The following is a 72,089-nucleotide window of genomic DNA, read 5'->3' as shown; positions in this document are numbered from 1 at the left end:
CAATGGAAGTAATAAGGATGTTCCTAGCTTATGTAGCAAAAGAAAAATTAAAGGATTATCAGATGGATGTTAAATCTTCATTTCTAAATGGAGAACTAGAAGAAGAGGTCTATATTGAACATCTTTAAGGTTTTCCTTTATCAAAAGGAAAAAACATGCTATGTCAATTAAATGAATTATATATCTTTTATTGATTTTTTTTAATCCAAAGAGTTAAGTAAATGATTTCAAGAATTGATAGGGTTTCAAGTATATGGGAGGGATATCATAAGAATAAAATTTAGAGCTCATTGCTAACAAATTTAATTGTAAGCCAATTAAATAGGTCTAGAGTTACTAGTTTGACTCTCTAGCCCAATGGGTAAGGCACTAATCAATCAATTCAGTTAGAAGATGATATGTTCATATGGTTGCATAATGCATATATAAATAAAATAGACAATTTTTATTTATGAAATGAAGAACTAAAATTTTTGGTCAAAACTTATTTGTAATAGCTTTCCTATTGAGGTATAACTAGCTACTATAATCAAGGAGTTTATTGCGAATCTAAGAAGAATGTTGACCATTGTCCCCTATATAGGATAAATTTGAAAGAAATATTAGTGAGAAAATATATGAAGAATATCAAAATAACCAAAAATATTCAAATCCCCAAGGCGCACCTGCCTTGGCCATGCAGAGCCTAAAGTGAAGAGAATTTTGTGTACTCTATTGAAGTTTGTCTAGGGATGAGATTAATCCTACTAAACATGGGATCTAGCTAGTCCTTAGCCCTTTTTTTATCCTCTACATGTTTGTATTGGGTTTAGGAGCAACTTGTTAGTCCACAAAACACTAAAAAACTAGTGACTCTATTGGGGATATGTGTAAAGAATGTTGTCATATGAGCTATAGTCTTGAGTTTTATTTATGCTTTTCTAGTGTCTTGTATGCAGTGTAGAGTTGTATTACCCAATGTGTACTATTAAAAGATTTCTAATTTTGTACTCCTGGTTAGATTCATTTGTGAAAGTTTTCCCATGTATTTTCTAGTCTCTAAGGGCATTTTTAAATACTTTTGCTTCATAGGGTGTTGATTTAGTCAAAAGATTTTATAGCTAGTGCTATATATTTCAAATATTTCTTTCCAATGGCAGATAAGAGGAAAACTATATGATGTTTTACAAAGGGTAACCTAGAAATATCATTGCACACAAAATTACCTCCTGGGGGAAGGAAGAACCAAAATAAAAGTAAAATGGATTCTAATCCTATGTGGAAGTCTAGGGCTAGTGTGTCATCCCATTCAAAATACCAACCTGTGGTAGAAAGAGAATCATCTTCCTTTAGTTCTGAATGTGAGACTATTATATTGTTGGGAGAGACATTTACCACCCCATTGTATGAATAGAGAGTTTATCATGATAAGAATGTGTCTTCTATAGGAGACATTCCTTGTAGATAAGATGGAGTGAATGAAATGTACCATACGTGGGATATGGGGGTAGTTTTGATGCTAGATTCAATCCTAGACAAGTTCCACATGAGGAAAGAATTCTCATATATTTGGATGATCCCATGGATTTAGAAGCCACTTCTATAGACCCAAAAGAACTATTTTTCAGAACTAGAAGTTCTTAAGAAAAGGGTTGTAGAAGATGAGACAAAATGCATATGTTTGGAGAAAGAAAATGAATAAGTTCCCATGAATAATCTTATTGGGAGAGATAACTTGTTTAGGAGAATGGCTTCCTTGCAAGAGCAAAGAAAAAGGCTAGAAGAGAAATATTTTAAACTACACTCAAATGTATTTGGAGATGTTGAAGTTTTAAGATCCAAACTTCAAGAGCAAGTGCACCTTCTTAAAGAGGAGGGGTCTTTTATCTCACAAGTCCAACCCTACATGCTTGTTGAGCCTAAGGTTATGGAATTAACTGTAAAACATCCTTATAAAGTGAAGAGAAAGGTAGTAGGGATCAAAATCAATGAACCCCAAAATATCCCAAATAATCCTAGCATGTCTAGGCTTGACCTAGATTTAGAAAAAGCCAAAAAGGAGAGAGAATATTTAGCTAAAGAGCTTGAGAAGGTCAAAAATGAAGGCCAAGCTACTAAGACTAGAAGAAAAATAGAGTTTATTAAATCTAATTTTGTCTTGGGAAAACCAATCCTCACAGGCTGTCCCATCTATTCCAACTTGTGGATGTCTGTTAACTAGCCAAAACATATCATAGTTAGCCCTTGCCTCTTCCTCTACTACAAGTAGTCAAATACCTATGACTCAACAAATCAAACAACCTCAAATCCCTATCTAAAGCCAAGCTATTGGATAGTCTACTTCAAATATGATAGGATTCGAAAGAAAACCCATTTATATGGAGACATAAAAGAAAATTTCCTTTGTAGGCATTCCTAGGTTTCCACATCCTCTTTCTAATGATCCAAGAGACAAGTTTACTAACTTTTTGAGAAATAATGATATGATTGCTGAAGAACACCTAATAAAATTTATAGATATGCTCAATGAATATGAGGTAGAGCAAGATGATGTAGTAATGAAGTGATTTGTACACTCATTGACTAAAGATGCTAGGGACTAGTTTGGAAGGTTGCCTAATGATAGTGTAGCCTCATGGAATGAATTAGAGAAGATTTTCAAAGAGCAATATAGTGACAAAACCAATGCTATTTTATGTTGAATGAGTTTAACATCATGAAAAAGAGCCAAATGAGTGTGCATTTAATTTTAATGTGGAACTTTAGAAAGGGATGTATAAGTTGTTCCAAGTAATGAGACTTGGTGAATATGTATGATGTAAGGTTCCTCCTCATATGTACTTATCAAATATGAATTCTCTATTAAAACCATTATAGGAAATTTAAACAGATATGAAGTAATTTTTTATGTTGTGAATTTCCTAATGAAAATAGAGATTATTTGATACATCAATATTTTAATGCTCAGTGATTTGGGAACTACTACATTATCTTGATTTTTTAAACATTAAAATTTCACTAACAATGATACAAGGTGTTTTCACCTGATGATGATGATGTTGATTATGGTGCCTTGATGAGTAGGTTATATAGTTCAGTATTCTTTAATTGGTGATGTTTATTATGTTAAGTATATGCATGCTTAATGATGATTATTCTAGTATTTTAATATGAATTAATGAATAAGATATGTTATTTGATTATGTGATTTCTGATGATTAAATGTAAATAGAAATGAATTAAATAGTTAATTACATCAAAGATTCATGTTTTAATTTATGTGACTCTCTAGATGAGTTCTGAATATATGCATACATGATTTTTCTCGAGTTACTAATGTGTGAAATGAGTGTGTAGGATACTTTAGCTAAGAAATATTATGGAGAAACAGAACTAAACTCTATATATAGTTTGTGAAAACTAGAGTTAAATCTAATGAAAGATGTAGACCTCATTGTTTATATTTTATTTGTATTGTGACTTGAATGAATGTATCATTCTATAAGAATTAAGTGCTAACATTTGTAATAATGATTTTATAGTGTCACTTGACACTTGTGACTCATATATGCATTTCAGCTAGATAGTTAGGATTAACCAAGTAACCTAAAGATCTAAGTTGGACTAAGTTAGGGACCTTTTTACTAATTAGTTAGTAATCAAGATTAATTACACTAATCAAGATTATTGATTAATCTACTTTTTTGAAGGTTGTTAGAAAGTCCTAAAATTTTCAAGCTTTTTGTTAGGTCCCTTATTAGTCTTAGAAGCCAACAATCATTAAAACTAAGTACCTAATGGGTATGTGTATGGGTTGGGGATATTTGCCACCCCACTAGCCTCTTTTGTTGACTTTTATGGTCACCCAAAACCCCCATTTTCGCTTTATTGCAAAAATTGAATGTTTTCATTATGAGTTGGATAACTTTAACTCCACCTTGAGGTTAGCCTTATGACAAGATGAGTTAGAAGTCTCTAGAACTTTAGGAAAGTGCGGGAGTTATTATTTTTTGAAGGTGGTTGAGTTTAGGATCTTATTTAGAGGAAATTTTGAGAGAGAAGGAGTGTTCACCCAACCTCTAGTTTTAGAGAACAACTCAAGATTGAAGGAGAAGGAGAGGAAAGGAAGCTTATCTCAATTTTTTTGAATTTTCATAACCTTATTGTGAAGGTAGGAATCCCTCAGCTCATGTTTTTCATGTTTTGTTTCATGCTTAAGTTATTTTGCTTGCATATGCATGTTTGTGTGTGTGTTGAGTATGTTTGGGAGGGATTGAAATAGATTTTCTTAAATGATTTTCCTTTGTATTTTCTTTTGAATTTTGAAGGGATTGTAGGGGTTGTATTGGCATTACTCACCCTTGGATAGGGAAAAAGTGGCCATGTATAGGAGGAGGTCTTTATTTGGACTCCAACGGTGTAGAGTCTCTTCTTAGGATGAGAACAAGGAGAGAGATTAGGGTGTTATGGGCCCTACTCATCAGCACAAACCATGTGTTTGAGTTTTGGAAATTAAGATATGGAAGAATGAAATTTATTTAGTTTATAGCCCCAAAAGGGCACCTAATTTGGTGTTGTGGCTGAAATCTCCTATTAGGAACATCCACCTTCTCCCTAGTCCAGTTCAATGTCGAACCTATTGTGCAAACTGAGATGGGAGTGAATATTTTATTTTTTCTTCATGTTATGTTTGTTTATCTCCCAGTTAGTTTTTGTTCTCTCCATGATCACCTTGATGTGTGATAGACTTTGTAATGGGTTCCCTATTGTGGAGCCAAGAAGGAAATTTCGAATTGTTATTGAATTCAAATATGTTGGGAGATTTCTCCTTGGGATAGTAATGTTGTGAATAAATTTTATTTTTAAACTTATTGTGGAAATGGCTATGATGTGCGATTTTCTTCCAAGTTCTTTCTCAGTGAAGCCTTTTAATCAAGTTGTAAAATAAAATAAATGAGAAGTGGCTGGTCCACGTATGGTGATAAAAGAAAATTGAGTAATATTCTTGCATATGATATTTTTCGTATTTTAGTTTTTGCATATTTTTAGTTGAAATTAGATGCGATGATGTTTTATCTTATTGTGGCATTATATACTTTGAAACTACATTCACTTGATTAATGTTAAATGGATAAGATGATATTTCACATTCCTGCAACATTCCTATGTTTTGAAATCGTATTCATTTCATTGAGGATAATTAGATAACATGGTGATAGATATTAAGTTTAAAATATGATAAACAAATTCACATTTTATTGGTACTTAAATTTTGTAATTATACATGCGTATGAGGTAGTCAAATAATTCTATTCGAATACTTATGTATTATATTTAAATCTATTATCACTTTAAAAAAAAATTGGTGTGTTTTTTTGGCCCTATAATTTGGGCATGACATTTTGGTATCAGAGCCCGATTCTGTAACACTTGGGCACCAATGGGTCCATGTAAAGTGTGGATGTTTAAAAATACATGAATTAAATCTGCTCTTGCATTTTCATATTATATTGAATGGGGAATTAATCTTAGGTTATTGTACCAACAATACATTTTAATCCTATGTTTAAATCGAACAAGAAAATAAAATAAATATATAATAGCCTTCCCCATGGTCAATTAGATATGATGGTACCAATCCAATACTTAGAGAGAGAGAAAATATAGGACACAAAAAAAAATTCCCCTTTGGCAAATTTACACAACTTAGAAAATCTACACTTAGAAATATATTGGGGCTTGAAAGGAAAAAAATCCATTTCCTAGAGCAAAAATGCTCTCTAGATTTTGTATGGGAAAGATGTTAATTACCCCTTTTCAACAGAGCATCTTAATGATTCCTTTTAATATCCTATTTGAACATAATAAATATTTTTTAAATTAAAAAAAAGATATATAAAGTCCTAAATACTTAAAAGATAATTAAAGTCCTAAAGATATTTTTTAGGTTCATAGATCAATTTGGAACTTCTTCATATTTAACTATTGAAGTAGGTAAAGAGAAGTTAATTTGATTATTTTATAATGATCAAAACAAATCTAAAGTTTGAAATCTATAATCTAATTCATGAAAAATGTTTTACTAAAATACAAAAATATACATCTAGATCTAATATCTGTATTGAAATGTAGTTGAGGGAACTATAAGGCTTGAATAAGCATGTATACGTAAAATATAAATAATCAAATACATGTCATCCAAATACTAAAGTACTAAATAGTAAAATAAATAGTGAAATGTATATGTCATCAAGGTACTAAAATACATGTATGTAAGTCTCTAGCATAGGTAAACATGTATACAAAGTCTCCATATATAAATGCATCAAAATATACATATATCTAGCACTATTGGAGGGACCCCTCAAGATGCATATGAACATAATGACCCTTTGATAGAGTCTTCTATACATCTTGTGGTCAAGGCCAAACAACTAAGCCCTACAAATATATATACATGAGAACTGTCTAAATATATATACATGTGTACACGAATATGAGTGCACAATAGTTTAAAACATAAATAAGTTTACAAACTATTTTAAAACTTGTACCTAAGCACTATTGTGTGTCTTAGTAGAATCCTCCCTCTAATGTACATGCTCTGACACAACACTAGACGTAATAATGTGCTCGATGTCATCTTCCTGCACAATTTGTTATAACTTTTTAATATCTATCTGAACTATTTTTGAATTTCATATATTTAAATTTAAAAATATTATATATGTACCTAGGTCATAGGATCTAGATGATGATCATCAGACTCCATTGTATAATCTATCCATGCACCTATACTATCAACATCTTTTCCTAATACACTATCATTATCTCTTAAAACTCTAACACCTACTAAACCACCCTCATTGCCACAATCTCCTAAAGCACCCTCTGCTCCACAATCTCCAACTACTATTAATGACAAGTGAAGTGTGTGCATATAACTAGCTATGTAATAGTATCAAATTAATAATGGGTTGAAATAACATGTCCATGTATGATGAAAATCCCATGTTCTGACTAGTATCAATCTCAGATAGCCCTCATAACTACTCACCAAAATCATCAAGGCCCTTAGTTGTGATCTTGACATTTCCAACTCGTATGCCTAAACAATCTATAGAGTATTGTGACCCTAGTGTAGAATGTTGTGAGCTATGTTGTGTGGTGACTATCACTGCTGTGGTCTGTGCCTTTGGAACTATGGGGACCTGATGCAGTCTAATGGTGTCCATCACTAAGTGTACTGGTATCCCATGTGTATCAAAAATATAAATAATACCTTACAACATGTCCTCCAAAAAATACAGTTCTAGATCCATATGTGTGTGTTGTCAACAAAGTGGATGAACATCACCTAGAATTAGTAGTCTAGTAGCTCTATATGTCTCACCATGGGAGGTTCCTAAAGTTCTATGCAATGCCTCTGAAGATGCTTGACCTGGGTAACTTTATTAGGTGTGAATATAGCAATCGAGAGTGTTAGATGTGATACTAGTAGTTGCAAATGCAATGTGTCTAATACTATCAATTGCTCCCCTTTGGGAAGCAATGAAAACTCTATTGAAAATAGAAGCTAGTGCTGGAGACACTACAGGAAAAATCTCCCCAATGAACTATCTGACATTTGGAGGTGGTAGATGTTGTACAATGCAATACTAGTCATGATCTATGATCCAACCATGCCCCTATCCATAATAATATAGAATTCTAAGTAGTTGACATTGAGCCCCATATAGAACTCAACATACAACAACTATACAGAATAAAGAGTTATATGATTGTTATTAGGATAACGACCATGTGTGGAAAAGAAATGAGGATAGATCATGTTGGCGACAATAAAATCTTTGCAACATTTCACTCAATAGGCCATCACCCTATCCTGGGTACCCCATATGATGGAAAGAAATATCATTTGATGATGTCTTTGGGGGCCACCCTCTTGACATCATCAAAAGATACATCTCCCAAAATCTCAACTCTAAGATCTCTAGCTATGGAAACTAATATATCAAGGGTAAAGGAATGATGTGCTCTAAATCTAGCAGTGAGATCTTGTAAACTCCTACATATGGTCACAAATATGTCTTTATATAAACCATCATCAGTGGATAATATAGATTACTCTAATCTAATAACCTCCTCTACAAATGAAAATAATGCATCAATATAAATGAGTGGAGGTGTCATAGTAGGAGTTGTAGCAAGACCTCCAATAGGAACCACACCAGGACCTCTAGTAGGAGCTACACCAGTGCCTCCAACATGAGTTACATTAGGAGCCATGCCAAGAGCTATATTAGGAGATGCACTACAAGCCACACCTCAAGATATAGTAGGAGTCATACTAGAAGCCACAACACGAGACCCACCATTAGCCCACCACAAGATGCAATATGAACCCCACCATGAGCTGCAACATGAGTGTCACCATGAGCAACACCATGAGTGCCACAATGAGTAGCACCATGAGCCATAGTAGGAGCCATAATAGGAGTCAAGTTAGGGTTAGATTAGGGTTAGAGTTTGAGTTAGGATTAGATTAGGCTTTGAGTTTGAGTTAGGATTAGATTAGGGTTTGAGATATGGTTAGGGTTTGATTAAGGTTTGAGTTTGAGTTAGGATTAGAGTTAGAGTTAGGGTTAGATTAGCTTTTGCATTTTCAATTTAGGGTTAGATTAGGGTTGGGTTAGGGTTTGAGTTTGAGTTAGGGTCAGAGTTTTCAATTTAGTGTTAGATTAGGGTTAGATTTTGAGTTATAATTAGATTAGGTTTTGAGTTTGAGTTAGGATTAGATTATGGTTTGAGGTAAGGGTAGGGTTTCAGTAAGGTTTGAGTTTGAGTTAGGGTTAGAGTTAGAGTTAGGGTTAGATTAGGGTTGGATTTTTCATGTTAGCATTAGATTAGGGTTAGAGCTTATCAAGTTAGTTTTAGGGTTTGAGTTAGGGTTATATTAGGGTCCAAGTTTGAGTTAGGGTTAGATTAGGGTTAGAGTTTGTGTTAGGGTTCAATCAGGGGTTGAGTTAGGGTTAGGGTTAGATTAGGGTTTGATTTTGAATTAAGGTTAGATTAGGATTAGAGTTTTCAAGTAAGGGTTAGATTAGGGTTAGAGTTCAAGTTAGGGTTAGATTAAGGTTTGAGTTTGAGTTAGTGTTAGATAAGGGTTTGAGTTCTAGTGTTATGATTAATTAAAGGTTACAGTTCTAGGGTTAGAAATTAGGGTTAGAGTTAGATTAGGGTTAGAGTTAGAGTTAGGGTTAGATTAGGGTTTTAGATGGACTTAGAATTAGATTAGGGTTTGAGTTAGGGTTAGGGTTAGGGTTATATTAGGGTTATAGTTATAGGGTTGGATTAGGATTTGAGTGTTGATATATGATTGAAAGGATCATTTGATTAGAAAGATTTCTCAAGAAGACTATGTGTTTGAATAATTGTTTTGTCACTGATGTCAAACCTGCTACATGCTGGTAGGATAATTTCTTATATGTTTCAAGTACTATCACTTAGCTAATTGATGAGGATGATTCAATCAACAAGATGTAACAAACGTACCTAGAGGAAAGGTTAAGTTATGATTATTTATTGAAGTATAAGAATTAGTTAAGACAATGATAACATAATATATGGATGATCTACTTGAGGTTAGAAAATGACTAGCCACACTTAGAAAGTTTAGAAGAATAAAGTTAAAAAAAGTTCATTTGCCAAGCTTGACCAAGTGGACAATAGTTGCTGAGAAAAGTTAGTGTACAAGCTGAGCAAAAAGTCAGTTGGAGCTGAGTGAAAATGAATTCTAGTGGATGTCAAGTAAGTTAGTAGATGCCAAGTAATTTTTAGTTGATGTTAAGCAATAGTAAAATCCAGTTGGTGCCAAGTGATTTTACAATTGATGCAGAGTAATGTAGTATGTGTCGAGTTTGTTTTCATTGAACTTCTGAATTAGGAGGAAGATAAGATTGATGAACTAGTGGCATAGAATCTTATATAAACTATTTTGGAGGTGAATTCAAATGGATTCTAAGAGAAGTTTCTAGAAAAGACAAGATATGAGATAGATACATTGTATCCTACCTAATCCATTGAAAACCCTAATTTTGATAATGGATAATAAGTGGGAAAATGTTCTACTTCCCTATATATAGGAATGTATGGTCATAAAGCAAAGAGTGAGAGAGAGAATTTGATGTGAAAAATATGATAAGGAGAAGAGATGGGGTTTTGCTTCATCAAGTGACCCAAGTGAAGAAGTCTGTAATGACATATTGAACTAGAAAACTTAAAGTAGATGAATGCTGCAATGGTGAACAAGTTGTTAGAGCTGCAAAGATTGGAAGCCAAGAAAAGTTGAGGACTAAATAGAGATCTTTAATTTACAAGTAATGTTTTAAGATATATTAGATCAAAGCTCTACTATTACTTTCTTACAATTGTATCAGCCTAGGGTAAATCCTCTAGAGTAAGGTTGACTTAATAGTCATTGGAAAATCCTTTAATAGGGTGGCATTCCAAGTGAATGGCCTAAATTCCTCTAACAAAGCTTACTTTTATCAAGGTGACTGAAATGCCTTAACCAAGTCACATTTAATATTGTGTATTGTAACCTTTAATAGGGTTGGCCTTTAACATGGCATCACTTCAGAAGAGTGAAAAATGAGTAGCATGTTACAAGTGGTTTTTCTAAATTGGGTTCCCACATTAAATCATTGTGTCAAATGTGCTAATGAATATGTTGTGTTTCATACTTTACATTTTTGCAAGTTAATTTGATAGTAACTTATCAGTTTTAGTTAACACACAATGAGTGTATGCATATTTAAGAATGTTTTATGTGTTCACTGAGTTGTGAAAAATTCTATTTGTACATGTGGACCTTGAATAATTGATTCACACCCCTCGTCTAAGTTATTTTAAAGAGAAATCCAATAATTGGTATCAAAGGCATCTACTTAAGAGGATTAGTTTTAAGGTACAAGAAATAAAAAGATCAAGATGTCAAAAAGAGAGGTACCTAAGCTCAACAGAGATAACTTCCTTGAATTGCAAAGTTTGATAAAGCTACACCTTGGAGGAATTGGAGATTATGGACAATGTTGCATTGTAGTAGAGCATATTGATCTAGCAGGAGCCCTAAATGCTAAAGATATGAAGAAAAAGAAAGAACATAATCAAGTGATGTTGGAGATTGCCTCTACCCTAAGCTATGGTAAATTTGATTATATCAAAAGCCTTAATAGTGCAATGAATATGTGGGATGCCTTAGAAACCATCTATGGAGGAGACAAAAATGTTCAAAGAGCCAAGTTAGAGATCCTCAAAGGTAAGTTTGATGACATGAGAATGGAAGAAGGTGAGAATATTGCTGAATATGTTGCTAGAATAAAAGAAGTTCTTAGTGTAATAAAAGGTGCTAATGGTAAATTAAATGATGATACTATGCTAAGTAAAGCCTTGAGGACATTTTTACCTATGTATGAAAAAATTTTATTGAAGGATTTTGAGGAGGTAAAGTAGAAGAAGAAGAAGAAGAAGAAGAAGAAGAAGAAGAAGAAGAAGAAGAAGAAGAAAGATATAATATGCATCCAGTGATAGTAAAATAGATGAGGAAGACATTGAACAATTGGAAGCATTGTTGGCTAGAATATTTCATAGAGGAAAAGGCATGTTCAAAGGTAAGTTACCTATCATTTGTTTCAACTACAATGAAGTTGGTCATATTGCTACAAGATGTACACAAAAGAAGAACTATAGAGAAGGAAACAAGCACAAAAATAGAAGAGAAGATGATGGAAGAGACTAGAAAGACAAAGGAAAGAAGTCATACTACGTTACTAATGAACATGACTCTAATGAAAATGATGATGAAGTGCTATATGTTGCAATGAAGGATGAATCTAATGAGGATGAGGCAACTACACTTATGACTTGGATGAACAAGAATGATAAATAGATCGTTAATAGTGGATGCTCACATCACATGACTAGAGATAAAAGTAAGTTCATTACCTTAACCTATTATGATGGAAATAGTATAAGGTTTGGTAATAATGTGCCATGTTTGTTAAAAGGAAAAGGGTCTATCAAAGTCATAGACAAGATTTCATATGACAATTCTAATTATGTTGATGGATTGAATTATAACTTGTTAAGTGTGTCACAATTGAATACTTTGGTATACAAAGTTGAGTTTGAAAATAAATTTGCCAGGATATATGACACAAATAGAAACTTGATTGGAAAAGGTGATCAAACTAGAAGTAGTCTTCTCTATCTGGATATAGAAGATGCTACCTATCTTATTGCAAAATTTGATGATGTATGAATTTGGCACAAGAGATTATGTCATGTTAATTTTCATAATTTGATTAGTATCAGTAACATGAAAAGAGTTAGAGGTTTTCCTAAGTTGAAGACACTAGAAAATATAATGTATAAACAATGATAACTAGGCAAGATGACAAAGTCAAACTTTAAAAGTAAAGCTTATACCTCTAAGAAAATACTTGAAATTGTTCATACTGACTTGTGTGGATCTATTGAAGTACAAAGCTAGAAAGGAGATAACTATATAATTCTATTTGTTGAGGATTACTCTACGATGATGATAGTCATATTTCTAAAATAAAAATTAAATTCTTTTTAAATGTTTAAGTTGAACTTGGCAAGTGTTGAAGAAGAAAAAAGTAAGAGTCTCAAATGCTTAAGATCAGATAGAGGAGAGTTCACTTCAAATAAGTTTGAGATGTTCTCTAATGATAGAGGAATCAAAAGAAAGACATCTGCATCTAAGACCCCTCCACAGAATGGAGTTGTTGAAAGAAGAAACAAGTTTGTAATGGACTATGTTAGAACACTCACAATGGAAAAGAATCTTGCTCTGAAATACTAGAGAGAAGCTATAAGTATTGTTGTATACACCTTGAACCATGTGGAAGTCAAGAAAGGTACTCATTCAACACATTTTGAACTATGGTACAAATATCCACCTAATGTGAAATACTTTTATTTGTTTGGAAGAAAATTCTATATTCTTAAAGATGTTAGGAGTGGAAAGTTTGATGCAAAAAGTGAAGAAGGTATATTCCTTAGTTACTCCACAAGAAGTAAAGATTATAAGTGTTTAAATACTAACACCTAAAAAATTTTGGAAAGAAAAAATGTGAATTTTGATAAGTTATATAAGTACATGAGGTCAAACCTACAAAAGGAACTAGAAGAATACAATTCATTTGTATACTATTATGAATGAATGCCTGCTGAAGAAGATGATACAAATCATGTTGCAAACCAATAACAAGTCTGAAAAACTACCAAGTCATAACCGATGAATATTGAGTTGCATTCAAATGTTGATTTTCAAAATGAGGGAAATGCACAATCTAAATCTGAGATTAGTACACATGAAAGAGATGTTGAAACACCTAATAGATATGTACACAGTGACACTAAAGCTATGAGAGAGAATGTAGTTACAAGAACTGAGCATAGAATATCCAAAAATATCAAAAGACATCATCCTACAGATCAAATAATTGGAGGCAAATATGTAAGGTCAATGGCAAGAAATAGATTGAGAAGTGATTCATGTTTGATAAGCATGAAGGAACCTAAGATAGTGAATGATGCATTGGAAGATGATGACTAGTACAAGGCTATGAAAGAAGTAATTTAGTAGATAGAGAAGAGCAAGACTTGGAGTCTAGTTCCTAGACCAAAAGAAAAGAATGTGATTGACACAAAATGGCTATTTAGAAACAAGTTAGATGAGAATGGTGAAGTGACAAGAAACAAAGCATGACTAGTTTGCAAAATGTATGTACAAGAAGAAGGAATTGACTATGGTGAAACATTTTCCCCTATTGCAAGAATGGAAGAAGTGAGAATTTTTCCTGCTTAGGCTACATACAAAGCTTTCAAAGTTTATCAGATGGATGTCAAGTCTACATTTCTTAATTGCATATTAGAAGAAGAAGTCTACATAGAACAACCATAAGGTTTTGTTGATAAAAATAATAAAAACATAGTATGTAGACTACATAAAGCCCTATATGGATTGAAACAAGTGTTAGATACAATTTTTCAATTGTGTATTGTCTTTGATAATACACAAATGTCATATCAACTATCAAACAGAGTCTACCTAGCTTAGTTGGTTAGCAAAGAAAAAGACAGAGTCTACTAAGCTTAGATGGTCAACAAAGTGAATTCTAGAGTCTACCAAGAGTTCTTGATAGTTACTCTATGGGAATAATTTCTACCGAGCTCACTCAAGCATTGATAGATTTTGTTGCAGAAGTCAGTGATAATCGAGTTCACAAGGTTATCAAAGGAAAGTTAGTTTCTATCGAGTTCACTCGATCTCTAAAAGATTTTGTAGAGTTCATCATGTTTACCGAGCTTTAGTTGGTTAACATTGGAAATCATTTCTAGAGCAGTGCTTACCAAGCTAAGACAACCAATAAAGGATTTCATTATTTTGGGAAATTCAATTTAATTATTTAATTTAATGATTGTAGCTAACTGATGTAATGATTATTGGTAAATGTAACTTGTAAATGAGTTGACTTGATAATTTTTAAGGTATAAATAGAAGGTCAAGTTGTGAATTCTAAATTGTAATGAGTGAGAATGCAAATGAGTTGATTGTGTGAAGTAGAAAGTTTGAGTGAATTGTGAATAAGGATCAGATATCCTTGAGGAGCAGTAATGTTGTATTCAATTATAGAGGATCTAGTGAAGCAGAATAGAGATCTGTATCAACAAAATTCAGTTGCATCTCATTTAGGTCACTTCATTGTTACTTTCTCACAATTGTAGTAGTGATTTCTAAATCTCTTAATAGGGTTGGTTTAGCAACCATTTTGTAAATCTTCTAACAAGGTGACAGTTCTATTGAATTGTTCAAAAGTCCTCTAGCAAGGCCACTCCTAGAAGGGTGATTAAATTCTCTAATAGGATCACACTTAATAGTGTGTTTGTAACCTTTAATAGGGTTGACTTTTAATATGGCTCACTTCAGAAGAGTGAAAATTAGTAGCTAGTTACTTGTTGGATTTTCCCATATTGGGTTTCCACATTAAATTTGTTTTCTCGTGTGTTCATGTAATTTATTTTATGCATGCATGTTAAATATTTCTGAATGCTTACAAATTAGTAATAAGTTAATACACAATACATCTACTGAGTTACAAAAATTTTCTATGTGGCTACTGAGTGACAACAGTAACTAGTTTTATAAGACATCTAAGGGATCTATGATTTTTTTTTGTGGTAACTAATTCACCCACCCCCCTCCCCCTCTCAGTTACTTCATCAATATCTACAAAAATGGTATCAAAGCTTTTGGTACTTGCAAGAAGGATTTCAAGGATCTAAGCTAAAGATCAGGATGTCTTACAAGAGAAAAATTCCAATGCTTAATAGGGATAACTTTTTAGCATGGCAAGGTCTCATGAGACTTCATCTAGCATCCATTGGAGATATAGTATTGACATATCTTGATGAATCATATGTAACTCCTACTGGTACACTATTAGTCAATGACATTGCTAAGAAGAAGACTCATAACACCATGATGATAGACATTGCATCTACTCTAAGCTATGAAGAAATTGATAATGTCAAGGATTGCAAAACTACCTTTGAAATGTTGAACAAGATGAAGGATATCTACAGAGGTGATGATAATATGAGAAGGGACAAAGAAAAAAGTCTAAGAGGATAATTTGATTAGATAAGGATGAGAGAGGATGAAAAGATTACCAAATATGTTGAAAAAGTCAAAGTAGTCATGAGTGCAATCAAGCCTTCTAGAGGAGATATCGAGGAGGAAATAGTTGTAAGTAAAATTCTTAGAACATTGCTTCCCATTTATGAAATTAGATTTTTTGCAATTCAAGAAATAAGATGTGAAGAAAATTATGAGAAAAATTTAGAGGCCATAGTAGGAAGATTGACTGCATTTGAGCTAGATAACTATGACAAATATGTTCTAGCTTCAAAGAACATTGAATCAACATTTGAAGCCAAGCTTTCACTCAAAGAGAAGGACAAGAATATAAAGGATTCTTAGTTAGAAACTGAAAAAGAATTAGAATAGAGTTATGATTGTTATCTTGAGGTGGTTGAAGCTCTACTTACAAGGAAATATTCTAGAGGCAAAGAGAAATACAAGGGTAAAGTTCCGCTAATCTATTTTTCATGTGAGGAAATCAATCATATTGCTTCTATGTGCCCAAACAAGAAAAATAAAGATGAGAATAAAGGTCACAAGTGCAATCGAAAAAAATATTTCAAATCATTCAAGGACAAAGGTAAGAAAACATGTTTCATGGCTAGGGATTCTAATGATTCTGATGATGGTGAAGATGAAATTGTTTACATTACTATGAAAGATGAATCTAATAATGATGAGGAAGATAAGATGACACTTATCTCTCATGTGAGCAAAAATGATACATGGATCATAGATAGTTGTTGTTCTCATCATATGACTGGTGACAAAAAAAAAGTTTGAATATTTTGAAGACTATGATAGTGGTAGTGTGAAATTTGGTAAAAATGAACCTTGTTGCATAAAAGGAAGAGGAACAATCTCACTAACCAAAGAATTTGTATGTGATAATGCCTATTTGGTTGAAGGACTAAATAATAATTTTTTGAGTGTGGCACAACTAATCAATATTGGATTCAAAGTAGAATTCATGCATGGAAAGGACAAATTTCTAGATAATAAAAGAAAGCTGATTGGATTAGGCATATAGACAAAAGGTAACTTGTTCTATCTTGAACTTGGTGAGTGTTCATGTTTTATTGCTCAAGTTGAAGAAAGTTGGTTATGGTATAGCAGGTTATGTCATAAATTTTGATAACCTAGTGAAAATAAGCAAATTTAGAAAAGTAAGAGGCATTCCTAGTATAAAGAAACCTGATGTTGGTCTATTCAAGAATTGTTAGATTCGTAAGATGGGAAAGACTAGCTTTAAAGGTAAGAACTATTAGTCTAATTTTTTTTTGGAAATTGTGCATAATGATTTGTGTGGACCTATTGGAATTGATAGCTATACTAGAGAAAAATTCTTAATTCTTTTTGTTGATGACTACTCAAGAATGATGATTGTCATGTATTTGAGAGAGAAATTAGAAGTATTTGAGAAGTTCAAATAGTATTTGGCTAGAGTAGAAAAATAAATAGGGAAAAGACTAAAATGCTTGAGGTCAGACATAGGTGGTGAATTCATCACCCATGAATTCAATAAATTTTACATTGAAAGAGGAATCAAAACACAAGTATCAACCCCTAGAATTGCCAAGAAAAATGGAATACCTAAAAGGAGGAACAGATCTATCATGGACTATGCAAGAAGTTTAATGATTAAAAAGAACATTGCTATCAAATACTAGAAGGAAGCTATTAGCACTATAGTTCATACCTTGAACTAAGTATAGTTGGAGAATGACCAATTCAAAATCCCTTATGAGTTATGGTATGGCTATAAACCCAACGTAAGTTACCTAAAAATATTTGGAAGTAAATGTTATATTTTGAAAGAATCTAGAAAAGGAAAATTGTATGTGACGAGTGATGAAGGCATATTTTTGGGATATTCTTGCAAGAGTAAGGCATATAGATGTTTGAATTTGTCTGCTCACAAAGTCATAGAAAGTGCACATGTGAAAATTGATGAGTTTTCAGATAGGACTAAAGAAGAGAGCAAAAAGGAACTAGAAGATTATAGGAGATTTATTTTCATTGAACCTGATACAATGCCAAATACATCTATCAATCAGGACTCTTCTACTCTCGAGTCTTCAGTCACTGAGTTGAAGGAACCTAAGTCACATTTAGATGCTACCGAGCCAATGCCTACTAAGCCATAACAACTAGAACCTAGAGTTGAAGTGAAAGAGGATAACAATGCAATTCATTCAAAAGGAAAGAAACTTATATTAGCCAAGTATGTCAGGAGACATCATGCACTAGATCAGATTATTGGCAACAAATTTGAATGTACTATGAAAAGAAGTAAGCTAAAAGGTACTTGTTTAGTTGCTAATTTTTAACCTATAAATGTCAAATATGCATTAGAAAATAAAAGTTGGATTGAGGCTATGAATGAAGAGATACAACATACAGTGAAGAAAAAAACATGAACTCTTGTACCTAGGCCTAAAGATAAAAAATGTGATTGGAACTAAGTGGGTATTCAGAAATAAGTTGAATGAAAATGGTAAGGTATCAAGAAATAAAGCTAGAATTGAATGTAAAGGACAATCTCAAGAAGAAGGAATAGACTATGTAGAGACTTTTGCTCCTGTTGCAAGATTGGAAGGTGTCAAGACCTTACTTGCATGTGCTACATACAAATGATTTAAGGTATATCAGATGGATGTCAAATCTAATTTTCTCAATGGTATTCTAGATAAAGAAGTCTACATTGAGCAACCTCTAGGTTTTGTTGATCCAGACAAGAAGGACATGGTCTGCAAATTACACAAAGCATTGTATAGTCTGAAACAAGCCCCTAGAGCATGGTATGAAAGATTGCATAACTATCTTATTCAGATTGGTTTTCAAAGAACAAATGATAACAATAGCTTGTATGTCAAGGAAGGACCAAATAGCAAGGTTGTTTTGGCAAAAATATTTTTTGATGATACTTTGCTTACAGGAAATGATGATCTATGCAAAGAGTTTTTAGAGTAAATGAGAAAGGAATTTGAGATGTCAATGTTTGGTGAGATCAAATTATTTGTTGGTCTTAATTTAGCAAAGCAAGAATGGTATCTACATCACTCAACCTAAATACATCAAAGAGATACTCAAAAAGTTTTCACGAAAGATTGCAAACCAATTGGGACTCCCATGTGTACTTGACTAAAGCTTACCAAGGATGATGAATTGAAAGAGGTAGATCAAACATTATATAGATCAATGATTGGAAAGCTATAGTATGTAGTTCATACAAGGCCAAATATTTCTCTTGCAATTGGTATTGTAACAAGATTTTCAACAAAATCAAGAGAAAATTACATGATGGAAATCAAAAGGATCATGAGATACTTGAAAGGTAGTGAAGATTATGGATTGTGGTACAAATTTGGAGGTAATCTAGACTTGAAAGTTTTTACTGATGCTGATTGGGTAGGTAACATTGATGATAGAAAGAGTACAAGTGGAGGAGCATTTTTTCTTGGAAAGAGGTTGGTTTCTTGGACAAGAAAAAAGTAAAATTGCACATCCCAATCCACAACAGAAGTAGAGTATGTTGTAGCAGTAGTGAACTATTCTAATATTATTTGGTTTAAGCAGTTATTGAAAGCCATGAAGGAGGAAATCAAAGAAGCTATTGTTATATTTTGTGACAGTACAAGTGCAATTAACATATCTAAGAATCCAGTGATGCATTCCAAAACAAAGAACATTGCAATAAAATATCACTTTGTTAGAGAATTGGTTCAGGATAAGGAGATCAAATTGGAATATGTTCATACAAAGGAACAAATTGCTGACATATTCACCAAGTCATTACCTAAGGATGCATTCTTGTATATAAGAGGTAAGTTAGGGGTCATTCCCCTATCTGAGGTTCACTAAAATGAATTTTTAGTGATGCATCAATAGGAACCTAGTCGAAGATCTTTCAGTTGATGCAGCATAATCAAGGGAACATTGTGTATGAATCAATACTCAAGGTACATTGTTACTCATTTGGTATGTACTATCTTTGGCATGTGTTGTCAAAGAGGGAGAGTATAATATCATATCATTTTGAAATTTGAAGTTTATTGTGGAGAGTTTTCTATTTGATAACAAGCTATGTAATTTCTTCACAAAGGGAGATTGTTGTATTAGAGAAGTTTGTGGCATAAAATCTAAGAGGGAGAAATGTTTTGTTAGAAAAAGACTTGTTCTCAAATTTCATTCTGCTATGACATGTTGTGTTGCCATCAATGCCGAAGAGGGAGATTGTTGGATACAATTGTTCAATTATGTGTTGTCTTTGATGTTACACAAATATCATATCAATTATTAGATAGAGTCTACCAATCTGACTTGGTTAGCAAGGAAAAACACAAAGTCTACCAAGCTTAGATGGTCAGAAAAGTTAATTACAGAGTCTACCAAGCATTACTGATAGTTATTTTGTGGAAACAATTTCTATCGAGCTCACTTGAGCGTTGAAGGATTTTGTCGAAGAAGTCAGTGGTAACCAAGCTCACAAGGTTATCAAAGGAAATTTAGTGTCTACCAAGTTCACTCGGTCTCCAAAGGAATTTGTAGGGTTTGCAGTGCTTACCAAGCTTTAGTTGGTTAACACTAGAAATCATTTTATGAGCACTATTTATTGAGTTGGGTTGACCAATAAAGGATATCATTGTTTTGGAAAATTAATTTTAATTATTTCATATAATGATTATAGCTAATTGATATAATTATTATTGCTAAATGTAACTTGTAAATGAGCCAACTTGATCATTTGTAAGGTATAAATGAAGGTCAAGTTGTGAATTCTAAATTGTATTGAGCGAGCATGCAAATGAGTTGATTATGTGAAGAGGAAAGTGTGAGAAAATTTTGAATAAGGATTAGATATCCTTGAGGAGCAGCAAAGTTGTATTCAATCAAAGAGGATATAGTGAAGCAAAAAAAAGATTTGTATCAACAAAGTTTAGTTGCATCTCATTTAGGTCACTTCATTGTTAGTTTCTCACAATTGTAGCAGTGATTTCTAAATCTCTTAATAGAGTTGGTTTGGCAGCCATTTTGTAAATCCTCTAACAAGGTGACAATTCTATTGAATTGTACAAAAGTCCTTAGCAAGGCCACTCCTAGCAGGGTGACTAAATCCTCTAATAGAGTCACACCTAACTATGTGCTTTGTAACCTTTAACAGGGTTGGCTCCTAACAGGGTTCACTTCAAAAGAGTGAAAATTAGTAGCTAGTTACTTGGTGGTATTTTCCATATTGGGTTTTCATGTTAAATCTAGTGTCAATACATGTTAAATCTTTGTGAATGCTTAAATATCAGTAATAATTTAATACATAGTACATCTATCGAGTTACAACATTTTTCTATGTGGCTACCGAGTGACAGCAACAACTAGTTTTATAACTAATTCAACCCCCCCCCCCCCCCCCCCCCACTCCTCTTAGTTACTCCATCTATATTTCCAACAAAAAGTACTAAGATCATGGTATGAGAGACTTCATAATTATCTTGTTAAGATTGGATTTGAATGGACAAATGATAACAACAAATTGTACATGAAGACAGATAAAGAAAAAGGTATACTGTTATTTGAAATATTTGTTGACGATATCATATTTGGAGGACAAGATGCTTTGTGTAAAGATTTTGCAAATTAGATGAAGCAAGAATTTGAAATGTCAATATTTGGTGAGATCAAATTCTTTGTGATATTACAAGTACATTAGATGAAATGTGGTGTATACATCACTTAGTCAAGATATGTCAAAAAGATGTTGAAGACATTTGTACTAGAGGATTCAAAACTAGAAAGTATACCCATGGTAACAACACTCAAGCTATCAAAGAATGATGATTTAGCTGAGGTAAATCAAACGTTATACAGATCCATGCTTAGAAAAGTGCAATATGTAGTATACAATAGACCTAATATTGCATTAGCTATGGGGATAGTTTCAAGATTCTCTACTAGTCCTAGAGAGAATCACTTGATGGCTATGAAAAGGATAATGAGATACTTGAAAGGAACATAAGAGTTTGGTTTATACTATGAGAAGAATGAAAAGTTTGAGCTAAAAGCCTACACTAATGTTGATTAAGCTCGAAATATTGATGATAGAAAGAACATCGGTGGATGAGCATTTTTCTTAGGCAAAAGACTTGTTACATGGATGTTGAAGTAGAGTATGTTGCTGCTACTATGAACTACACAAATATTGTATGGATCAAATAGCGACTTAAGGGAATGAAGGAAAAAATCACACAACCAGTGACACTTTATTATGATAATACAAGTGTTATCAATATATCAAAGAATCTTGTGATGAATACAAAGACAAAGCACATTGTAATCAAGTATGGCCATGTAAAGGAATTAGTTCAAGATAAAGAGGTGAAGATGAAATGTATTAACACAAAGGAGAAAATTGTTGATATCTTCATAGAAGTATTACCTAAGGATGCTTATGAGTATCTAAGAGGTAAATTAGGGGCGATACTACTATCAAAGGCTATGTAAATGATAGAGGGAGTACCCTACATCAAACAAGCTGACATTGGTTTCATGCTTTACATTTTTCCAAGTTAATTTGATAGTAACATATCAATTTTAGTTAACCCATAATGAAATGCATAGTTAGGAATGTTTTATGGGTTTATTGAATTGTGAAAAATTCTATTTATACATCTGGACTTTGAATAACTTATTGACACCCCCCTCTTAGTTATTCTAAAAGGAATTCCAACATTGATTTTGAGTTATAGTTAGAGTTAGGGTTTAGCTTAGGGTTAGGATTAAGAATTAGAAATAGAATTAGAGTTAAAGTTTGGGTTAACAAATTAGGGTTATTGCTATGTAATTATAACTTTATAAGTTAGGTTTGAGTTTGAATTAGTGTTAGATTATGATTTGAGTTTGACTTAGGGTTAGATTAGGGTTTTAGTTAGGTTTAGAGTTAGGATTTGATTTTTAGTTTGAGTTAGTTACAAAATCACTTCAGTCAAGTATATAGGGTGAACTATGGTTATGGTTAGGATTAGGGGAGGAATTAGAGATAGGATTATGTGATTAGGGTTATGATTAGAGATAAAGTTAGGATTAGGTTATGGTTAGGGTTAGGGTTCTAGAATTAAAGTGTAATCTTGTTAGGGTTTGAGTTTGAGTCATGGTTACATTAGGGTTTGAGTTTGAGTTAGGGTTAGATTAGGGTTTGAGTTAGGGTTAGGGTTAGATTAGAGTTTGAGTTTGAGTTAGGGTTAGATTAGGGTTTGATTTTGAGTTAGGGTTAAAATAGGGTTAGGGTTAGATTAGGGTTTGAGTTTGATGAGGATTAGAATGAGGGTTAGAGTTAAATTAGGGTTTGATTTTGAATTAGGCTTAGATTAGGGTTAGATTAGAGTTAGAGTTAGAGTTAGGATTAGATTAGGGTTAGAGTTTGAGTTAGAGTTAAATTAGGGTTTGCATTTGAGTTTTATGGTGTGAGTTAGTGTTATGGTTAGATTAGGGCTTGAAGTTTGAGTTAGGGTTAGAGTAGGGTTTGATTTAAGATTAGGGTTAGATAAGGGTTTGAGTTTGAGTTAGGGTTAGATTAGGGTTTGAGTTTGAGTTAGGGTTAGATCAGGGTTCAAGTTCTAGGGTTACAATTAGATTAGGGCTACAGTTCTAGGGTTCAAAATTAGGGTTTCATTTAGGATAAGGGTTAGATTAGGATTTGAGTTAGAGTTATAATAAGATTAGGGTTACAGTTCTAGGGTTAGATTAAAGTTTGAGTTATAGTTAGTTATAGTTATGGTTTGTCTTAGGATTAGGGTTAGGAATTAGAATTAGAGTTCTAGGGCTAACAATAGGGGCATATAGTTAAAGTTTAGGTTAGAAAATTAGGGTTATTGTTATGTAATTACAACTTTATAATTACTTTTTGAGTTTGAGTTAGGGTTAGACTAGGGTTAGAGTTAGGGTTTGAATTTGAGTTTGACTTAGTTATAAAACTACCAAGTTTAAATATATAGGGTGAACAAGGGTTCAGGTTAGGATAATGGGTGGAATTAGAGATAGTATTATCTGATTAGGGTTATGATTAGAGATAGAGTTAGGATTAGGGTTATGGTTAGGGTTCTAGAATTAAAGGGTTATCTAATTAGCAGTTGAGTTTGAATTAGAATTAGAGTTTAGGATAGGGTTAGAATTAGAATTAGGGTTAGATTAGGATTTGAGTTTGAGTTGGTTTAAATTAGGGTTTGAGTTTGAGTTAGGATTAGATTAGGGTTTTAGTAAGAGTTGGAAGTTTTAACAAGTATTATTATATGTTTTATAACATTAAATAGTATTTTTTTCTAAATTTTTTTCCTAATCGTAATTTGTAATATTTTAGTTCACTCATAATTTTTTTAATATTTTCTTTTTTTTTCTAATATTTTATAATATTCTAGAGTATTATTTTTTAATATATTCTAATATTTTTCTAATATTAGTGATTAATATTTTAAATTTTTTGGCAATGTTTTTTCTAATATTTTCTAATATTCTATAATAATATTTTAAAATATTTTCTAATATATTTTTTTAATATTTGTGAGGCCTCACCTGATCTGCCCTAGCATAGATGACATATTTGCATTATGATACTTCTAATTCAACATTTTTATACACTTTTGAGACTATAGGGTTATGTCATTTTAATATCTAAATTTAGTTATTTGCACTTATGTTTGCACATTATGACCTAATTGATATATTTAATGATCTCATTTCATGTTCAAAATGGTTTTAATTTCTTTAATAGAAACTAGATTGTAGAAATTCTTGAAATGTCAAATTGTAATGTTTAAATAAAAATTAGTGTTAAAGGATAGATTGTGATAAGAAATAGGACCTAATTCACATGCCACCTAATAGTCATGGATTCAGTATTTCATCACTATGGTAGAAAATAGATGATAAGGTTGTGTAGAATGTTATTCAGATCATGTTAAGTAAAAAATCATTATTGATATGTAGGGATTGATATTTTAATGTTTTGAATATTTTACATGAAAATGATTAGAAAAGGGAAAGTTAATTTGAAATGATGAAATATGCAAGCGTAATGCTGAATGAGATAATGGTTTATTGCACATATTTACTTATTGCTTACATGATTTTCTTGGACAACTAATGCTCGAGTTTAGTGTGTAGGAATTTGACCATGGGGTTTAACAGGGAACAAAGTGTCAAGCCCTTGTGAACATAACATAGCCAAGGCAAATATTTTATGATTCAAAGCCTCATTATGTTGTATTTATTTTATAAATGTGCATTTTCATGTGTAGTAAATTTAAATTCATGAATACAATAGAGACATGTCAATCTGAATTATGATGTGTTTTAATGTGTCACTTGACACTTGTGTTGTCCATGTGGAGATGACATGCCATATAGGGTTTGGAAAGAAGTAACCTAATCTAAACCTAACCCTAATGTAGTACCCAAGTTAGCCTCACATGGAAAAATGTTATGAGAAGTCTCCATCAAGGGAAATTCGAATTCCAACTTCCTATTGACTTTTAAGGATCAAAAAGTGGTCCTAGGGGGTTATTTTGGTGAAAAATAAGTGCTCTCATGGGTTGGGGATCTAAATTTAACCTATCGTAGGCCTAGATGACCTTGGGAACCCTCCAAACAAGTCACTTTCAAACCAATTCGAAATTTGAGTTGTCCCATGAGTTTACTCTCACATTTTCCACTTAGTCAAAGTAGCAATTTTCGTAGGGACAAGGGTGTAAGAATTAGTGGCTTCATGTCTTTGTCAAAACAAGATAGGGGGAGAGTCTTTTTAGTGGACTTGGGAAAACTAGTAGCTTATCCACCCACTTTTCAACTTTGGAAACTCTTAGGGTTTGGAAGCTTCGAGGGGGTTTTTCTACAACCTATTATTTCCATTTTACAAAGGAATTCAAGGTTGGTGTTTCTTTCCATGTAGTTAATTCCTTCTATTTTGAAGTTGAATCTTGGTATTGCATTCATGAGAATGTAGGTAGTGAGAATATCCATTGTAAGGAAAATCTATGGTATCATCTTTTAGCATGTTGTGTTGTGTTGAGATGAGAATGAATTTTGGATTTTCATTGATTTTCCATGATTTTGTGCATGAGTGTTGTTATGGTTGCGAGGGCTTCACTCACCCTTTGGGAAGGGAAGAGAAGTCTAGGGTGAAGGGGTTGGGCTTTAAAATATATTGAGAACCTTGGAGTATGGGCTCCACTGTATGCCATAATAATTCATATCTTATTGCAAGTAATAATAGAAGTATGATGTATAAAGAAAGTGTATGGAGTATGGGCTCCAAGAGAGCTATAGCTAATGGTAGTATGTTTGGAGGATGATTGTGAAAGCTCAGAAAGGGCATGAAACTGATGTTTGGTGAAAGCTCTAAAAGGGAGTCAAATTTTCTTATTATAGGTATTGTTTGATATGGAAAATCTCCATTTGAAAAGCATAGCTTCACCCCATGTTTATGGTTCTATTGGTGAACCATTATAAAATATCCTTGGCATGGAATTACATTCAAGTTTTGAAATGTAATATATATGCTTTTGCAAGAGTGTATGTGAAACCTAGTTTGAGCCTTGTTTCCCTAGCATTAGGGAAGTCTCTTCAAAGGCCTATGGTTGGGTGTAGAGCACCCATGGTCCTTGTTTTTTTTGTGTTGTTTTGAAGGTTTTGTGAGAATGGTTCCTATGAAGAGATTAGGGTTTCACCCTTGGCTTTGTTGAAGAATCAAGTGTTTTGAAGAATCCAACATTTCCATACCATTTTGTGATGTGTTGTGATGTCAAAATTCTATTTTTTCTTCATTGTAATGTGAGAAGGATTCACTTACTATTGCATATTGTTGTAAATGTGAAAAGTGAAGCTTAAGGATTTGTATATAGATATTTTTGCAAGAGAAAGATTTTGGCACTATCATAGTTGTGTAGCAAGGATAAAGATCATTCCATATAAAAGATTATCTAACATTTTGGAGGATCATATCGAAGTTATGTAAATGAGACACTCCTTCTTATGTTGATCTATAAATCAATTAGTAGAAATATTTCATTGTTTGTTTGTGTGGAGATTCTTGCTGCTATCATTGACTCAATTCAAAACATAATGATTGACTTGTAAAATCATATGTTATGTAGTTGATACAATGGAAATAAAGTTATTATAATGGATAGTTCATTGTATATGCATAGAAATTGGTTCATTTGGTTTCAAGTTCTAATAGATCATATGAAATGATTCAATTTGTTTTCAATAACAAGCAGTTCCATATGTAATCACTTCTAATTAATCTTGTATATTAGTGTTTTAAATCTTGAGTTAGCTTAGACCAATAAATATCTTGATTAGATAACATCATCATATCACCAATCCTATTCCCTAAATTTCATAGTAACAATAGAAGAAATTAACTTTAGTATAATACATAGTCTAAAATCTATGAGAGAAAGTATGTTGTAGGTGTATATTTTACCTTCTCTAGAATTTTTATGAGGATGAGAAAATAAGTGGATGCCTATTATAGACTAATATTTTATTTGGAAAGAGTATACTTGGGAATCTTGTGTATAGAATGTTAATAAAATAATACATGTGATAAGTAATAAGACTCAAAAATAGTAGACACCTAGGTCATAAATATTTTTGAGTGAAGACTCATTAGATTCATGTGACCCTTGTGTCACAATATCAAAAAAAAAAATCATGTCAAGTCAGAGACCTAGAAACTCACCCCTTAGACCTAGATGAAAATGAGGGATACCATTTAACCATTTCCATATCAAAAATATAACCAAACTATATATATATATATATATATATATATATAAAAACACTATTAAAATAGGTGCCATTTTTAGAATGGGGGTAAAATCCTAAAAGAAAGACTTAAATACTAATACAAATGAGTCCTATGTGCTACGTTTGAGAGGAGCTATAAGTCAAAAATAAAACAAAAATTCAAAACATGTTATAAAGCACTTAAAACATGTTGAAAATACTTGAGCACCTTTTAGTTGTGGTCTTACCTCCCTACCACATGTCAGGGACATCCATCCCTAGGCACCTCCCCTTTGGAAGCTACCTTTTAGCGAATGTCAAATTGAAAAGTTCTAGACATAAGTTAGAAACCCCTCACCTTTATCTCTATTGGTGCCTTCACTTTGTGAACATAGAAATGTGCCCAACCTTGAAAGGGTCACATTGGACTTGATGTTGTTAGCTAGGTAGGGGATAGCGGGTAGGAATTAAGGAATAATGGATGTAGGAAAGCATGGTAACTAGGGAATGGTGCCCATTAAAAGTAGGGTTTTCCATTTTATTAATGGGATTATTAGTAATGGTTGGGGGTTGTATTATTTATGAAGTCTTGTGTTATCGGGGTGTTAGGTAGTAGGATTAACATTTGAGTGTTAGCACTTAGGAATATTGATGGGTTTAGTAAGTAGGGTGGTGGATTGTAGTTCAAGATATGTAGTAAAGTGGAAGTGTATTTTAAAAAGTTAAAATTAAAATGTTAGAAGTAATTAGTTATGTTGCAATGGATAGATGTAATTCAAAATCACATATGGCTATGAGTTGTTAATGGGACCATGTAATTAATAGCTAGTAGTAATATGAATAATTTTGGGATGTTCTACCCATCATCTTTATATTATAATTATACTTTAATAGGATACTTAATTTAAGGGGGATTGTGTATTATTCAAAACATATATATTAAATAATAAATATATTTATGTTAAGGAATTATAATTAATCTCTCCACAAACTATGATGAGTGAATGTAGCATATAGTGACTAATCTATAATATGATTTATATGTGAAGGTAAAGTATGACATTGAGCAATAATATGTTATTTGGGGCATGTAAAAATATTAGATAATACATATATAATTGTATTGTTAATAAATAAATAAAATACATAGACATATATTTAGAATATGTAATTATGACCCTTCTAAATAGATTTAAGGAACCTCCAATTAGTTAGATACATAGAAAGAAGTTGATTAAAAATCATGATTTATATGTTGAGTAATACAAGAGAAGCTAGTAGAGGCTTCATGTTAGTAAGAAAATACTTTCAATGCATGTATGCCTAGTTAGCTTTGGTGTTAGGATTATTAAAGTTAAAGCATTAATTATTGATGAAAGGTTAATAGAAAGTAACACAATATAGAAATATGGAGAATAAATAATTGACAATTGATATAAAAATTTGGTTAGTAGTACCTTGTTCGTAAGACATCAAGGTAGTCGAAGTTAATAAAGGATAAAACATAAGAAATTCATTAAAATTGTATACTTGTATAATAATAGAGCAGAAAAGTAGTGGGCTAGAATGTAATGAGTTGAAGTTATGTACTTGAGACAATTATAAAACATCTTCACAGTCTCAAACTATTGAATCAATTGATGCAAAACTTGTACTTCACATTTACATACGTAATATCTTATTCCAAGGATAAGATGTGGATTCAAAATGATAAAATGAGAAACATTTTAATACTCTTAAGGAAACATGAAGTGTTATAAACCAAACACCTTATAGTTTGATAGAATATTTATAACAAAGTATAGGTCTGCATATGTGCTATCCTTTAGTTCACCCTTTAAAAAAAAAAAAATTGTTGGTTGTGTTTTGCCTTGTAAAATTTAGGGCATGACATATTTTCTAACATTCTCTAGACTAATATTTTTAAAATATTTTCTAATTTTTTCTAATAAGATTAGTATTTTTCAAAATTTGTTTCAAAATGTTATACTAATATTTTTCTAATCTTCTAGATTAACAATTTTTTAGTATTTTCTAATGGTTTTTGTAATATGTTTCTAATAAGAATAGTATATTTCTAAATTTGTTACGTAATGGTATACCAATATTTTTCTAATATTCTAGATTAACACTTTTTAATATTTTTATAATATTTGTCTAATATTATAGACTATTGCTTTTCTGTAATGTTTTTCTAATATTTTATAGTGTTTTTCTAATATTTTCTAATATTTATCTAATATTCTAGTCTAATGGATTTCTAATAATTTCTAATATTTTTCTAGTATGTTGTAATGTATTTTCTAATAACACTAATATAATTTAAAAATACCAAAAAATTATAAATGAAAAGTTAATATAATTAAGACTAACATTAATAAGCATAAAAAAAACATTAAAAACATTCAAATAATAACATATAAACATACCCAAAATAGCACAAAGACAAAAATATAGAGGAAAATGATGGAAAATAATGCAAATCACTCAACAATCCAATATGCTTGCTCCAACATACAAAAAAAATCTACACATCTTAAAAATGAACAATAAAAATGGAAAATGGGGGCTTTAAGTCATAACTCGATATGAAAATATGTGTGCACAGACATAATTGAATGATATGTTCATGTGAATATAGCATATCTTACACATATAAGTTCATGTGAACACATAACTCTATTATTTTCATGCAAACATAATAGATATGTTTGTGTGAACATATGAAAAATAGGAATTATCATTTTTCCAAAGTTTGTAGAATTTCTTCATCCCACAAAAGTGGCACCTATAATTGTGGGATCACCCATTTTGCTTCAAGAGTGTAGTGAGATAATTTAATTGGTCGCAGGGCATGCCATAAGCAACAATCCATTATGCATGAGTTCAGTCAAAGAGGCTAGTATGGGGGCTGAACTTAGAACATGAGGCTTGTCAGGAAGCATTATTGTAGATGATAGAGACACCACAAGTATGGACATTGAGAGATGAGGAGGCAGATATGAGGATGTAGGGAGATTATGCATGATGGTTCCATAAGCATCCATTCTCAAATATACAGATCCAACAGAGCCGATACATGGGATTGAGGAGCAATCAACCAGATAGAAGGATGGGGATGATGAGGGTGGTCAAGGGAGAGGTAGGGGTAGGCACTGAGCTGGAGTTAGAGCTAGAGGTGAAGCTAGGGTACATGGGAGATATGGAGGGTTGGGCTAGGAGGTAGTATTGTACCATAGTGGAAGATTGGTGTACATGGTCTGAGGTAGAGGCTAAGAGAGAGAGACTGCATCAAAGATACCTAGAGAGGTTTGTGGCCAAGGTGGTGTGACTATGAGAAGGCATACAGATAGTGGTATAGGTTCTAGCCAATGAGAAAAAGAGATGGGTCAAATAAAGATAGAGCAAGTTAGGGCTAGATTACCAAAAAATGTGTAGTTTATTTATTGTTAGAGGCCTCAAATATAGGTCCTGATCCTAGTTGCATGTTATATATAGGAATAGAGGTAGAAATAAATACCACCACATGGGCAACTACTACTAGAGGGACCAATTGGATTGTCAAACATAGAGTCTTGGATGACTTCCATGGAGGCATAGATGAGCAAGTTGATGAGTATGATATAAGATTTTATAGTTGCAATGATACCGAGGCCTCCATTGCCACCACCAACAAGGACATATGGGACTACCATGAGTCAAATAGAAACCACTATTCCTGTGACACTACTGAAAGATGCAATAAAAAAAGGCTCCTCAAGATGAGAGAAGTGCCCATAACAAGTAGGGACCTCCAGATTAGACACATACAGATGATGTAGGTGAAGAGACACAAAGTTGATTCTATGTATCATTTGGTATTGCATGTTATTTTTTTATCATGTATGTCATTTGTGATGATGGTCATTTGATGTCAATGTTGATAACCTTTTGACTTTTGGATGACTAGATCTTCATTGATATATGAAATATTTGAGCTTTTTGATGTTCAAAATTGTTCACTTGTGATATCATGTGTGTTATATGTCTATTGTGATGGATGAATATACATGATGTTTATCATTTAATTTATATGATAGTTGTAGATGTTAATTTAACAGGGATGATTAATGTAGTGTATAGATGCTTAACATGATATGTGACTAGTGAATGTAGAAATGACTTATATAAATGACATGTATGAATGGAATGTGCAAATGATATTGTTGAATGAAATGTAATGACATAAAATGCATAAATGAAATCTGATGTTATAAATGAAATGTAATGTATAAATAAAATGTGACCAAATGAAATGTATAAATAAAATGTGATGAAATCAAATGTATGAATGAAATGAAATGTGATGTCAACAAATAGGTGTGATGAAATGTATATATGAAATATGATGTAATGGAATGCCTAAATGAAATGAAATGAGTTGTGATAAAATGAAATGTAATTGATCAAATGAAATGTAGAAATAAAATGAGATGAAATAAAATAATGTAAAATGTGATGTAATAAAATAATGTGAAATGTGATGTAATAAAATAATGTGAAATATAATGTAATGCAATGAAGTAATGTTAAATGTGATGTGATGAAATAATAACGTTATAAGAAAAATAAAATAATGTTTCATAGATGATAATGAAATGTGATGTAATTAAATACATAAATGAATTTTGATGTATATAAATAAATGAAATGAAATGTCATGTAATGAAATAATATGAAAGTGATAATTATGAAAATGTGAAAATGTAATGAAAAGATGAATGAACAAGAGAAAATGAAATGATGATGGCAATGAAATAGAATCAGAAGCCAAGATAAAAGAGAAGAGTGAAGATGATTCTAGTGAAATGAAAGTGAAAAATGGAAGGAAATTTTAAAGATAAAACTAAAAGGCAAGTGTTTAATGTGTCATATGTGATGAAGATGAAATATGATGAAAGAGGAAAGTGAAAATAAAAAATGAGAAATGGAATAATGAAGTGGAAATGATATTAAAATAGAAATAAAGATGAAAATGAGGAATTATAATGGATGAAATGATGATGGTAGGGGTGAAACAATATGAAGAGAAGTGACTCAACTTTTGAGATTTGAAAGCCACAAAAGAACCTCGAAGCCCTAATGAGAAGGGTGAAATAGTGATTACGTGGAATGTGATAAATAAATGGGAGAAAATGAAGTGTGGTAGGAGGGAATAGTGATCAAAATTGTTTGAGATTTGAAGGTCACATAATGTAATGGATAATATGATGGATGAGGCATAGTGACAAAAATTGTTTCAGATTTGAAGATCACACAATGTAATAGATGGAATGTATATGATGTAATGATGAATGTGTGATGCAATGAGATAAAATCCACAATAGTTGAGTGGGAAAAGCTTCTGTTGATGTTGATTTTTTTGTCTTTTGTTTGAAAGACTATCCTAAATTGTGTTGTTAAGTTGTTGAATGATGTTGTATAATATCACTTGTGTAATCATGATCTATGTGCCAACTATTTGTATTTTAGAAAACCCAAGATGAAATGCAAGCTAGATGGATACAACTAATTCTCACTTTTTTGTAAACAGATGCAAATTAAATGTCATCATGGAGAGTCTAAATAAAATGACATGGCATAACTACCGCTAGCTCAACTATGGTAATATGAATATCGTATTATGCTAAGAATTATGACCAAAAAAATTTTACATGGAAGATAGGACAACCATGAAGAACAAAAACTATAATCGCAATAAATGAAAACAAGCACAAAAACAAACCCATGTCAAATAAAGGACCTCACCTAAGATATCATGCAAAATAGTTTTAGGTACACATGGCCTTCTAGATGAGAAGAGGGACTTACAAGTAGACACCAATAAAGTGTAAAATCAAAGGATATTTAGAGGAAAATAGTAAAATCCAAGGGTAAATAAATATCATGGCTTCATCCTAGTACCTCTAGTAAAGTACATCATTTAGGTACTAGAAGCTCATAATAGTAGGAAAAACAAGAATTTGTAGACCTACAGTGTCAACTGTTGTGTGCAATATTGTTAAGTTTGTTGAATTCTTGGTGGATGAAACTATTATAGGGGCCTGGTAATAAAGTATGGGATGTCTTAGTGAGAATTCAGCAACAAGATCATTGTGAGTGAGGCAGAAGATTTGTGTCAACGGGGATCAAGATGTTTGAATTTAGAGCTGAGTGCCAAGTAGATGGGGTACTAGTGTGACATAACGTAGAGAGGGGATGTGTGACAATGATAATGAAGTGTAAGGCATGGTGAATGATGAAAATAAATAGATGAGGAATGTGTCCACAAAATGAAGCATGTTGAAGGAGATAGTGCAACTACTTAGTTAGTTTGAAAGTTCAAGTAAGTGTGCGGTTGAAAGAATGTTGGGCTCACAAAATTAGTTGCAATAGGAGGGTGATGTTAACTAGGGAGAATGGGTGAGGCAAAGGTAGAGGGAAAAATGTATTTGACATACATCTAGAGAGCTAGTGTATTAGTCTGAACTTCAATCATTAGTTCATGACTGGGGTGAGTCAAGTCATGTGTGACTAGTACAAGAACAACCTTAGGGTTTATGAGTTAGGGTGGAAAAAATGTCATTGATAGAATGGATGATATTTTCAAGGAGCACAATGAAAAAGATGTTGTAGGTGGTATTTGGTGATGAAATATTGATTCCAATGGAGAATAGTCCACCAAGGGGTGATGAAGAGCATGTCAAAAGTGGCAACGAAAGTGGGGGAGATGGAATCTCTAGAAAAGACTATGGGAAAAGATCAAAGTGGCAGAAGACATCAATATGCATGAGGTGATGAGTGTAGTAAGTCATTTGATTAGCCTTAGGATTCTAGGGAAAAATTCAATGAAATAGGAGGAGGGTGGATTGAGGCACATGGTGGAACATAGCCAGAGGTAGAGGGAAGAGTACAAGCAATGAGTGAAGTGGAGGTTTTGCAAAAAATATTGTCCATAGAGAGAGTTTGGGCAGAGAATGCAAAGCAAGAAGTCACATTTTTATTGGGATTGATGGATAAAGCTTATGAGGATAGAGCATAAACATAAGTGAGACAACTCCAGGTGGTGGTGAATTTAGAATAGGCCTAAGTGCAGTCGCAAGAAGTAGTACTATGAGTGGAATAGTCATGAGAAAAGGGAAATGATGTAGGTCTATGAGTAGAGTGAACATGGGCACATAGGCTATAAGAGTCCTTGAAGATGACACAAGTTCATTTGGATAGTGTGTAGAAAGAACTGGTGTTATTGTAGGTGTATTTTGAGTGTTTCAGGGAGGAAATTGAAAAATAAAACACCTTATTGTTGCAGTTACAAGAGTAGTTAGCATTGAGCAAGTGAAAGGTGACACAGTTGCAGTATTGATTGAGTAAAGTGAAATTGGATGTGGAGCACTAGGGAATGGTGAATGATTAGATGCAAGAGGAGTTGGATGTGACTCAATGAGAAATCACTATACTAGGTATAAATAAGATGGTGGACAATGTGTTCATAGATATGCAATGGACTACAAAAGTACACTAGGAAGGCACCTATTATATATGTCTTTATCATCAATTAATCCACAATGAGAAGAAACATGAGAATAAGTTTGTGGATAGTGAATGTACACAACTTTTGAACATGCAATTTCATAATGGGAGATTTCCAATTCCCATGGATGTTGTGTGGGTGCGAGGAGGATCAATACTAGGGGCTTCATCATCTAGAACTAGGTCTGGAGAAATGCACCTAATCGAACACCCTATCTTACCACATCCTTAGGGGAGGCCAATATAAATGACCTACCAAATGTTATTTTGAATGTAACAATGGTTTTTCCACTGTGCTAAAATAAAAAGATACATTTTTTTTAAAGGCAACCAAAAAGGGTGACTATTGTTGATGTTAATGAACAATGTGATGACAGTGGTGAATAAACATGGTGATGTCTATTTTTGATATTTTTGTTGATATGTTTTGGATGTTTTTGGCATGTTTGGGAATATTTGGATGTTTTAGAAAATTATTTTGGAAATTTTGGATGTTTTTTGAATCTTTGGGGATATTTGGATGTTTTTAGAATTTTTACAAATATTTGGATGTTTTTGGTATTTTTGCAAATATTCAAAAGGTCTTTAATAACCATAAAAGTTGGAATGATGAGATGTTTAGAGGAAGATTAACCTTTACCTATGTGTGGTAGTTGATTGCCAATGTGGGCTCTTAATGAATGATGAGTACAAACTTGTGTAACATCTTGAGAGCTACAATGCATGAGGAAAAAATAGGATGTATAATGACCAATGAATGGCAAGGCACCGTTTAGTATAGACCGATAGCCTTTGTAGAAAAGCTTAGGACCAATATTGGTAATTTTCTCTAGGTGCATACTGAGACAGAGACTCATGGTGCTTGTGAAATGGTGTTTGGGCCCATGGGAGGCTTTGATGGCGAGAAAAGGTGCTAGAAGGGTCATGAAAAGGTGTTTGGGCCTTGAAAAAGGCTTTGGGACCTAAAAGGTGCTAATGGGGCCTTGAAAAAGGTGTTTGAGGGTCCAAAAAGGGTTTTGTGCCTTGAAAAAGATGCTTGGGCCTTGAAAAACACATTTGGGCCTAAAAGGCACTAATGTGGCCTTGAAAAAGGTTTTTGGGCCTAAAAGGCGCTAATCAAGCCTTGTAAAAGGTGTTAGAGCCTAAAAGATTCTTGGGCCTTGAAAAAGGCATTTGGGGGCCCAAAAAGGGCATTGGAAACTTAAAGAGGTGCTTGAGGATCTTGTGGTCTCTCAAAAAAATGAGCTTACTTAATCTAAGCCCTTATGAGATGATGATGAAATAGCATGATGGATATCTAGGCCTTTTGGGATAGCATTGATATATTTGTCGAAAGGTTGTTGGATCAATCTTAACCTCTACAATATAAATAAGATTGTAAATCCACCTAGAGTTTTTCTTCTTGAAAGGAGGAGAGAAAAGAGACACTAACAAAACCTCTGTAGCTATCTCCAAAGCCTAGAGAGATGTTTGAATACATAACTACACTACTTCTTAATTAAGTGATGCTCTGGTTTATTATTTTTACCATAGGTAATAGAGCAAAAAAATATGACATATAATATTTAAATATATTTCAATGTATGGGTCCTCACCATCGATTTCATATAAAACTAGTAAAGGTATGCAAACTTGTCCCAAAGGAACAACAATTATATATGGAAACCAATTCGACATGAAATCAATGGATCATTAGTTTGAAAAATATATAAATAATTTATGTAAAATTAAATAGCTTGTTTGGGATGAATTCATTATTGATTGGCCTAAGTTTTGGGTTATTTTTGATATTTTTGATATTTTTGAATGGTTTTTATGATTTTTGATATTTTTGAATTTTTTTAACAAATTTTGATAAATCTTTAATGTTTTTGACAATTTTTGATAATTTCTGAATATTTTTGATAATTTTTGAGTCTTGGACGATGGAGATAACTACGGCCTATTTTAACACATAAAGAGTCAAGGAGACCAAAAGTGGGCTTTGAAGACTAAAAAGGAACACCGAGTGCTACATTTGAGATAATGCAAAATAAAGGATTTTTGGGACTTCAAAAGGATTGTGAGAGCTATTGGCTATGGAAAATATTTGAGATGTGCATGTATTTTCCTACAATCCATGTCTATGATATCTTATAACATAATTGAACTCCATGTATCCTCTATGATGCCTACCTTTCCTTTTTTTTTTCTTTTGTTAGCTATCTCTGCTATAGTGAATTGTTTCTAATGCCAAGAAATCATTGAATTATAACCCATAAGTGTTTCTCAATTGGGTATGTGTGAGATTAACTTAACTATGCTAGGTAGTGTGGCCACAAACAAGAAAAATTTGTCTTAGAGAGGGTTGTTTGAGCCATGTCTTGTTGTACTATCATATTGAAGGACTTGTGTTGTTTAGAGAAGTCCAAATGTGTTACCTCTTACTCCCTTTAAACCAAAAGTGATATTTCCCAATCATTTTGTACCAACTTTTTTTTTTTTAATGTTTTCTAGTGTTTTACTTTTTCAATTTGTTCAGTAATGAGGCACTTCCTTAAATCTTTAGAAATAGAATCACTTGAGATGGATGTTAATGATGGGTTCCACTAGTTCTTCTCCTTCATAATCTAAAAGTCTATTGTTATTGATCCCAATGGATTCTATAATAATGTAAGGATGAATCCAATAGAACTCCCATTTTCCTTTCTTTTCCCTAACTACCTGATTCTTAGGGTTTTCTCTAACGAATAAGTCACCTATTTAAAAAACATAGGTTTTGACCTTTTTGTTGTAGTGTTTGGACAATCTGTTCTAATATACTTTGAGATGCTCATGCATTGTATGCTAATGTTCTTCTAAGGATTCTAGCTTCTCTAAATGGGCTAATCTATAATCTTCATTTGATACGATATCATAGAGGGTGACTCTCAAAGATGGGATCTCAACCTCTAAAGGAAGAATAGCCTCACTATCATAAACCAAACAAAAGAGTGTTGCACCCATATGCATTTGAACACTTGTCTTGTAGGCCCATAGGGAAGGGTTGAGCTATAAGTGCCAATCTCTACTACTATCATTGATGGTTCTCTTGAGAATGTTGATGGTGGTCTTGTTGGTGGCCTATCCTTGACCATTGCTTTAGGGAACATTGGTGGATGATGAATGGTGTATAATGTGAAAGTTACCAGATAACTCATCGACTATTTGATTTTTAAAATACAAGGTGTTATTTTTTAGGATGGCATGAGGTATCCCAAAACAAAAAATGATATGGTTTAGTATGAATGAAGAGATTTTTTTTCTGGTAAGTTTGCAAGTGGCTCTACTTTGACCCATTCAGTGAAATATTCAGTTGTAGTGATGATCCATTTATGTCCATTAGAGGAAGGTGGGTGGATTGCACCAATCAAATCAAAACCTCACTGACAGAAAGGCCATGATATGGCTAAAGACTTGAGTTCTTGTACTGGTGCATGAATAAGATTGCCATGGATTTGACATTTTTTACAAGTTTTTACATAATAGAATCCTTTTCCATGGTTGGCCAAAAATAGTCCATTCTAAGAATTTTCTTTGCTAATGTGAATCTTCTAGAATGTGACCCACAAATACCTGCATGCAACTCTAATAGAGTAACCCTAGACTTGTGCTTTTCTAGACATCTAAATAAAGTATCATGAAGACCTTTCCTATATAATGTATTAGCCACCAAAGTGTAACGTGATGTCTATTAGATGAAGTTGTATTTTTGGTTTTGTGAGATGTTAGAAGGGATACTATTATCATGGAGATAAGTGGTAATATCCATTCATACCAAGTAGAGTCTGGGGTGTTTAAAAGAAAAATAATATGGGATTTAGATTTAATAAATGCAGGTTGAACCACCTCTTCCACTAAGAACTCATATTGCTCATGCCAATCTAATAGTTGAAGCAAGGAGGCCAGGGTGGCCATGGAGTCTATTGCCTTGTTCTTGTCTTTAGAAATTTATTCAAAAGTAATATGAATGAATAATTCCTTAAATTTATAAAACATATGCTTATAAGGTAACAAATTCTCATCTTTCATTTGATACATGTTTGTAACTTGATTGATAACTAGTTGAGAATCCCCATAGACATCAAGTATTTTTAACTTGCATTCTAATGCTAGTTTGAGACCAAAAACCAATGCTTCATATTCTTTGATATTGTTTGCACACAACAAGAGGAGTTTGTAAGACTTGTGAATGGTGACATCTATAGGTGAGATGAACAATACACTAACACCAAAACCATCATATGTATAGAAACCATCAAAGTAAAACTATCATGTGACTAGTTCTATCTAAAGAATGTGAGTTTTTAGAAAATCTAGTAGGATAGGGTTTGAGCTATCGATGGGTGCATCTTCCAATTGATTGATAATGACTTGTCCTTTTATAGCTTTTCTATCAATATACTCAATGTCAAACTCACTCGAGATCATTACCCATTTGGCAAATCTTATTGTTGATGATGTCTTGCTGACAAGATATTTGAGAGGGTTAATTTTTTATATCAGCTTAACTTTGTCTATCAAAAGATAGTGACATAGTTTTTGTGAACCAAAAACTAGGACTATGTAATCTTTCTCAATAAAAGTATAATTTAACCCATAATTGACTAGGGTGTGCAACTAATGTAATAAATAGCTCTTTCTTTGCCTTGGTCACTTCCTTGCAGCACAAGGGCTCCTATTGATTTATCTATTAGATAGATATAGAGAAATAAAGGTTTTTGTGGTATTAGAGGTACCAACATAGGTAGATCAACTAGTTAGTTCTTAAGAAGATTGAAGGCCACCGGACATTGCTCGTCCCATTTGATTATTATATCCTTATGGAGGACATGAGTGGAAGGTGCACACTTTTTTGCTAGCTAGGATATGAAGTGATGAACTAATTGAGGTCTCCCCTAGAGGCATTGTAGTTGACTCAAATCCTTAAGAGATGGAATGTTGATAATGGCTTGCATGTTTTTGGGATCAACCTCAGTTCCTTTGGCCCTGATAATGTACCCTAAAAAAATTTTGTATTTCATGCCAAAGGCACATTTATTAGGGTTTAACCTAACTTTGAAGGTTTCTAAGTGGATGAATATCCTATCTAAGATAGGAAGTTGATCCTCTTGAGTATGAGATTTGGCAAGAAGGTCATCTACAAAATCTTCCATAAAAGTGTGTATCATGTCACAGAAAATGGTGGTCATGGCCCACTAATAGGTAGCCCATCTATTATTAAGCCCAAAATGAATGGCATTCTAACAAAGAATGCCCCGTGTGTAAGTAAAAGAAATCGTTTCTTGGTCCTTTGGTGCTATTTTGATTTGGTTGTATCTTGAAAAACTATCCATAAGGGACAATATGGAATGTCCCACTGTTAAGTCCACAATTGTGTCAATACTTAGAAGGGGGAAATCATCTTTAGGACCCAATTTATTGACATCACAGAATTATATAAAAATCCATATGTTTACATATTTCTTTGAAATAGGTACAACATTTGATATCCATGATGACTAGACCAATGGTATGATGAAGTTGGTACGAAGAAATTTCACCAATTTTGTTTTGACCAATAATGCTATGAGAGGATGCATATTCCTAAATTTTTATTTAATAGGCTTGGCATCTAGAAAATTTTTGAGATTGTGGAGGATTAGAGTTTGATCTAACCCTTGTATGTCAGTGTAGGACCATGAAAATTTTATTTTCCTTTCTTTGAAGAAAGGAATGAGTTCACTTCTTTCCTCCATAGTTAAGGACTATGTCAAATGAATTATCCTGGGGTATTATTCTATTCCAATTTTAACTTTCTCTATAGGTTCAATCAAAATAGATGACCTTTCCTTTGAATATTTAGGTGATGTATGAATCATCTCTTTTGTGGGTTACATAATTGGATTTTCACAATTTGATGTAGCATTTCTATTTTTTTCAAAAAAAATTCTCCTAACCGACTACTATGTGGTTCAGGTTATTGGTTCTTTGATGTAATTGGACCTTTCTTGTATAACTAAGATGATTAATATCATATCCATCCATATGAATTTCTCCTACTCTTTGTAAACAAGATGATCCAACCACATTAAGGTATACACAAATATCTTGCTCTGTGTCAAAATTTGGGGTGTTGTGAGGTTTGGTTGTATCCTAGCTGATAAGCTCAGGTTGAACTAAGGATAGTGACTCATAGCATGGATGGGATTTATTGGGGTTCTGAGACATGACCTCATTTGATAGATCATATATTGTATTGGTTAGATCTATAACATGTGCTTCTTCTAAAGGGTCTTGAAATGTAGAGCTTGAGTGTTGCTCATAAAACTCATCTTCAAACTCTACTAGAAAGAATTCTAGAAATAAAGTTTGAATCTAGAACCCCTTATTGTGTTTATCATCCTCATGTGATGTGATGTGAGGAATATGTTCTGTATCATCTTCAGAGCCACTCTAATGTGTATTGATGCTTAATGGTGAAGTGAGACTTAAATGGGAAGTAGAATCTTATGATGTGGAACTCTTGGGTGTTAGAATGTGAAAAAAAACACCTTATTTATCATTGATATATTCTTTAGATAATGATTCAAATTATCACTTTATGGAATAATTATTTTCTTCATTATTATGGGTGTGTATGGATGGTTCTCTTCCATGATGTAAATCAAGCAAATATAGATTCAAATTCTTTGCATCAACTACATTCTGATTGTTGACATCCTTGTCTTTAGTTACCCACACCAAGCTAGAAGAAGAGGAATTTCCATGTTTGGAATGGGATCTATAAATGTACTTTTCATTTTATTTTTCTAGATACCCTACCACTATTTTTGATTTGTTGGATTTGAACTGCGCTACTAGGGGTTCAAAAAAATCATTTCCTTTCTCTAAAGGACCATCTCCCATGTAACCCATTTTCTTTATTAGATCAAAGCCTTTTCCAAAGAGGTGAGGGGAAATGTCAATATTTTGTAACCAATCACTTGTTTCCTCTATGAAACTTGAATGTACACCACTTTCTTTGATGAAACAATCATGATAAGGTCAAGCAGTTTAAGATGGTTTGCCATGAGATCTTGGGGATAGGGGGTCAAATAATGAAACTAAATACTGACCTACCCCTCGTCATTGTAATTTGGACTAATAATCAAAATATTTCATCAAGCAATCCATTTTTTCATAATGTGACTGTGTATATTCTTTTGATTATGATGGTGAAGGAGTGTAAGAATTGGAATAACCTACTTTCTCTTTACCCTTAGTCAATATGGATAAGTAGTTAGTTTTTGACCTATGAGTTTTGAGGTGTCCATTGATGTGGGTTGCCTAATGACACTGGTTGGGACATTGATCTCTACATAGTTTTGATCGTTGGGTATAGTCATCTCTTGACCTATGTAAGGAGATTTTAGACTTTGATGGTAGGTAGAAGGGACAACTTGCATATCATGGATCCATGGTCTACCTAACAAGATGTTGTATGTCAACTTCAAATCTAGGACTTGGCAAATGGTCTCTTTCACTACAAAGCCAACCCTTATTCACAAAAATGACCATTCCTCCTTAACTGCAATATTTATTTTGGGATCAATGAAATCCTCTATCTCCCCTAGGGCTCTTACCAAACTCAGAGTGAAAATATTGAGGACTACTCTACCATCAACCAAAGATCTTTTGACTCTATCTCTATGAATAAAGACCTCAATGTGTAATGGATAGTTTTGCAGATGTATAAGACATGTCATTTTTTTTGTAGTTGATGAAATCCAACTCCAACGACACCTAAGATCACCTACATGCAAATAACCTATCAAAGGGAAGCCAAGGAGAGAAGAGTGTGGAGCTAGGGAAAAACCCTAAATGGACATGAGAGAGAAAATATGAAAACAGAAGAAAATATGTATTTACAATATGCAAGAATGAGATATTTTATGAAATAAAATAAGGGATCTTGAATATAAAGAGCTCAAGGAATCTCCTAGAACAAGCTAGAAGACGCTAGGAGATAAGTGTGACAACTAAGCATACATCCACATGAGGTGGAAAGTCCTTGAACAAGGTGAGAGGATAAGTATGACTTAGGAGAGAACAAACTACATATTGTCAACAACTTATAACAAACTCCTAGACTACAACTAACAGATAAAATGAATTTACCTAAGTAAGCTTAAGTAAATAGAATAAATAATTAATTATTAATTATTTACTCTAACAACCCCCCTTATGTGCAACTTAGGGAAATGCCTTAAGCTCACAAAACTAAGATGAAAATGTAGAATGGGTTTCTAGAAAAAGGCCATGTTAGATACCCATGTACAATGTAAAGAGATGCAACCTCTGAAAACACAGAAAGAGAGAAAACCACGTGGGAAAAACCCTCCCCCAAAAAGAGGTAAGAACCTAGTGAAGAACTAAAGAAGCCTCCAACTAGGGGAATGTCCCCTAAAATAGGAAAAAAGAAGATCATGAAGAGCATCACTCGAGCATGAAGGAACTACAAAATCTACCATCAGAAAGAAATTTCTAATCTGAATAACCTCCATGGAAGAGGAAGGCACAAACTGAGCATGTCTATATGGTAGATGATCCATCTCATTGAAATGCATAGGTAGCTAGCCACTGCAATTGCCTCATGTATAGGATCAACCACTGAATACATAGCTCACACTAATGAACCATCAAACCATAGAAGCATTAGAACAATAGAATAACTCCCCCTTAATATAGATGAGGTGAGATGACAAGCAGCTAAGAAGGTTAGCCAAAGTCTCATGTAGACAAACCAAGAACGAAGAGAAAGATGAAGAGGTACAAACACCCATAAAAGCATAGCCAAACTGAGTCTGCATGGGGCTAATTTCATGGAAGGGACACTCACTTGACAAAGGAAGATGGCACAAATATGGCAACTACTATCCACCCATGGTCCTTTATGAAAATAGTGCAAGTACAACTATCTCAAAACAACATTCATGACCCCATAATGCAAAAGTTGCACTTTATCTCAGGGTGTATACATAAAAGTGCTTCAAAATGATAGCTACAATGATAAAAATTGAAAACAAGCTACAAAAAATATAGTACAACCCAAAACAAAGGATCCCATACCAAGAAAATGACCCTCAGACCTAAACACCCAAGATATCAACCATGGACCAAAAATTCCAAAATAATGATAGAAAGAGCATGGGGTAGAATTTTAAGGAAATGACTTCATTTTTGAAAAGTAGACAAAACCTGCTTTCCAGAAACATAATGTTTTCAAAAAATGGAAATGGGATGCAAAAGAAAAGCTTGCTGGAGTCAAAAATAGAACTTTGGACTTCAACTAAAAAAATAGGTAATAAAATTGCATCACAACCTAAAAATACCTACACCAATGTCTTTGTCTCAGAACTATCTTTTTGGCACTTCTTTCAGATCAGAAAAATACCTCTGTATGCTCAAGTTATGGCCAAAAAACCAAAGGTAGGCCAAAAAGGACCTTAGAGAGGTGCAAGGGGCACATGATGCAGTGATGTCATGCTAACATCAGTAATTTTCTATCTTAAAATTGATCTCTTGGAGACTGTTGTGGCAAAAAAGTCCATGTGGCAGGCCACATGGCAAGTTCACATGGCAGCCACATGGCAAAATCATACCTGTTAGGAGTGACATGGCATGTCCACATGGCACTAGGCCATGTGTCACCCCCACACACTGTTAAGTGGCTGCTGACTATTTGGAGTACTGACTAGGCTAATGATCCCTACTAGCACTGAATATAACATGGCTTGCCAACTATGCAAGAAAAACCAACATGGACGCTAATGTGTATAGGGGCAGTGCACCAATTAAAAACACCAACGAAGCAACAAACACTGGCAAAGAAGAGAACAAAGCCATTGTAGCCAATGACTGGGGAGGCACTACCAAAGGAGAAGGCACTCAAGAAAAGTGCAAGCTAAGGGCGGGCCAAAATGGTGGAAAGGTTGAGCTGCTGGAGCAGAGTTTGAGGCTGATCTGCCAGAGGGAGTGAGCAGAGCTGTTGGAGGGAGATGGATGGGCGAAGTGTCAGTGGCCCCATGGTGGCTGCTAGGTGGTGTTGCAGTGGTGTGCTTTTTGACCCCTTTTTTTAATTTGTTTTTTTCAAAAATCCATCTGTACAATCCTTACGGAGCCCTGCACTTAAATTTTTTTTTGCCTCCCAGAGCCCTATCTCCAAAATTGTCAAATTTTATATGGATCCTAGCTAAAAAATGCCTTATGAATCCAATGGTAGCATTCATTTGAGTCCAAAGTGCTATAAAAATTTGGTCTACCCTTGATTTGAAGAAAAAAGCATAAACTAACTAGGGTTTGTGACTCTAAATCATGGCTTCAAAAATCCTTCAATGAAGCAGCAGTAGGAAGGCTCTGATACCATGTTGAAGTTGATGAAATCCAACTTTGAAGATGCCTAGGTTCACCTACATGCAAATAACCTGTCAAAGGGAAGCCAAGGAGAGAAGAGTGTGGAGCTAGGGGAAAACCCTAAATGGACATGACAAAGAAAATATGAAAACACAAGAAAATATGTATTTACAATATGCATGAATGAGATATGTTATGAAATACAATGAGGGAGCTTGAATATAAAGAGCTCAAGGAATCTGCTAGAACAAGCTAGAAGATGCTAGGGGATAAGTGTGACAACTAAGCATACATCCACATGAGGTGGAAAGTCCTTGAATAAGGTGAGAGGATAAGTATGACTTAGGAGAGAAAAAACATCGTATTGTCAACAACTTATAAAAAACTCGTAGACTACAACTAAAAAATTAAATGCATTTACCTAAGTAAGCTTAAGTAAATAAAATAAATAATTAATAATTAATTATTTAATCTAACAATTTTAGGCTAAGAAAGATACATAATGGGGGATGACAAGGTTACTTACCATATTTTTAAATCTATTAACATAAAGGTTGTTTGACACAAAAGCTTTGGTAAGGATTTCTTTATGTTTTGGTGATATCAACAACAATTCAAAGATGGAAATATGGGGTAGAGTCTTCAATAATTGATTGACTAAATTGTACTTGGGTATAGTGGAACTTGTGGTTGCATGATTTGAACTAGTTATTGGCCCTAGTAGAATGATTTTGAAGGCTTGACCTTGGGTAATAACATTTAATAACTACTTCTTATGTTTACTTTCAATTATGATGATGTTTTCGACATTGTAAAACCCCAAGATCATAGTGATCATCTTATCATAATTATGGGTGTATTGACATTATCATTTGAAGATGTGTTCTAGTTGGTCATGGAGGATTTTCCCTTACATGGCTCATGAAAAATTTTTTGAAGGCCGTGTGTTCTTCATTCTTATAAAGATTATTAACCTTGAAAGTTATGTTATTAATCAATTTTTTTATGGTCCCTTTAAGGGCATAATAGTTTTTGTTCAAATGTCCCCTCTTTTGGTGGTAGATGGAAAAGTGTTTGTCACTCCACCACTTAGGTTTAACTTGTGGTTTATAGGGCTTGGCTTGTGGTAGGACAATAAGTTCATCCACTAAGAGTTTTTGTAACATGGTTTTATAAGACATCCCAAGGGGTGTGTATTCTTTGGGTATGTTGGATGACTAATATCTTATAGGGGAGGGGTGTGTATTCTTTGGGTATGTTGGATGACTAATATCCTATAGGGGAGGAGCTTGATTGGATTCTGATGAGTACATGCATTGCTATTGTCGATAGTTGGATATTTTGAGTTTGAGAAGGGGTGAGGTTGTGATTTAACATGATTTTCCTCAACCACCCCCTCAGTGACTATGTTTTTTTTATTTTAGATTAAGGTGAATATAGGTTTTTAAGGGGACCCAAAACCCTTAATAAGAAAACAAAAGATAAACCATTATGTTCCACCATGTTTGATAAGGACCTAAAACCTACAGTTTTAAAAGATTCAAATTCAAGTTTTTTAGGGACCTAAAACCACAAGATAAAACCAAAGAATGAGACCAAGTTTTACAAGGACCTAGAACCTAGTTTTAAAACAACAAAATTAGATAAAAAACCTAGACAATCAACTAGAAACTAGGACAACTACCAAGATAGAGACCAGAAACTAGAAACACAAAACAACTACTATTGTAGTTCTTTGATCATTTAGACCACCTCTTTTCTAGCCTCCACAATACTTTGGATGGTATTAACTATAGATCCCATAGTATCGTCAGCTATTTTTTTCCTGGAGCTCTATCTAGTTCATTTATTTGGACCACCTAGAGATATGTATTCTTCATTAATTCTCTTCCCTAAGCTGGCAACAACTACACAAATGCTAAAAGTAACCTGCTCCATCTTATTACTACTTTCTTTGATCAATAACCAGAGCTTGTTTTCAAATTCCTTTAGTTTGCTCGGTATATTACTAACCTAAATTTCCAACTGGGTGGTCTTATTGCAATCATTTTCTTAGTTATGCTCTATTGTTATGACTTTTCTTTTCAAGTTCATTAATTTGTTATACAACTAGGAGTTGGTTGAAGGGAAGAATCCATGTTGAGCTTTATAGTATGCAGGAAAGAAAGCCTAGTATCTCTACCAACATAATCATACTTATGCTCCCCCATATCTTCCTTACCCATAGACTTGTTCTTCTCTTTCCTTATACCTTAACATTTTCAGCATCCTTATTAAAGAGTTCCTCCTTTCTCTTCTCCATTATTGCTTCTTCATCCCTCACTCCCAAGGATTGTTCACTCTAATTGGTATCCTCTTCACTAGTATTACCTGATCCAATATTTTTATCTTTACTTTCATCCATCTCCTCCTTACGAAATTCACCCTTGCCACTAGGGTGACCTTCCAAATTAGAGCTGAAATCTCCCACATCCATGTTCTCCTCCTCATCCACATTTTTTTCTTCATTATTATCTAAGTTATCAAACTCAGTAATCACTTCCATATTTTTCTAAGGGGTTTCCTGCTTTAGATTTTTTCTTTTCCCACTAATCCCTTCCTCACCTATACTATTCCTAGAGTAGGTTTCACTCATAGAGCCCTTCTTTTTCTCAAAAGGAGGGAACAACACAATTGCTTTATTCTTATAATAATTCTTAATCAGCAAAATTGACATGATTCTTTTTTTCTATGAGCTTGGAGACTATGGAGTAAAGAAAATCTCAAATAAAAAGGAAATGAGATTCTATCTTTTGTGCCTAAAGTGGTTTAGAAACATAAAATAAAATTTATGAACATGTTTAGCTCTACCATCTAAGATAAAGTACTCATGAATGCATGAAAGCACATCCTACCAGATAACCTTAATTTTGCCCAATTTATAAAAAGCACCATTCTTCTCCAAGTTCTTTTCCAACTCATTCATTTTTGGGAACTACTTAAATGCCACATTTGAAATACTTTTTTCCTTGCTAAATTTTATGTCATCCTTTGGAAATCATCACCTCAGCAATAAAGTCTTTTGTCAAATGAACCATCACTCCATGCAGAGAAACCCTATCATCCACCTAGTTTTTCAAGAAAGCCATAGTGACATGAGATTTACATCCATGAAGTCTCTCTAGATAATGGGTGACCTTCCCCTTCTGTAGAATTTTCCAAATAGAATTTTTGGCTTTCCAATCCTTGCAATATTTAGGTTCCTATTTACATGGTTCTCTATCCATTTCAGAAGACTTTGTTATGCTAAGGAACTCCAAAGTTGAGTGAAGAAGGAGAAATAAAGAAAAAAAAATAGAACCAAAGTATTCATTAAAAAAACCAAGGTACTCATAAAAAAAAATATGTGTGAAGCTAGGATTTAAGTCACATTAATGTACTTTCTCAAGAAAATAACATGGACTTCCATATCTGCACATCCATATTTCATTATATTTATAATCTTGGAAAATATTTCCCTCTATCACATGAACTCTATCATAATTAATGAGAGATTTCAAATCCATATCCTTGCTTAAGTCATCATGCCATATCATCTTGCACTCTCATTAGATAGTTTTGTTGGCGATCTAATCAGCTACTGCATTGCCTTCACAGAAAGAATGGGAAATAAATACTTTCTCAAACTTATTCATTAATTATTTAATTTCCTTTACACAATCTTCAATTGACTATGGAACCACACTTTTACCATTTAGCATATTAATAGTGTTTAAGGAATCTCCTTCCAACTAGAGATTCTGGAAACTAGTTTCCACAACAATCCTCATAGTATATACAACTGTAGTAGCCTCAAATTTATGGCTGTTAGATAGACTAATAGGTATAGTAATAAAATCTATTATATTACTTTTATGATCTCTCAAAACTCCACCACAACCTATTTTACCTGGATTATCTTTAGTAGCACTATCAAAGTTCCCTTTAAGCCATCCTAAAGGTGGAGGCTTTAGTCTAAGGTCTTCTTTCTTCATATTTGAATTTGTGGAAAGTATTGGGTTGTCAATTTGAAATTTTTTATTACAAATACTCTAAGCCTTAAAATTTTCATTTATTGCCTTGACTATGTTTTGTCCAAGCACCCAATCTGCATTTTCTTTATTTCAAAAGATTTTGTTATTTCTTTCTTTCCAAATAGACCACCAAAGATGGGGAAGGGTAATTTTCCATAGGAAAACAACATTAGGATCCTTAGAGGGATAGATCCAACTTTTAAAACATATATCAACATTATTTTGATGGACCTAAGAAATATTACAATAGTTGAGAATTGAGCACCAAACTTGTTGATTGTAAGTGCAATTCAAAAACAAGTGCTCTCTATCTTCAAAACCTTCTTTACAAAGATTTCATCTGTTAACTACATTAATTGTTAGAAATATAATTGAAAAGCTCATTGTTGAAGATCAAAGAGGGAGATTGTTGCAAAGAAGGAAATTTTTTATTAAAAGAATGTTTTCAATCATTGTTTTGTCATTGATGTCAAATCTACTATTTGTAGGAATAACACTTTCTTATAAGATCCAAGTGCTATCACTTAGTTGATTGATGAAGAAGATTTTCTCATCAAGATGTCACAAGAGAACATAAGAAAAGGTTGAGTTATGATGTTGTAATGAAGTGCAAGGATTAGTTAAAATAATGGCTAAATGATGTATTGATAACATACTGAAAGATACAGAGGTTGGTAACACTTAGAAACATTGAAGGAATGAGATGTAATAAGGTTGATTGCAAAGCTTAAACTAAGATCATTAGTGGGTGTTGAGCAAGCTAGTTGAAACCAAGAAAGTTCTTAGTTGGAGGTGATTAATAGGAGATTCTAGTCTGTTCTGAGTGATCTTAAGGTGTCGAGAATCAAGAAAAACATAGTTGATGCCAAGCAACACTGCTAAGCACTAGTATTTCAATAGTGTCAAGTTGTTACATTATTTCAAATGAAGAAGATTCACCAAATCTAAGCTGACAAAGTGGTTACCTTGAATTTGGTGAACTAGTTGGAGGATAAGGATGATGAGCTGGTGGCATAGAATTTTATGTAAACCATTTTTGAGTGAATTCAAGAGGATTATTCAAGAAGTTTCTAGAGGAAACAACATATGGGTTAGATGCAATGAATCTTACCTAATCCATGAAAATTAAAATTAAAGAATGGAAGAATCAATTAGGAAAAGAACTCCAAGACTTCTATTTAAGGATTCATAGACCAAGAAGAAAATGTTGCTAATGCTACTATTGCCAAAAGGCAAAATTGTGAAGTGGTTAGAAGAGTGTCAACAAGAAGACATCTAGAAGAAAGAAGAGAATAGAGGCTCTACTTCTACAAGTGGTCAAGAAGAGATGATTGAACAAGTACATTAAGAATGGAAATTCAAGAAGACTAAGCTTGAAAGGAGGCCAAGCTATCAGAATCATAGAGATTGAAGGACAAGAAATGGTATGAGCTGAGAAGTGATCTGAGATCTACAAGTTAAATTATATGTTGTAGTTAGGTCAAAGATTTTCACATACTCTTTAACAATTGTATTAGATGTGAAAATCCTATGGACTTACATTGGTTTAATAGCCATTTGTAAATCTTTTAACAGGGTGGCATTCCAAGTGAATGTTCTAAAGTCCTCTAACTAGGCCCACTTCTAACAAGGTGGTTAAATCCTCTAACAAGGTCACATTTAATAGTGTGTTGTAAGCCTTTAATAGGGAAAGCCTTTCATAGGGCATCACTTTAGAATAGTGAGAATTGAGTAGCATGTTACTGGTGCTTTTTCCCAAATTGGTTTTCCACATAAATCACTATATTATGTGTTGACTTCTTATGTGTTATGCTTGCATGTTGATTTATAGTAACTTGCTGATTAGAAAAATTAAAGCTTGGATGAAGGAAAGGTTGAATGGGCTCACTATTAGTGAAAAGTTTGAATAGGACATTTGGAACTTGAATAACTAATTCACCTCAGCCCCTCTCAATTATTCTAAAACATTTTTAACAATTGGTATCAGAGCCATCTGCTGATTTGGTTTCAAGGTACCAAAAGTAGGAAGATCAAGATGTCCAAGAGAGAAGTTTCCAAGCTCAACAAAGACAACTTTGATGCATGAAAGAGTCTGATGAAATTGCACCTTGGATAAATAGGTGACTATGCACAAACCTCAATTGGAACAAGATAGGTAAATCTAGTAGAACCTCTTACTACAAATGATTTGAGCAAAAGAAAGGAGCATAATCAAGCAATGCTGGAGATTTCCTTTGCACTTAGTTATGTAGAATATAATGATATCAAAGATCATAACATTGCATTCTTGATGTCAAAAGCCTTATCAGATATCCATGGAGGAGATCAAAATGTCGAGAGAGAAAAGGGATAAAGCCTATGAGGAAAGTTTGATGACATGATAATGGAGGAAGGTGAAAATGTTGTTTAGTATGCTACAAGAATAGAAGAAATGGTAAGTGCAATAAGAAGTCTAGGTGTTCAATTGGAAGAAGAAAGTATCATCAACAAATACTTAAGAACTCTACTCCCTATCTATGCTATTAGAGTTTTAGCTATTCAAGAGCTAGGGTGTGTATACGGAAACACACTAACCTTTGAAGGAATAGTGGCAAGACTTACTACGTTTGAACTATCCAATTTTGACAACTACAAAAATCTACTTTCAAGGCCAAGATGACAATAAAAGACACTAAGGAGGAGACATCAAGAAAAAAGAGAAGAGAAAGAAAACATGTATCCAGTGATAGTAGTGCAGATGAGGAAGATGTGGAACAATTATAAGCACTACTAGCTAAGAGATTTCATAGAGGAAAAGGTAAATTCAAAGGCAAGCTCTCTATAATATGTTTCAATTCCAATGAAGTAGGTCATATTGCTGCAAGATGTACAAAGAAGAAGAACTACAAAGAAGGAAACAAGTATAGAAACAAGAGAGAAGATGATAGCAAACACTATAAAGAAAAAGGCAAGAGATGCTACATTGTTGAAGAAGACTCTGATGAGAATGATGATGAAGTAGTCTATGTGGCCATGAAGGATGAATTAGATGAAGATGAAGATGAAGTAGCAACATGGGTTATGTGTGTGAAAAATAATGGCAAGTGGATCATAGATAGTGGATGCTCACATCACATGATAGGAAATCAAAGTAAGTTCATTACATTTACTCAATATGATGGAAATAGTGCTAGATTTGGTAATGATGTTCCAATTCAAATCAAAAGAAAAGGCTCTATAAATCTCATAGAGAAAATTTCATGTGATAATGCATACCATGTTGAAGGATTGAACTATAACATGTTGAGTGTATCATAGTTAGGCAATGTAGGTTGTAAAGTAGAGTTTGGAAACAAAGCTGCCAAGATCTATGACACTGATGTAAGTCTGATAAGAAAAGGTGAACAAACTAGGATTAATCTATTTTACCTAGATATAGAAGATGCAACATGTCTTGTTGTTAAATTTGATGATGTGTGGTTGTGGCATAAAAGGTTGTGTCATGTTAACTTTGATAATCTGATCAACATTAGAAAAAAGAACAAAGTCAAAGGATTGCCTAAATTGAAGAAACCTGAAAACACAATGTGCAAACAATGATAGCCAGGAAAGATGACTAAGTCTAGTTCAAAATAAAAACATACACTTCCAAAGAAGTACTAGAGTTAGTCCATATAGACTTATGTGGTCCAATAGAAGTGTAAAGCTACCTAGGAGACAGATACATAATGTTATTTGTAGATGACTATTCCAAGATGATGACTCCTATGTTTTTAAAGCAAAAGTCAGATGCATTTCAAATGTTTAAGTGGTATTTGGCTAGAGTTGAGAAGGAAATAGGAAAGAACCTAAAATTCCTAAGATCGTATAGAGGAGGTGAGTTCACATCAAAAGAGTTTGAAATATTTTGCAATGACAAAGTTATCAAAAGGAAAACATCAGCACCAAGAACTCCACCACAAAATGGTATTTTTGAAAGGAGGAATATGTTAGTGATTGACTTTGCAAGAATGTTGATGATGGAGAAAAATGTTGCACTAAAGTACTAGAGAGAAGTTGTAAGTATTGTAGTCTACACACTGAATAGAGTCCAAGTCAAGAAAGGTACAAATGCAACACCTTTTGAATTATCATATGATCACTCACCTAATGTTAAACATTTCAAAGTCTTTGGTTGTGAATGCTATATTATTAAAGATACTAAAAATGGCAACTTTGATGGAAAAAGTGATGAAGGCATATTCCTTGGATACTCCACTAGACGCAAAGAATATAAGTGTTTGAACACTAACACTAACAAGATTGTGGAGAGTGCAAATATAAATTTTGATAAGCATGTAGAAGTTCAAGTTGATGAAACTAAGAAATCATAGGATTATATATCTATTTTATATTTTTATGAAGGAATGACTATTGAAGACAATGCTACAAATCAAGTTGGAAATCAACAAAAAAATTTATTATCAGCTGAGTCTCAGCCAGTGAATGTCAAGCTACAAAATGTAGAAAATACACATTCTGATTCTAAAAATAGTAGACATGAGAGATATGATGAAGTGCTTGATGAAGAAGAACAAAATGACTCTAAAGCTGAAAGATCAAACATGGAAAGAAGGAAAAAACCAAGATTATCCAAGTATGTGAGAAGACATCACCCTATAGATCAAATCATTGGTGACAAGGATACCAAGCCAATGACAAGGGATAGATTGAGGAATGAATCATGTCTATTAAGCAAGGTTGAACCTAAAATAGTGAAATATACACTACAAGATGATCACTAGTATAAAGCCATGGAAGAGAAGATAGATTAGATTAAGAAGAACAAAAGATGGACCCTAGCTCCTAGACCAACTGATAAGAATGTGATTGGTACCAAATGGGCTTTTAGAAATAAGCTTGATGAGAATGGTGAGATAACAAGAAAAAAAGCTAGATTAGTTTGCAAATGCTATACACAAGAAGAAGGATAGGATTATGGGAAAACATTTGCCCCAGTTGCAAGAATGGAAGGAGTAAGAACACTGCTTGCATATGCTGCATATAAAGGTTTCAAAATCTACCAAATGAATGTTAAGTCTACTTTTCTAAATGGTATACTAGAAGAGGAAATCTAAATAGAACAACCTGAGGGATTTGTTAATGACAAGAACAAGGATGTGGTCTGGAAACTGTATAAACCACTTTTTGGCTTGAAGCAAGCACCTAGATCATGGTATGAGAGACTGCACAAATATCTTGTGAAGATAAGATTTGAGAGAATAGATGAAAACTAATTGCATATCAAAGCTGAAAAAGGTAAAGACATTTTGATATTAGAAATCTTTTTTGATGATATAATATTTGGAGGAAAAGATGTTTTATGCAATGATTTTTCTGATCAAATGAAGCATGAATTTGAGATGTCAATGTTTGGAGAAATCAAATTCTTTGTTGGATTGCAAGTACATCAATTGAAGCATGGCATCTTTATGACCCAATCAAAATATATCTAGGAGATACTCAAGACATTTGGGTTAGAAGAGTCAAAACTAGTTAGTACACCAATCGCAATAGGACATAAGCTATCCAAGAATGATGAGTCTCCTAAAGTGAATTAGACATTGTATAGATCAATGCTTGGAAAGATGTAATATGTTCTACATAGTAGACCAGACATTTCATTAGTTGTTGGAATAGTATCAAGATTTTCTAAAAATCCAAGAGAAAATCACTTAATGGTAGTAAAGAGAATACTGAGATACCTAAAAAGAACTAATAACTTTGGTTTGTACTACAAGAGGAGTGAAAATTTTGAACTAAAAGCCTACACTGATGCAAATTAGGGAGGTAACATTGATGATAGAAAAAACACCAATGTAGGAGCACATTTCTTGAGAAAAAGGTTGATTACATGGACTAGCAAAAAGCAAAACTATACCTCACAGTCCACTGTTGAAACTGAATGTGTTGTAGCTACTATAAATTGCACCAATATTGTATGGATCAAACATTTGTTGCAAGGTATGAAGGAAGAGGTGACTTAGACTATGATACTTTATTTTGATAATACAAGTGAAATCAACATATCAAAGAACCTTGTAATGCATGCTGAAACCAAGCACATTGCAATCAAGTATTACTATGTAAGAGAGTTGGTGGAAGACAAACAAGTGAAGATGGAATATGTTATCTCAAAGGAAAATATTTTTGACATCTTCACAAAAGCACTACCTAAAGATTATTTTGAGTATCTTAAAGGTAAGTTAGGGGTGATACCCCTAGCCAAGGCTACTTGAAGATAAAACAAGAATGCCCTACATTAAATGAGTTGATTGTAAAAGATTTCACACATTGATGCAGAGGATGTTTACATTAGGTTTCATGATTAAAGTAATAGAAGTGTTGAAGTTCCAAATTAGTCACAAGCAAGGAGATAGAGGGAGAAATTGAATGAACTTGAGAAAGCTACATTTTCATATCAAGATGCTAATATATCTTTGACATTGTTGTCACAAAGGGAGAAATTGTGAGAAATTGATCAAATGTTGATGATCAAGTGATCAAAATTATGAGGGAGAAGCTGATAGAAATAATAAAAAATTGATCAAAATAGTAGAAGATGAGCAATATAGAGGGTGGAAAACAAAGAACAAGGATACAATAGCTAAGAGGGGCAAGAAAAAATGAAGCAATCGAGAGAGTAGAGGGAGATGTGAAAACTTGTGGTAATACAATTACTTTTTGGTATTTGGCTTATTGTTCTAACCTAGTTAGATTGTGGTTAAATAGTTTAGTTAGATGGTTGATCAGTTTGGTTTGACATCAATGCCAAAGAGGGAGATTGTTGGAAATCTAATTGAAAAGATAATTGTTGAAGATCAAAGAGGGAGATTGTTGCAAAGAAGGAAACTTGTTGTTAAAAGAATTTTTTCAATCATTGTTTTGTCATTGATGTCAAACCTACTATTTGTAGGAATGACATTTGCTTATAAGATCCAAGTACTATCACTTAGTTGATTGATGAAGATGATTTGATCAACAAGATGTAACAAGAACACCTAAGAAAAGGTTGATTTATGATGTTGTAACGAAGTGCAAGGATTACTTAAGACAATGGCTAAATGATGTATTGATAACATACTCAAAGATACAAAGGTTGATCACATTTAGAAACATTGAAAGAAAAGATGTAATAAGGTTGACTGCAAAGCTCAAACTAAGATCATTAGTGATGTTGAGCAAACTAGTTGAAGCCAAAAAAATTCTTAGCTAGAGTCAAGTAACATGAAATTCTAGTTCATGCCAAGTGATCTTCAGGTGTTGAGCATTAGGAAAAATATAGTTGATCCCGAGTAACACACTATGTCCCAAGCACCAGTATTTCAATAGTGTTGAGCTGCTACATTATTTCAAATGGTGAAGATTCACCAAATCTAAGATGACAAAGTGGTTACCTTGAAATTTGTGAACTAGTTGGAGGATAAGGATGATGAGCTGGTGGCACAAAATTCTATGTAAACTATTTTTGAGTGAATTTAAGAGGATTATTCAAGAAGTTTCTAAAGGAAACAACATATGGGTTAGATGTAATGAATCCTACCTAATCCATGCGAATTGAAATTAAAGAATGGAAGAATTGAGTTGGAAAAGAACACCAAGAGTTCTATTTAAGGAGTCAAAGACCAAGAAGGAAATGCTATTGATGTTGTTGATGCCAAAGGGCCAAATTGTAAAGTGGTTAGAAGAGTGTTAAGGAGAAGACATCTAGAAGAAGGAAGAGAATAGAGGCTCTACTTCTATAAGTAGCCAAGAAGAGATGGTTACACTGGTATATTGAGCATGGAGACTCAAGAAGACTAACTTGAAAGGAGATCAAGCTATCAAAATCACAAAGATTCAAGGCCAAACAATGGTATTGTTGGTCTTAAAATAGTTTTGACTTTTGAGTGTCAAGACACTTAACTAATTTCTACATTGAAGTCAATTACACTATGTATGTCGAGTCATAGTGTGTGCCAAGTCAAATTTTGATTAGGTGTTGAGTGACTTCAAGTGGCGAGCAATATATAAGTGTCGAATGATATATAGGTGTCGATTCATTGTTAATGATCAGATATCCAATATCTTACATGTGCTAAGAAAGAAAGAATGTAATAGGTTCCAAGCAATCCAAGATAATATATGTGTCAAGTACCAGTAGTCTTGTATGTGCCAAGTAATACAGAATTAGCATATGAGTTTGTGCCCTCACAAACTCAGATGTAAACCATTTTTGGAGTTGACACAAAAGGATTTTGAAGGAGAAAAAGGACAAGGATGAATATTTTACATTTCCTATGCAATCAGCATATAGCCAATAAGAAAAAATGGAGAAGACATGCAATCAATGAGGAAAATGGAAGGAATGAGCAAAAATTCAAGATTCAATATGGATCGTAGATCTGTACCTAACCTTAAGTCTTCATAATCTTTAAAAGGAAGTCAAAAAATCCATAGCATGTGTGGATGAAAATAGTGTGTGAGAAGAATATAGTGAAATTTAGTGTGAAGTGTGAAAGATTTAGAGGAATAGAGCAACAATTATATATCTAGTTGATTAGAATAGCATAATGGACATGATTAGATATCAAATCTAATCAAGATCAAAATTAGCAGATCAAGTGCCTAAAATTAGAAATTGAAGATTGTAAGAAATCACGTTAAATTTTTCTAATACTTTCTAGCCATTATATTAGATATTGAAAATTGTATGTTGATAGGTTAACTTAACAACTATTTTGTAGATCCTTTGAAGAGGTGATTAAATCCTTTAACAAGGTGACAATTCATGTAAAGTGTTTGTAAATCCTATAACTAGGTCTCTATTGACACAATGTAAAGCCTTTAACATAGTAGACCTTTCGCAGGGCAGACCATCAGAAGTGGTCAAATATTTATTGCTATAGTGTGTTTTGTGGCTATCATTTCCACCCCAATTTTACTTTCTTATTCCTGGGGGGTTTTTGGGTTACCAAATCTTGTGTTATGTGTTATTTAACGTGTTTAATTTATGTTCATTTATATGTTTACGTGCATGCAATTTTTAGTTATTTAATTGAAATGATTAGAAAAGGTTAAAAGTGTGATACTTCTAATTCACCCCCCCATCTCAGAAGTACTCTTCCCATTTTGAATATTCCAACAATTGGTATCAAAGCACTAGGTTCTCACAAGGAGAAGCCTAATAGCTTAGAGAAAAGGGCTAAAGATGGAAGTCTTCAAACTTGGGAAGATCATAGACAATCAGATGATTGATGTGCACCTTTCTCTACATAAATTGGAAGAAGCCAGAGATGAGTTGAGAAAGTCCTTAAAGAGAAGGGAAGATATAGCCATAGCTGAAAATGACATACACTACAAGGAGATTGATACCACACAAGTTTTTTCTAGTGGAGATTTCAAGGAATTTGATGTACCAATAGCAAAACTAATAGAGGAAAACAAAGCACGAGATGAGGAAATCAGATTACTCAACCTTAAACAAGAATCATAAGCCATAATGCTTTGTGAAGTGACTAAACAAAAGAAGTGAGCCATTGAAGACAAGGCCATGATAGAATATGACAAGAGAAATCTTACCAATAGATTGGAGAAGAAGACAATTGAGTTTCACAATATCTCAAACATGTAGTTAGGCACCTTAAGTCAGATGATGAATGCTCATCATGAGCTAAACATGAAAGACATTGAGATTTCCACCTTGAAAATAAAAAAAGAGCAATTGTAGAATTAATTGAAAAGTGAAAAGGAGATAGCAAAAAACCCAATGAGGCTATCAAGTACTTTGAGAAACTACTAAAATCACTAGGGGCTAGTAATGATACTTCAGGACTTTGTTACATTAGCACTAAAAAAGGAGAATCATCCAAGACTACAAAAGAAAGGAGTAACAAAGGTAAGAACACTAAACCTACTTGTCATTTCTATGGAAAAAAGGGACATACCTCTAATGTGATTAGGAGCAAGAATAGTCAATAGCATGAGTGCAAAAAGAAAGGACATCAAACACATGAATGTAGAACCAAGATGATGAGAACACCAAGATTTGATGGTCACTGCTATAACTACAAAAAATATGGACATAGAGCATTTGAATGAGGATCAAAGCCTCTGTTGACACCTAATCAGCTTGCAAGAGGAAATAACCATACACATCACTACAACTAGGATTACAACACCAGGTATAGCTATCACTATTATTAGGAGTATGGACACATTTCTAAAAATTGCATAAGGACACATTTTAGAGGGAATTATAGAAAATAATTAAACCAAACCACATGCTTCAATTGCTTAACACTAGTCATATTAGTAGGAACTGCCCAACAAAGTAAAAATCACCCAAGACAGAAATCAACAAAGGAAAAGAGAAGGGTGATGTTGAACAAATAAGAGTGCAAATTAACAAGACTTGGAAGAAGAAAGATGAATGCAACACATAAAATGGAGGGATCAAGTGACCACACTTCATCCAAATAAGAAAAAGAAAGGTGTATGGGACTGATATACAAAATTATATCATACACTAGTCCCAAAAAACAAATGAGTACTGCAAGGAAGAAACTTGCATGAGAAAAGATGCCAAGTAAAATTTTTGAAGAAGCTGTTGAGTTACCCTTGGATGTCGAGTAAAGCTCCAATGGATGCCAAGTTTCTAATAGTGACCAAGTTTATAAGTTGAAGCTAAGTAAGGTGGAGAATTAGTGGAAGCCAAGTAAATGAAATACAATGGAAGCTGAGTCATGGTGAAACCTTCAAGTGCCAAGTTGACAATTATATGGACTAAACATTTAATGCTAGGTTTTGATAGGTATAAGGTTGAATTTTTCTCATTTTCATGCCATTCAACCATAAGGAAAAGTCAAGAAGAGTGAAGAAGTGATCAAGTAGCAACCTAACAAGCATTTGCAAAGATTCCAATAGCAATTCAACATGAACTCATCAATTTAAAGGTATTTATCAAGTGTTGAGCTACGCAGAGTTAAAGTTTTTAAAATGTTTAAAACCCTAGTTTAGTGAAATGGCCTCTAGTTCAAGAAACCCCAAAGGAAAAGAGAGTCATTATGTCCAATTAGTTAGCACCAAAGTCAAACAACCAAATTTTAGGCCAATCCCTGAAGTTGCCTATAGAAATGACCTAGTTGGCACATTATCCATTATTCCACCTAAAGTAGTCATGGTGCAAGATGTAAGAAAATGTTTTAGCTAAAAAATTGGTGTCATAGGTAATTTTTAAATATTCCAATTTTATGACAAACTATGTGAAAACAAGATTCTAAAAAAGGAAGATAGTTGAGAAAAAGGGTTTGACCAATGCCCTAGTCTATCCTATAGGATTCAAAGTTGAATGGATATGGATTGTTTTAAGTAGAATTCATGATGGTTTTCTATGGCTAGAGATAGGACCCATTAAGATTACAAAGAGGATATTGCATAGGGTTACAGGATTCCCAACCCTAGATCAGCCAAAGAACTTGCGAAGTGATAGAAGGGAGGTCATTGAAAAGAATACATGAGCCAAATGGAATAAGAGGGGTATGACTATTGACACCATATCTGATCCTCTTCTAGATTTTTCTATGAGAATAATATCCTAGAAATTCTATCAATCCAGTAGATTAAACAATGTTCCATGCATAACAATTGATGTATCCTACAAATTGGTGAAGAAAGATCACACATATGATCTGTGAAAATATATGTTGCAGCAAATTAATGAAAACCTAGGAGCAATAAGGAGATCAAAAGTTGCACAATGTAAATTTGGTTCAGTTCTTATGTGTATATTCTTTTATGTTATGGAAGAATTTCCTTCTATAGGAAATGTGAATTGGAACCCCAACAAAATTGTACTTACACAAATCAATGAGTTCATTGATCAAATGGGCATCAATTTTGAGGCAAAAATGACAAGTTATTTTTAAGACTTTAAGAAGTCTATGAAGTAGAGAATGAGAATACTAGTTTCATTGGTAGAGAAACATGTCAATGACATATGCTTCTTGGTTGACATTGAATACACCTATATTCAGGCAGCAATACCAAGATTAAGATGGATAAGGCCATTAGGATATGAAATTGATATAGATGAAACCTCAGGAGCAATCACAACATTGCTTACAGAAGAAATAGATAAGGTAGCTCCTCACTTTAGAACATATGATGTTGTCAAATCCAAAGTTGAGACTAAATTAAAGATAGCCACTATTATCAAGAAGAAAGATAAGTTAGTAAAGAAAATAAAGAAGAAATTTGGAGCAAGCATTGAAGGAGAAGTACGTCAAGAAGAAGAAGAATAAGTAGAAGAAGAAGAAGGTGAAAGTGAAGAAGAAGAAGAGCAAGGATAAGGTCCAATAGAGTTGACTCAAGGCTTAGGAGAAGACAAGGAGGAAGGTGTCGAGGAAGAAGAAGCCAAGGAAGCACCTACACCTACTGAGAAAAAGAAAAGAAAGACAAAAGCATAGCCTACAATTTAGCCCAAGCCTACGAAGGTCACTAAGCTAACTCAAACTAAGCTAGCTCGAATGACAAGGGCCACTACGAGGGCATCCACTCAAATGGCCAAAGAGGCAACAAAAGAGAAAAAGAAAGCCACTAAAAAGCCTTTTGAAGAGCCAAAGAAGAGAAGAAGGTATGTGGCATAGCCAGATACTAATGATAAAGAAAGAATAGAATCAGAGGATATTAGTCAATTTAGAGTGGTAAGTCATCCTTCTAAGTCTACAATTGACAAACTTTGTGAAAATATTAGAAATGTAGATTTGAATTATTTGAAAAATATTGATTTTAATAAGCTTAGTAGGGAAGAGAAAAATAAAGTAGAGGAATCTATGTATGACATGATGGCAGAATTTAAAAACACACCTCTAGAACTTGAGAATACCATGCCAAGGAAATATATGAGATAGTTGAGAATAGATGGCATTATTGTCTAAAAATGGAAAAGGAGATTAGAAAGTCTACCTTGGCTCAAGTAAAGCTTGACATGAAAAAAGGTCAAATAATTAAGGAAAATAAGAAACATGGTGGAAAATTTGCACCTAAGTATAGAGCCTTTAGCGTCCTTCAAAACAAGATTGAGGATGTAGTGAATAAATCCACAAAATTGTGGAAAACAATTTATAAGATAACTGATGACAAGGTAGAGAAAACAAATAAGGCAGAAACTAGTGACAAAGAGAAGGTAGAGGAAAAGAAAGTAGAAGAATAGAAAGGAGAGGTAGAGGCAAAGGAAATAGAGAAGAAGGAAGAAGAAAATAAAAAGGAGGAAAAGAACGACAAGGAAGAAAGAGGAGAGGAAGAAAATAAGGAGAAAGAAGAAGAGGAATCAACTAAGGGAGAAGAAATGGAAATAGTTGAACAACAAAAAGAAGAGGAACAAGGTGTGCAAAACACACAAATGCCACCTCCTAGCCCTCCTCATACAACCATCACACTTGCAGACACAATAATCTATGGATGTTGCTAACAAGTCAGCTCATAACATCAATCCCCTTGCTAAAGAGGATCTCTCTAAGAACCTTCACCAATCTACTTCATAAGCATATTTATGCACAAGCCTTGTATTGGTGAGTGTAGATGAGTTAAAAAAGGTAGTAGAAGAACCACAAAGAGAAAAGGTGAAGCCAAAGGAGCTATCTTTCACATATACAACTACTTGCACTAAAATTTTGATGCTTCCACCACCACCCCCACCAATTGCAACAAGTGATACTATTCAAAAGATGAGTGTAGTGTAATGAAAATTAGATGAGAAGGAGGATACATCAAAAGAAAAGGAGTAGGCCACAATATAGACATTGGTAGAACTACTAAAGACTGGCACTCCTATAAAGACTCTTCAGAAGCCAAGCACTAAAGCCATTTCTTTGCAATGCTCAACTCCATTCTTGAGCTCAACTAGAGTGGCTAGGGTACTTCACTATGGAGACCCTAAATTAGATAAAGATATTGTAATACCCTCCTATGATTCCAAGACCATCACAATGGCACAAATAAATTAAATACAAACTACATTAGACAAAAGGATGAGGCAAGAAATACTCAGGAAAGAGTTCAAACACAAGCAAGCACTACATGAGATTAAGGACATATTTATAGATGCCTTTAGCTTGTAGTCACTAGATGGAGCAAAGCCCATAATAAAGCAACTATCTAATATAGTTGACCAGGTGACTAATGAAGACCAAGATACTAATGCTAAACTCATGGAATGGTCTGAGAGAAAATTTCAAGGAAAAGTAAATGAGAAGATATCAAGTGGAATAGCAGTTGAATAGGTAGAGTTGGCCAAGAAAATAGACAAGGTCAAAGTTGTACTTGAGAACATTTTACCATTGTATAGGAAGCTATGTGATTTTTCCAATTTCACACAAGAAACAAATCAAAGAATAATGAGCATGGAAAGAAATTTAAAAATTTATAGCATGCAACTGCCAAAGGATCTATCTCAAAGTGAGAAGCATTTTGCACAATCACTTCACACTTAAAGGGAGTCAGTTGTACGAATAGTAGAGGAAGCCAATATAAAGGCTAAACTAATGCAAATTCAATCCTCCATCACTCCACATTTAGAAGTCCTCCACAGGGAGCAAGTATATGAAGAAATAGTTCTAAAGAAAGAACCTAATCTTTCTACACTTGACGGACTTGTACACCTTGCTGCAGAGACTACCATCCAACACAAGTCACTTGACATTGCTTTGGACAATTGGGATGCAACTTTGAAACCAATAATGGAGGTAAATAGTAATTTTTTGGCTAAGTGTGGTATTACTCCTTATAACCTATTAATGAATATATTGTCCTTCAAGAAAGTACATGTAGATCTAACCCTAAATGCCCAAATGAAAGAACAAATCGACACGAATAGTTGGATAGGTTATTATTAGATTAATAACCTTCCTCTAAATTTTATTAGGTATAGATCTCTATGCAAGATTTAAAATGAATTAATTATAGGTACATTTAACCAGAAAGAATGAAAGGATACCAAGCATCTATCTGTAAACACAGAGTAGACACGAAACCTAAGAATTGAAAAGAAAGGAAACAAAATACAACATATTACACAAAGTTAATTTTTTGTACACTATATCACATCATGTAAATGAATACCTAACATTTTCCCTCTTGAGAAAATTAAAATCAGAGCTCTGAAAGATGTTTGGAATGTCAATGTAATAAAGAAACAATGACAACAAACTGTAATTTCAAGAAAAATTGGGAATGACTCAAAGTTCAAATTCAGTGGAAGGAAAAACACATTATCAACAAAGTATAATATGTTTAACCCTTAGCTTCCCTTTCCTAACTGTAAAAGAACACAAGGACTCCTTTACACATTACAATCAGACCATTATTTAAAGAAAAACAAAAACTACTTTCACAATATTACATCAATCACCAAAACCTTTTCTCTATCTAAGACACATAGTTCAGAAATAGAAAAATTTGCCCATGCTTTGCATCTCCCTATCTCCAAAGAAAATAAAAAATTATTTTGCAAGATCTCCTCCCTGCCTGAACCTAAAAGTATGTAGTCTATAAGAAGTTAGAATTGAACAAGAAAAAGAATGGGACCTCCTGTAGCACAAAGTCTCAAAGAAATCCAATCTTCACCCCCTATCACTATATTCATAGCCTCTTTTCTACTATAGCCCAAAGTCTCCTAGCCAAAACTCAAAAAATTGGTACCCCTATTGTCTTTAATGTTGGCATATTTAACCTGGTCTTTCTTGTGGCTTTTCAATTTCCTAACTGAATCTTGAAAGTGACTCTCTTTGTGGTTACTCCCATTCACATTTTTTTTTTTTCTCATTTATGTTTTGATAACCTTATAAAAAATTGATGTAAACATTTTATAAGAATAATTTGACATATTAAATTAGACTTGGACAAGTCGCACATTATTATAGTATTCCAATATGAAAATACTTTTGATTCTGGGCAGATTCGAAATAACTCTGTCAGAAACAATGGGTCTCAGTGCAGGATGCATCACTATTTATCCCATTGTTGGATTTTTCTAAATTTTGGATATGTTATCCAAATCCTAGTTCTCCACATTCTCACCAAGGCTATTTTGAAAATAATTTCTGATTCAAAAGTTATAGATCTCTGTTTAAGGGTCTATATGACTGTCATAAAATCTGACTTGCTGAACTTGATCCAAAAAGCAAGCTTCTCTTCATATTTAGAGTTAAATAACAAAATGAAGTCTAATTGCCTTTCATCTTGTCCATTTTTATGAATGTATCATCTTTAATTAAATACCACCACGTTTATAATTTGACAATAGTAACACCAAACACCCAAACTGAATTCTAAATCCATGATACTTCCTATGAAGGCTGATACTGCATATAATAGTTTCTGCACTTTGGAAGTCTTGCAGTTGAATCCATCAAACCAAGTCTTCATCTTGATATGCACTTTTGCATCTTTTGAATTGTTGGGCTGACTGAAACTGAATTATGAATTCTGGCAAAATTCAGAACTTTCCTAAGCTAGCCATTCTGCATTTCAAAATTGCCTTGAACTATCGAACCACTTTGAACTACTTCGAACTTTAGTTCGAAGTGGTTCAAAAAATTTGAACTTGAAGTTTTACTTCGATTGTATTGAACCTGTAGAATGGGTTATTTGAACCATTGAACCATTTCAAACTACTTTGAACTAAGGTTCAAAGTGGTTCAAAAACAAAAACTCCAAGTTTTAAAAACATGATCATATTTGTTACTAATAGGGTCTCTAACTGCGGGACTTATTTTGATACAAAATTAGAGAACTCCAGTAATCTCTGGGAAAAGAACAGTGCTTTACCATTGGGAAAATAGAGTCAAGAAGAAGATCAGGAGCTACTTGCAGAGAGGGTGGAGTGGAGCAGGGCAAAACCAACAAACCAAAACCAACAACATACACCTAAACTACCAGCAAGCACGAGGCTTGCACATTATTCCAACTACTGCTACGCACAACAAAAACTTATTTACAATATTTATGAAGGTAGGAGGAAAACCTACCCTGAGAACCTGAAGAAAGAAAAGAGATCACGTGAAACCATTTACCGGCTGGGAGAAGTAAGAACCTTTCCGAAATAGTAGATCATACTTTAATGGAATAGCTCCAAATCGGTGCTTGTTGAAAACCTCCTCAATAACAGACTTCAAGTTGAATACATTAAGAATGTTTGCCAAGAATTTCTTCCCAAACAATGAAATCATGTCATACACTCGTATTCTTTCTTGGTCTTTTTGCACATCTTCTTTTAAATGGTCATCAATTTCAAATTGAAAGAGATGATGTCTAGAAATATCATCAAGGAAGGTTACATTCTCTTTGAAATAAATGTTCTCAAGATCATCATCTTTTACACAACCCTTGATATAATGACATGCTTCAGCAAAGCAAGATGTTTTATTAAGCACAAAATTTTCTTTTATAGGAATACTTACTTTACTTTGTGAAAGAAATACCTCACCATTGCGCCTACCAAGCATCCCATCAACCTTTTCATTTATCGAGCCGTCTTGGTGTTCAAAACCACTTCCATATTCTGGAATTTTCATAGAGAGGACATATTTTTTGATAGCTAATCTTTCCTGTGACTGTGACATCTCATATTCATGGTTATTTTTCTATTTCATCCCAACATTCACATTGTAAAAAGAACTTTTAGAATGAGATAAATCTTTATCATCAGCATCTGTCATCTTACTATCAACACAAGTTCCAAAAGAAGAATATGATATGACTTCATTATCACATATGATAGATTCCTTAATTTGTTGGTTACAAACTTCAGAATGCAAAGAATCAATTTTATCATTAGGACCATTTGAATCTAGATGACATTCTGTACCTATGAATTGAAGAGGTCTAGCCTTTGGGCTGAAGAAAGATTGTGATAACACTTTATCATCTAAATTTACGAGTTCTTTAGCATTGTTTTTCTCCTCATCATTTTCAATATATGGGCAGCAAAATCCTATCATCTTTAAAGCATCATCTTCAGCCAACAAGGATTTTTTGAAATCTTCATTATTAAAACCAGTTAGGTTCTAAAAAAGAGAAACATTAGGAGTAGATTTGTTTTCTACTAGAACATATTTCTTCTTTGTAACTTCCTCCTCAATGTAATGTTGCTGACCACAAAGGTATTGTTTCATTGGAGGAGTCTTTACATATTTCATACCACTAAGAATTAAGGCATCATCTAACTTGATCGCTTCTTTTTGCACACCTACCAAATTTTGTACTCCAAGGCATTGTAACCAAAAATTTACTTCAACATTCTTAGTAGCAATAAAGAAGCATACCTGATTGCTTTCATTTGGTTGGTGGGTTAGAGGAATTTTATTGACAGTTTGATTAAATCTATCAATGAACTCCCTTACAGATTCATCTTCTTTCATTTGAATTTGAAGAAGATTTACCAATAATTGATGGGAATTAATTGTTGGCTGAAATATCTCAAGTAATCTCTCTTTAAGATCATCCCAAGTTGTAATACATCCATCTTGCAAATTCTTAAACCATTCTACAACTTTTCCCACAAGGCTTTGAACAAACAATTTGACAAACACATCTTCTTCCTGTACACCAAGAATCCCGCATGCAACAATAACCGCTTTGATATGATTAGCTGCATCTTGTGTTTTGTCTCCATGGAACTTGGGAAGGTATTCCCATGACCTTTTAGGTAAGGTTGAATAACGGGCTAGGGCAAAGGGTCCTATCTGAGCACCCCATGGCTGCATTGCAACTACCGCCATAAGACACACTGAAACCCCACAACCAAAGATTCAATAGGTTCAAAATGTAGAGTTGCCAATCTCCTACACCCTGAGATAATCACAAAATTGAGGAAGCAATTTTTAGGCAATGATGTTTGTTTTTGATTCCCGAGAAGAGTTCCCAAAAATCTATTAGTGAATAGATTGTCCTTCAAGAAAGTACATGCAAATCTGACCCTGAATGCCCAAATGAAAGAACAAATCGATAGCAATAGTTGGATAGATTATTATTAGATTAATAACCTTCCTCTAAATTTTATTAGGTATAGCTCCTCATGCAAGATTTACAATGAGTTAATTATAGGTACTTTTAACCGAAAAGCATGAAAGGATAGCGAGCATCTATCCGTAAACACAGAGTAGACGTAAAACCTAAGAATTGAAAAGAAAGGAAACAAAATACAACAGATTACACAAAGTTAATTTTTTGTACACTATATCACATAATATAAATGAAAACCTAACCTCTGCCCTCTTGAGAGAATTAAAATCAGAGCTCTAAAAGATGTTTGGAATGTCAACGTAATAAAGAAACAATGACAACAAACTATAATTTCAGGAAAAACTGGAAATGACTCAAAGTTCAAATTCAGTGGAAGGAAAAACAAATTATGAAAAAAGTATAATATGTTTAACCTTGAGCCTCCCTTCCTTGACTATAAAAGAGCACAAGTACTCCTTTACACATTACAATCAAACCATTATTTAAAGAAAAATAGAAACTACTTTCACAATATGACATCAATCACCAAAACCTTTTCTCTATCTTAGACACATAGTTCAAAAATAGAAAAATCTGCCCATGCTTTGCCTCTCATTGTCTCCCAAGGAAATAAAAAATGATTTTACAAGATCTCCTCCTTGCCTAAAGCTCAAAGTCTGCAGTCTAGAAGAAGTCAGAATCGAACAGGAAAAAGAATGGGACTCCTGTAGCACAAAGTCTCAAAGAAATCCAATCTTCCCCCCCTATCACTGTATTCACAGCCTCTATTCTACTATAGCCCAAAGTCTCCTAGCCAAAACTCATAAAACTTGAACCCCTATTGTCTTTGATGTTGGCATATTTAACCTGGTCTTTCTTGTGGCTTTTTAGTTTCCTAACTGAATCCTAAAATTGGCTCTCTTTGTGGTTGCTCTCGTTCACATCTTTTTTTTTGTTTTTTCTCATTTATGTTTTGATAACCTTATAAAACATTGATGTAAACATTTTATAAGAATAATTTGACATATTAAATGAGACTTGGACAAGTGGCACATTATTATATTATTCCAATATGAAAATACTTTTGATTCAGGGCGGATTCAAAATAACTCCATCAGAAACAATGGGTCTCAGTGTGGGATGCATAACTATTTATCCCGCCATCGGATCTTGCTGAATTTTGGATATATTATCCAGATTCTAGTTCTCCACATTCTCACCAAGGAAATTTTGAAAATAATGCCTGAGTAAAAAGTTATAGATCTCTGTTTAAGGGTCTATATGACTGTTAGAAAATTTGACTTGCTAAACTTGATCCAAAAACCAAGCTTCTCGTCATATTTAGAGTTAAATCCCAAAATGAAGTCCGATTTCCTTTCATCTTTTCCCTTTTTATGAATGGATAATCTTTAATTAAATACCACCACATTTATAATCTAACAATAGTAACACCAAACACCCAAACTGAATTCTGAATCCATGAAACTTCCTATGAAGGCTGATACAACATATAATAGTTTCTACACTTTGGAAGTCTTGCAGTTGAATCCATCAAACAAGGTCTTCATCGTGATATGCACTTTTGCATCTTTTGAATTGTTGGGCTGACTGAAACTAAATTATGAATTCTGGCAAAATTTTGTACTTTCATGAGCTAGCCATTCTGCATTTCAAATTTGCCTTGAACTATCGAACCACATCTTTGAACTACTTTGAACTTCAGTTCAAAGTTGTTCAAAAAATTTGAACTTGAAGTTTTACTTCGATTGTATTGAACCTACAGAATGGGTTATCTAAACCATTGAACCATTTCGAACTACTTTGAACTAAGGTTCAAAGTGGTTCAAAAACACGAACTCCAAGTTTTAAAAACATTCTCATATTGGTTACTAACAAAACCCTTTGACATAAGTATCAAAAAGGGGGAGATAATAAGGAAGATAGGAGTATAAATAGTAGTAAGGAATATATAATTATGTAAGATTTGACTAAGGGGGAGATTAGTTATTATGTGTAAATAAGTATGGGGGAGATGCAAAATTTTGGCAATCATATGGAAGATAGCTCTATTGCATATAGGATCTGATACAAAATGCAAGAATTCCATAGCTCTGATAGATTAAATACAGAACCACAAACACAGGAACATAGGTATAGGGAAAAAGGAAAAATAGTATTAGGAACATTCAACATAAAATTTTGGTTGCAAGAATGTCAAGGCACAATCAGCTCAGGGGGAGTTATAAGGTATTTTGAATAATTTTTGAACAAATTTTAAAATTTTGTGGATAAGGTACTCATAAGGATAGATTAGTGAAGTTTAGTTAAGTTTTTTTGACACTCATGTCAAAGGGGGAGATTGTTGGTGTTAAAATAGGTTTGACTTTTGAGTGTCAAGACACTTAACCACTTTCTACATTAAAGCCAATTACACTATGTATGTCAAGCCAAATTTCCAATAGGTGTCGAGTGACTCTAGGTGCTGAGTAGTATATAAGTGCTGAGTGATATATACATCCCAAGTCATAGTTAATGCTGAGCAATCTAGGATCTTACATGTGTCGAACAAGACATAATGTAATAGGTGCCAAGCACTAGTAGTCTTATATGTCCCGAGTAATACAAAATCAGTATATGAGTTTATGCCCTCACAAAGTCAGATGTAAACCATTTTTGGATCTGACATAGAAGGATTTCAAAGGAGAAAAAGGATAAGGACAAATCTTTTACATTTCCTATGTAATTAGCATGCAGCTAATCAGAAAAATGGAAAAGACATGCAACCATCGAGCAAAATGCAAGGAATGAGCAGGAACTAAAGATTCAATATGGATCATAGATCCATACCTATCTCTAAGTCTTCACAATCTTTAAAAGGAGGTCAAACACTCCATAGTATGTGTGGAAGAGAATAGTGTATGGGGTGAATATAGAAAAATTTAGTGTGAAGTGTGAAAGACTTAGAGGAATAGAGAAGCAATTATATATCCACTTTATCAGAATAGCATAAGGGACATGATTAGATATTAGATCTTAGAGGATCAAGATCAGAATGACTAGATCAAGTGCCTAAAATCAGCAATTAAAGATTGTAAGAAATCAGGTCAAAGGTTTCTAATACTTTCTAGCCATTGTATTAGATAGTGAAAATTCTATGTTGATAGGTTAGCTTAACAACTATTTTGTAGATCCTTTGAAGAGGTGATTAAATCTTTTAACAAGGTGACACTTCATGTAAAGTGTTTGTAAATCCTCTAACCAAGTCACTATTGACATAGTGTAAAACCTTTAATAGGGTAGACCATTAGAAGTGGTCAAACATTTATTGCTATACTGGTTTTATTTAGTATCATCCCATCCCCACCCCAGTTTTACCTTCTTATTCCTTGAGGGTTTTTGGGTTACAAAGTCTAGTGTTATGTGTTATTGCATGTGTTTACTTTATCTTCATTTATATGTTTACATGCATATAGTTTTTAGTTATTTAATTGAAAGGATTAGAAAAGGTTAAAGGTGCGATACTTCTGATTCACCCTCTCCCCCACTTCTTAGAAGTACTCTTCCCATTTTGAACATTCCAATAGGTATGAGCTGAGAAGTGATCT

Source organism: Cupressus sempervirens, chromosome 4 (genome assembly GCF_028749045.1).
Source record: "Cupressus sempervirens isolate cs-2001-9-10 chromosome 4, ASM2874904v1, whole genome shotgun sequence".
Classification (NCBI taxonomy): Eukaryota; Viridiplantae; Streptophyta; class Pinopsida; order Cupressales; family Cupressaceae; genus Cupressus; species Cupressus sempervirens.
This window is presented reverse-complemented; position numbering follows the sequence as displayed.